Source organism: Nicotiana sylvestris, chromosome 11 (assembly GCF_000393655.2).
Source record: "Nicotiana sylvestris chromosome 11, ASM39365v2, whole genome shotgun sequence".
NCBI classification, from domain to species: Eukaryota; Viridiplantae; Streptophyta; class Magnoliopsida; order Solanales; family Solanaceae; genus Nicotiana; species Nicotiana sylvestris.
In genome coordinates this window covers 163242184-163314272 of record NC_091067.1, presented here as the reverse complement: position 1 = coordinate 163314272, position 72089 = coordinate 163242184, and the positions used below count along the sequence as shown (strand labels likewise).

The 72089-nt window shown below is 38.6% G+C and overlaps 1 protein-coding gene across 1 annotated transcript; it reads left to right on the top strand.

Annotated features, from left to right (window-relative positions):
- The first annotated feature begins 61692 nt into the window (after window positions 1-61692).
- LOC138881936 (uncharacterized) lies at window positions 61693-65889 on the top strand. Its single transcript, XM_070162243.1, has 2 exons — window positions 61693-61758; window positions 65551-65889. The coding sequence occupies exons 1-2, from the start codon at window positions 61693-61695 to the stop codon at window positions 65887-65889; spliced, it is 405 nt and encodes a 134-aa protein (XP_070018344.1).
- Window positions 65890-72089: the final 6200 nt, after the last annotated feature.

The window sequence follows — 72089 nt, the reverse complement described above, 5'->3', positions numbered from 1 at the left end:
GAAAAAAAAACAACAAATTTGAAGGAGGGGAAGAAAGGAGACTCCCACAGTGGTATTATCCCCGACAAGCAAGAACAAAGCAGCGCAAAGGAAGGAGAAAAGAAAAGAAGAAATTACGAAGGTAAGTTTCTCAAATCATTGATCTTTACTACATTTTTCTCCTAGGATAAAAAGTCCTATTCTGATAAATTTACCTCCCGATACAATCTTGGTCCGATGAAATTTTTCTCCCAAGATAAGATATCAAATCTTAGTCGGATGAATCTTTCTCCTAAGATCACAACAAAATGGACCTAGTCTGACGATTTATCTCCTAGAGTCAAAATCTTGGTCTGATGAAATTGTTCTCCCAAGATAAAATCTTAGTCGGATGAATCTTTCTCCTAAGATCACAACAAAATGGACCTAGTCTAACGATTTATCTCCTAGAGTCAAAATCTTGGTCTGATGAAATTGTTCTCCCAAGATAAAATCTTAGTCGGATGAATCTTTCTCCTAAGATCACAACAAAATGGACCTAGTCTGACGATTTATCTCCTAGAGTCAAAATCTTGGTCTGATGAAATTTTTCTCCCAAGATAAAATCTTAGTCGGATGAATCTTTCTCCTAAGATCACAACAAATGGACCTAGTCTGACGATTTATCTCCTAGAGTCAAAATCTTGGTCTGATGAAATTGTTCTCCCAAGATAAAATCTTAGTCGGATGAATCTTTCTCCTAAGATCACAACAAATGGACCTAGTCTGACGATTTATCTCCTAGAGTCAAAATCTTGGTCTGATGAAATTTTTCTCCCAAGATAAAATCTTAGTCAGATGAATCTTTCTCCTAAGATAAGATATCAAATCCTAGTCTGATGAATTTTCTCCTAGGATAATAATTAAAAAAAATGAAAAAATTGAAAAAGAAGTCAGGCGTCCACCTGGAGAATGAGGATGAAAAATCGAAGAAGAAATCAGGCGCCCACCTGGAGAACAAGGGTAAACAGTTGAATTATCAGAAATCAGGCGTCCACCTGAAGAACAAGGAAGGACAGTTGAAATAGCAATCAGGAATCCACCTGGAGAACAAGGAAGAAGAGTTGAAATATCAGAAGTCAGGCGTCCACCTGGAGAACAAGGAAAAGCACCAAAACTGGGGCAGAAGATTTTCTGCCATGGTCGAAAATTTTCTCGGAAGAACGAGGAAATCAATTCAAGTTTTAAGAGATAGCAAGACGACACGATTCGAAGAAAAACAGTCGGAGGTAAGACAATTCCAAGATATTTTGGGTCCATCCGCCCTCGAATAGGATCTTTTGGGTTCATCCCCCTCGAATAGGATCTTTTGGGTTCATCCGCCCTCGAATAAGATATTTTTGGGTTCATCCGCCCTCGAATAGGATCTTTTGGGTTCATCCGCCCTCGAATAGGATATTTTGGGTTCATCCGCCCTCGAATAGGATCTTTTGGGTTCATCCGCCTTCGAATAGGATATTGTTGGGTTCATCCGCCCTCGAATAAGATATATTGGGTTCATCCGCCCTCGAATAGGATTTTATTTTTAAAAGTTGTTGAAGTCAGGAGCCCGCCTGAAGAGAGGAAAGACATTTTTAAAAGTCGTTGAAATCTCATCAACCTAAAGAAAGGAATGGCGATGTATTTGTTGAAGTCAGGAGCCCGCCTGAAGAGAGGAATGGTGAATTATTTTCAAAGTTGTTGTTGAAGTCAGGAGCCCGCCTGAAGAGAGGAAAGGCATTTTATTTTTAAAAGTTGTTGAAGTCAGGAGCCCGCCTGAAGAGAGGAATGGCGTTTATTTCTAAAGTTGTTATTGATGTTGGGAGCCCGCCCAGATAGCAGAGGCATATATTTTAAAATCAAGTCAGAGGACAATAAAACAGAGGGTTACAATAGGAATCCCCAGCAGGAAATAATAAAATTCCCCGTCACCGGGAAACAGAAGGTTGCAACAAGAGGTCACAGCACAAACTCAAGTGCATGTGTCAAAAAGAAGAAAAGCACCGGAAAAAATGCAAGCAGACAAGAAAGCAAGGCAACAAGAAAAATTGCAGTATAGCTTAGCTTCTTGTTTTCTTTTAAGCACGTTGTAACAAGGAGATCGGTAAGCAGTAGTAATAGCATGCAACAACAGTAACAGTGCAGTCCAACGGTAGTCCCAGCTACCAAAGTTTCCCGAACTACATTGACCTGATTTCCTGTTTAGCCCAGGATATGTAGGAAACCTTTGAAGCAAAGGTTCGGTCAAATCTTTTTCAAAAAATGCTTCACACGGAGTACTCGGATGGGCAAAAAATCGCTCGCTTTATCTTTGCACGAAAACCCTTCGTGTCTTCGGGCAAAGAGGGGCAGCTGTAAGCACGTGATTTTTGCCCAATATGAGAATTACTCCCAAAAAATTCAAAAATAAAGTAATTTTTCTTGGTGTGCAATTTTGTGATGTTTTGTGATATTTTGAATAATTATTTGTATTTATCTGTGCATGTTTATTTGCTAAATTAATAAAAAATACAAAAATATGTCGCATTTTGCATATAGGATTTAATTCTACAATTGTTAGTAATTAAATTTGTTTTACAAAAATTAAAAATTACAAAAATAGGCATCGTTTGCATTTTTAGCATTTAATGTCCAAATATACAATTTTATGCTTAATTAATACTTAATTGTGTGTTAATTGTTATTGGGAGTTAATTTGCGCTTTTATAACTTAATTTAGTTCTTAATAATAGTTTAAGTATTTTTATAATTTAGTTTTAGAAAAAATAAAAGAAGAAAAGAGAGCGAAAATATAAAGAAAGTCGGAATTAGGCCTCTTCTTCAATTTCAAGCCATAGGCCCAAAAAATGGCCCAATCTTCCCTACGACCCAGTCCATTTCGAACTGGGTCGACCCAGTCCAGTACCAACAACCCAAATCCCCCTCTTCATTTTCATTTTTTCATTTTTTACAAAACAAAAAAAAAACAAAACAAAAAAACAAAGAAGAAGAAAACCCTAACACTAACTCACCCGCCCCCATCCCCTCTCTTCTTCTTCATCTTCCCCAAAGCTCCAAAAACCATGGCTGCCCCTCTCTCATTCCCTTCATCCCCACACCACACACACAACCACGTCGACAACACACACTCACACACAACCACGGCGACGTAGCACGCACACAATCCGCGACTTCACCAACATGAACGACCATCCATGTTCGATTACTCCATTGTCACTTCTGTTGCATCGTCTGCTTCTTCTGCTGCTGCTGCACGTCGAGCAGTTGGTTCGAAGCCACTCCGTCGCCACTGTTTTGTCGTCAACCAAGCAGACCACGCTGTTGCTTCTTCGTCGCAGCTGCTGCCCGTGTCCGCCATTGACGCAGCCATTTCTGCTCCTTCACCTGCTGCTCGACGTGCGCTGCTGCCTCTTCGCCATGACCAGCACTGCTGTTCATGTTTTTGTTACTGTGTTGCTGCTATTCCGTCGCTGCTGCCTTCCTTCTCGCGTCTAGCCATGGCTTCTACTGTTCACGCAGCTGTGGCTGCATCGTCACTTCATATTCTTCGCGAAAACCCTCTCAAACACACCCCAACTGCTGCTGCTCACGTTTCCGCCATGGACGAGCAAGCTTTGATGCTGCCATGGCCAACTGTGGACTGCTGCTCCTTCCTCTCCATCTTCTTCGTTTATTCGTCGTTGTTTCGAATCGGTTAGTTGGTTTATGTTTCCAAATTTCGTCCATATTTATTTGTTGTTCGTTGTTTATCGGATTCAAAATCGATAAATGATTCAATGTTTGTTTTGTTTGTCCGTAGTTGAAATAATTTTAGTTTGTTCATATGTTTCATTAAATTAATTTTCAGATTTCAAATAGAAGTTTAATTAGTTGTTTTCATGTTTATTTCATGTTTGTATTATTGTTTAAGTAAGTATTTGTTAGTTTGATGTTTGTTAGATTCAAATTGAAATTTAATCAACTATTTCTTCAATTTGTTTCATGTGTTTATGTATTGTTAGAAATTGTTAATATTGTTAAGTTCAAGTTTAAGTTCATAATTGTTTCTTCGTCGATCTTGTTATTTGTTTAAAGAATTTAGTTGTATTAAAGGAATATATTGTTTTAATCGTTTAATCCGTCATGTTTGTTGTCTTAAAATAGATTCATTCATGTTCATACTTTGTTTGGATGATCTTGAATCCGAATTTTGTATAGTTTGATTTCTTGTTTACCATTTATGATTATTGCTTGAATTGTTCTCATAATCTTGTTTTAAGTTTAATATAAGAATTGTTTGTTGTAATGTTGTTAGAGTTGATTTTAAGTTCAATATGATTGAATTTAGAAATCTTCATACTTTGATTGTTGTTGTTGTTGAATCCGAAAATAGGATTGTTTGTTGCTAAAATATTGTTCAATCAAATTTTAGTTGTTCTTTGTTGTTCAATTCGTGTTCATGTGATTTGTTGTTGAAATGTTGTTAAAATCGTGTTCATGTGATATTGTTGTTATGATGTTCATCCATGTTCATATTGTTGTTTGAACATTGTTAGAAATTGATCATATTGTCTATATTTTGGTTAAGTTTGATTAATTGATGTGTTATAGCTGATGGGTAGTTTGGTAAATTTGTAATACGTTCAGGGGTAGTTTGGTAATTTCAGTAAGGTCGGAAGGGGTAGTTTAGGAATTGTACATTTTGAAATTGTTTATTTGAAGCATGGGGGACAAAATGAAATGGGGTGGGTTGTGATATGATTATTTAATATAAAGGGGGGACAAGATTTAAATTAAAGGGGAATCTTGCATTATTTTAAATAAAGCATGGGGGACAAAATATAATGGGGTGGTGTGAAATATTTATTTAATGTAATGAGGATGAGTGGAAAGATAATGGGTTGGGTAGAGAAAAAGTATTGATTTAATTGATTAAAAGATTTATGGGATGTGATTATATATATGTGAAGTCTTGAACACAAGACATAAAAAGATATAACAAGAAATAGGGAGAGAGATACGAAAAAAATACACACACAGATAGAGAGAAAAATTCTGAAAAATATTTAAGCTTTCAAAATAAAAATAAAACTAAAAAAAATTTACTGCTTTCTTTCTTTGTTTGAAATAAGTATTAATGGTTGTTATTTCATTTAAAGCTTAAAGCTTTTGTTTTTGGGATTACTACTCCACCGGTCTGCTACTGGGTTTTTACAGTTGCTGGCAAGTTGTTGCTATTGTACTGTTATTATTGCTGCTGATTCTCATCATCATTTTCTTTTGCTTCCAATATCAGGTACATATTTGAAAATTCATGTCATGAAAAGCTTCAACATGGCAAGTAAATGAAGTTTGATTATAAGGATGTCTGCTACTCATTTAAATTTCATTAGTTTAAGTTTCAGTTTTGTTTTAGTTGGTTAATATAGTATTAAATCAATTGGTAGATTAGTTATCTTTCTTAATAACAAATGGCTTAGTTATTTTAGGAACGCGATCAACTCATTTCTTTTAATATATGAAATAATGTCAATGATTTTTTACAAAATATAGAGTTAGTGTTTGCAAATATTCGCATAGGCAGAATATAAGAATTGGTTTATTTATCTCAAACCCAATCTTCGTAAGCAAAATTAACCAAACAATTATAACCTCGGACTAAAAACAAGTGGTGTAAAAGAAGGATGAGATTTATAGATTGTAACATTTTAAGTCAAAAAATGTGTAAATAGCGTTTGCTCCAAATATAACAATGAAAATTCTTCAAAAAATATTACTTCATTTATTAAATCAATTGTTTTTCCTAAGTTTATACGCAATTCGCTTTTTTGGGTAGATAAATATTGTATTTACCATAAAAATGGTAGTATTAATCACACGTTGTTTATTTTTATTTTATTTTTATTTTTCTCTTTAAACTCATGGTTTTTGAGGAATATAATTCACACGTAAAAATATAATTTGCGGTCAACACTTAATGAATTGTGAATTCTTTTCAAGGAATTTAGAGGCATCTCAAATAGTGATTTCTCATGACTCTTACATTTAAAAATAGATGGATGCAATAAACATTTGTAGAGAATTTATATTACTGTCAAGAATATTTGCATAATTAAGGATGCGTTCGCGTGACTTGATTATACTTCTAAAGGCGATTCGGATTATGCGTTCGCGCAACTTCGAGCAAATTTTTAATAAAAAGGGGTTCTTCGGAGATCATCAATATTAATTTCATATAACCCGAGATGTGCAGTTCACTATTTAATCATACAAGAGCAACAAACGTTCTTAATTTTATTTACGCGCAATTTCGAACTTAAGTCTATTTTTATAATAATAAAAAAAAAATTCGAAAAAAAATAATAATTATATTATCAATATCATTGTGTACACGTGCGCGTGACACAACTCCGCATGTTTTAAAAATATAATTTATAACACGAATATACGTACGCGTGATTCGATTCAAAGAAGGGTCTTTAAATATAAATAGAAGCGGTAACAATAAAATCATGCAATAAAAATGTATTTTACAAATCAAAATAATCAAGCCGAATATAACAGTTGAGCGACCGTGCTAGAACCACGGAACTCGGGAATGCCTAACACCTTCTCCCGGGTTAACAGAATTCCTTATCCGGATTTCTGGTGCGCAGACTGTTAAATAGACAGAGTCATATTCTCCTCGATTCAGGGATTAAAACCGGTGACTTGGGACGCCTTAAAATTCCCAGGTGGCGACTCTGAAACAAACAAACAAATCCCGTTTCGACTGTCCTTAAATTGGAGAAAACTCCCTTCACCCCTCGCGGGGGCGGAAAAAGGAGGTGCGACAGCACTCACTCTCACAATAGAAGTCACATGCATGCAATGGGTACCATAAGCTTGCCCGTAATATAAATCTCTACTAATTTAGGCTAGATCGACTCAAAATCAATTAGGACTTTTTCATGGTTGTAATGTGGGCTAAGGGACGGGTAGGATATATTTAGGAATAGTGACTCAACCCCTAAGCACTTTAACACATCACATGAGCAATTTTCAGCATAAATTCTTCAACCCACTTCTCATTTATACACAATATCATCCCACAAATACGCCCTTCTTCTTTAAGCACTCTATTAATTCATTCCCACTAGCTAGAGCAAAACACAATGTAATTATCTTTTTTTTTCTTGTCACTCAATTTCTGCGAGTGGTGTATTCGTTTACAACATGAGTGCACCTTTCATCATTTTATTGGTTCCACTCAAAAGTCACCCCACACTTATTTCCTTCTTACTTCTTTTAGCACTCTTCTCACAATTAAAGTGCTTTAAGAGGTAAAAGGATCAAAACACTGTCAATTAAGAACAAAAGGATATAGGCTTGTAATGCGGGTGCCAAACAAAAAGTCTGAAGGTTCAAAAGGGTTAACTAGGGACAAATTTTATTTGTAATAAGCAATTAAGCTCAAAAAGGTCAAAGAAAGCCTAACATCATTTTTCAAACCGAGCATCACCTCAAATTTCGCTTCAACTCACATACCGGGCAAGTTCTAGACACAAGTACAATACATGGACTACACAAATACTCACCACACATGGCATATGACTCATTCCAGATCAGCTCATCAAGACACTTCATTACGAGCAGTCAATTCAGTAACAAACATACAATTTAAGGCACTTTCCATGAGATTCAACAATTAAGACTAAGCGTTACACTCTAGGGTCTATTGTGTTCAGGTGTGTCAACGCTATGGGTTCACTTTTCTATAGCTTATAACTCCTTATTTTAGTCTACAAAATAAAAAAAATATAAAAACAAAAATTAAAAACTACTTATGCCCGGATCAAGATAAACCCTTGGAAAAGAACCGCGGCTTAAAGAAAAACCAAGGGGGAATTGTTATATTACCTAAAAAATACAAAAAAAAATAAAAACAAAAATCTTTTTGTTATTTTCTATGGGCTCAATCCCTCAAGAACTCTTATCTAAAAGAATACGTCATCGGGCCGCGCCAATATAACTACTAAAAAAAATCTACTGAAAATATTTAAGAACAGACAACAATTACTCCAACAATACTAAATCACCAAGACATTTAAAAACAAAAGTGAAATAGTCACGCAATCCCAAAACATTATATATTGTACCACACCACCAAAACATTCCAATAATCCAAAACAATTGAAACAACCTAAAAATCCATAATAATTACTACCATCCAAAACATTTAAGAACAGTTAAACATATGTTTAAGGGAATCCTCCACCCCACACTTAAAGCAAGACATGTCCCCATGTCTTTCATTATAAACAAGAGATGAAACAAAGATACTTCCCCGAGGAGTCACTCCTGGTCGGAGACAGAACCTGAATCCGCATTGCATGCCCGACCAATTGCACGAAGCCAACCCAAGAGCCAGCTTTCTGTTTTCTTCTGCTGAACTTGCATTTCATCAACACGTCTCCCCAGAACTGTCACTGATGTTTTAATTTCAGTGATTTCCTGCTCCATGCGGTCTATCCTTTGTCCCCGACCAGCCCCAGACGGTCCTGCTGCATCAAAAGCTTGTGGTTGTGCAGGTGGTGCATCTTCTCCCATCTCCACATCATCAGCTCCTTCTTGTTGGTCCTCTCCTTCCTCATCGTCACTGTCATCAGAATCAGCAGCAACCAATTCAGCTGGATGTACAACTTCCTTACTTGTGGTGACCATTTTAGCCGTGAAAGGATTGACTTTAGCTAGTCGTCCATCTGCAACAAGATTGTTTGGTACATTGGCTCGAAGGCATAGTAGGGTGACAAGAGATGGGTAATACAACCCGTAGCGTTGAATTCTAACCCTCTGGAACATTTCTTTATGTATCAACAATGGCACATCAAACCATGCCCTATTCATGAAACACCATATTAAGCAAGCTCGAGGGATGTTTACTTCAGTCAAATTCTTGGAAGGAAAGAGACGGTTGTTGATGAAGTACAACCAACATTTGGCCTCGAACTTCAGGGCATTAGCGTGGAACTTGTTCCCATATTTATACCATTGGATATCTGCATCTGGGTGACAAATTATGTCGGTGAACATGGACCATGGTATTAGCTTGCTGTTATATGCCTAGAACATATCCATGTAATCTTCCTCCACTAGGGGTAGCCTGTACACATCCTAAATTGTTTCTATAGATGCATTGACTTGTCGCTTTCGGACTGTAACATTGTAGTTATCATGTTCCGGAAGGTTGGCATAATATTCCCTCACTAGCATTACATTCGCCGTGATTGGCTCCTCGAAGAATATGTCAAGCACACGCCTCCTCAACTCGTTTGCTAGGGTTGGACAATTAATAGCCAAAGCATTTGCATCCATTGCTTGTTCAGGCACTATTGTTTTCTCCTCCTTTTTGTTAAATCTGTCCTGTGCCTTGGCTGACACAAACTTTTGACTGTTGAATGGCCTAGTATCAACTGATTTTTTGGGCCGTCCACCAGCATTTGTTGTAGCTGGGCGTTCGGATGAGGAACTTGATGTTGGGCGTTTACGAGGGGCCATGATACCTGCAAGTAGTTTAGAGTTAGCCCTATTCAATTGGGTGACCAAATCGGGCTACTCAGACTTCACCACATAATTGGTCACTTCACTTCCTCCAAAGAGGCATTTTTTTAAACACATTGTGAGCATGTTGAGTTTCAAGCTTTTTCAAACCCTATGTCACAATGTATTCACCATCAACCAACCCAATTACTACTTTACACCACCATATTCCTAATTTTTCACTTCCTCAACCCAACCAAACATCAAACATATGTTTAAATCTTCTATAAATGCTACATTCTAGTGTTAAATAAGAAAAATTTAAGAAACTATCCTAAAAATATACAATCTTGACAACCACATAATAATGTTACATAATAAAACTAAACAAGGAAAAAATTGAAGACATTATACTAAATATATGCAAAGACATTGAAAATCAAACAAAAAGTAGAAAATTAAAATTATGTTCACAAAAAAAACGAAATTAATCTAAAAAATAAAAAAAAATAACTAATAAGAAGAAGATGAAGAAGACATACCTTATAGGAGATGGGGTATGGGGTGAATGAAGAGGTGGGTTGATTTGATGAAGAAGAAGAAGTGGGGTGTTGATGAAGAAGAAGAAGAAGAAGAAGAAGAGAAAGAGTAGGGTTTTTCGGTTGTGGGGGGGGGGTATTATTAAGTTAAAGAAGTAAAAAAAACCTTTTTAAAACGAAGTTACCTGTGACTAGCGCGGGCTATGCGCTAGTTATGCACCCGCGCTAATCACTGAAGGTCAGGGCAGACAGAAACCCGATTAGCGCGGGCTATGCGCTAGCCATGCGCACCCGCGCTAATCACTGAACGTTTCTCTTTTTTTTGATATATATATATATATAGCCTCTCAAGAAGGCCAAGTTATAAATTCTCATTTACAAACTATATTTACACTACATTTGTGGGTTGCCTCCCACACAGCGCCTGATTTAATGTCACGACACGATGCCATATTGCATTATACATCAATTAAATCTACTGAGGTTTTGTGACGTTGAATGTCACCACCCCAATAGTGTTTAATTCGTTGCCCATTTACCAAGAACGTGCCTGTTGAATTAATGTTTCACAATTCAACTGTTCCATGAGGAGTTACACTTACAACAACAAAAGGGCCTGCCCAACGGGACTTAAGCTTTCCAGGAAAAAGCTTTAGCCTTGAGTTGAACAAGAGAACTTCTTGACCCGGCTCAAACTCACGATGTTGGATGTGTTTGTCGTGCCACTTCTTGGTCTTTTCTTTATATAACTTGGCATTTTCATAAGCATGCAACCGAAACTCATCAAGTTCATTGAGTTGTAGCAGTCTTTTTTCTCCAGCTAAGTCCATATTCATATTTAGCTTTTTGATTGCCCAATAAGCTTTATGTTCTATCTCAACAGGCAAATGACATGCTTTTCCATAAACCAACCTGTATGGAGAAGTACCTATTGGAGTCTTGTATGCAGTTCGGTAAGCCCACAATGCATCTTCTAACTTACCGGACCAATCTTTCCTATTTGCGCTCACAGTTTTCTCCAAAATCTGTTTTACCTCCCTGTTTGACACTTCAACTTGACCACTCGTTTGAGGGTGATATGCAGTAGCAACCTTGTGTCTTACACCATATTTTGCTAGAACATTTTTCAACAATTTGTTGCAAAAGTGTGTTCCTCCATCACTTATCAACACCCTTGGAGTTCCAAAGCGTGTGAAAATGTGTTTCTTCACAAAACTTACCACTACCTTTGCATCATTAGTAGGAAGAGCAATGGCCTCAACCCACTTAGACACATAATCCACTGCAATCAAAATATATCTGTGCCCATTAGAATACAGAAATGGTCCCATGAAATCTATTCCCCAGACATCAAAGAGCTCTACTGCCAAAATATTTTGTAAAGGCATCTCGTGCTTCTTCGTGACCGTTCCGGTTCTTTGGCACCTGTCACAAGTTTTAACAAAAGCATGTGAATCTTTAAATAATTTTGGCCAGTAAAAACCTGATTGCAAAACCTTTTGTGCAGTTCTGTCTCCACCATGATGACCTCCATAAAGAGAAGAATGACAGTCATGCAATATTGCATTCATCTCCTCCTCAAGGACACACCTTCTTACCAATTGATCTGCGCATTGCTTGTATAGAAAAGGCTCGTCCCACATGTAGAATCTCACATCATGTAAGAACCTTCTTCTATGGTCAGTTGTGAATTCTGGTGTAGTCACCCCACTTGCAATGAAATTCACATAATCAGCATACCACGGGGTTTCATCCGAAGTGATGGCCAGCAAATATTCGTCAGGGAATGTTTCTTTGATTGATTCTCCTTCAGTGACATGGCCTCTATTTTCCAGCCTGGATAAATGATCTGCAACCTGATTCTCTGTTCCCTTTCGATCTCGAATCTCCAAATCAAATTCCTGCAAAAGAAGAACCCATCGAATTAACCTTGGCTTGGCATCTTTCTTTGCAAATAAATACCTTATAGCTGAGTGATCTGTGTAAACTATGACTTTTGTCCCCACTAGATAGGATCTAAACTTATCAAATGCCCATACTACTGCGAGCAACTCTTTTTCAGTAACAGTGTAATTCATTTGAGATGAATTAAGAGTTCTACTCGCATAGTGAATGGAACAAAATATTTTCTCCTTCCGCTGCCCCAAAACAGCTCCAATGGCTATATCACTTGCATCACACATCAATTAAAATGGAAGTTTCCAATCTGGAGAAATGATAATCGGTGCAGTAACTAATCTTCGTTTCAGCTCATCAAATGCTTTCAGACAAGTATCATCAAACTTGAAAGATGTATCTTTCTCAAGAAGCCTGCACAAAGGAGATGAGATTTTTGAAAAATCCTTGATGAAACGACGGTAAAAACCCGCATGGCCTAAGAAACTGCGAATGACTCTAACTGATGTTGGTGGAGGTAATTTTTCAATTGCTTTCACCTTTGTTTTATCCACCTACAATCCATTCTTGGACACTTTATGCCCTAAGACTATGCCTTCTCGTACCATGAAATGACATTTTTCCCAATTTAGTACCAAATTTGTTTCTTCACACCTAGCAAGGACCTTATCAAGATTCATTAAACATTCATCAAAAGAACATCCAAATACAGAAAAATCATCCATAAATACTTCCACAAATCTTTCAACCATATCAGTGAAAATAGCCATCATACACCTTTGAAAAGTCGCAGGTGCATTGCAAAGACCAAATGGCATTCTTTTAAATGCATATGTCCCATAAGGACATGTAAATGTGGTCTTTTCTTGGTCTTCTGGGGCTATAACAATTTGATTATATCCCGAGTAGCCATCCAAAAAATAGTAGTATTCCTGCCCGACTAATCTATCAAGCATTTGGTCAATAAAGGGAAGGGGAAAATGGTCTTTTCGGGTGGCATTATTCAATTTTCTATAATCTATGCAAATCCTCCACCCAGTAACAGTTCTAATGGGAATCAAATCATTATTTTCATTTGTCACTACGGTCATTCCTCCTTTCTTTGGAACACATTGGACTGGACTTACCCATTTGCTATCAGATATTGGAAATACAATACCTGCATCAAGCCATTTAATCACTTCTTTTCTTACCACCTCTTTCATGTTCGGATTTAGTCGGCGTTGTTGTTCTATGCTTGGCTTGTGCCCTTCCTCCATGAGAATTTTATGCAAGCAAAAAGCTGGACTTATACCTCTTATGTCGGACATTGTCCACCCAATTGCTCTTTTATGCTCACGTAGTACTCTTAACAATTTCTCCTCCTGCAATTCAGACAAGTCAGCAGAAATAATAACAGGTAATGTTTTAGAACTACCCAAATAAGCATAATGAAGGTGAGAAGGTAAAGGCTTTAATTCCAATTTGGGAGCTTCTTCAACTGAGGGCTTCAGAGGAGGACCATCTGGCCTGTTCAAAGGTTCAAAGGGATTAAAACCTTTTATATATTCACATGTTGCATTCAAAGTATGTTTCATCTCCTCAACCTCATCATTAATCTCCAAACTTTCGAACAACACAATCGCTTTTTCTAAAGAATCCTGCAAATATACACTTGGGGTGATAAGTTGTTCATCAATCTCTATGACAGATATCATAGACAATTCTTCATACTGCCGAGGAAGTTGAATTGCTTTATATACATTAAAAACAGCTTCCTCGTTGTCAACTCTCATGATAATTTTTCCTTCTATTACTTTAATTATAGCATCACTTGTAACCAAGAGAGGTCTTACCAATATAATAGGAACTTTTTCATCGGCCTGAAAATCCAAGATAATGAAATCAGCCGGGAAAATAAATTTCCCAGTTTTCAGTAGCACATCTTCTATCACCCCTTCCGGGTAAGCTATGGACCTGTCTGCTAGTTGCAACATCATTGTGGTGGGTTTTGGAGCTCCCAAACCCAATTGTTTGTACAAAGACAATGGCATCAAATTTATGCTTGCTCCCAAATCACAAAGTGCATGGCCTACATCAACATTGCCTATTCTCACAGGGATAGTAAAGTTGCCAGGGTCCTTAAGCTTTTAAGGAAGCTTATTTTGGACCCTTGAAGTGCACTCTTCAGTAAGTGCAACTGTTTCAAATTCAGTTAGTCTCCTCTTGTTAGCCACAATGTCTTTTATGTATTTGGCATATTTTGGAATATCACGAATCGCATCTACCAACAAAATATTCAATTGAATCTGACTCAACATAGAGAGAAATTTGTTGAACATGCAATCGTCATTCTTTTTATGCAATCTTTGTGGAAAAGGTGGTGGTGGCCTTGGAACATTCACAGGTGCTGAAATTGTATCATCTTTCCTTACTTCCTGTGTTGCTTTGGGAATCAATTCACCCTCAGGTACAGGCTTGTCTTTTCTCTTCTTTGGAACTTCTTCTAATTCCCTTCCAGTTCTAAGTGTAATTGCACTAACTTGCGGATTTTTCTCTGTATCACTTGGAAGAGCACCTGCAGGCCTAGTATTTTGATTTGCAGCTAGTTGTCCTAATTGTCTTTCAAGATTTCTAAAGTCCGTTCTGAGTTGTTGATTGTCTTGCAACAATTTTTTCAACAAATCATTTGTACTTTCTTCTGTTTGTTGTGGCGGCCTTTGAGGTTGATAAAAATTTCCTTGGGGTCTAAATTGATTTTGATTGGGTTGATTCCCACCCCAAAAGAAATTAGGATGATTCCTCCAAGTTGAGTTGTAAGTGTTCCCATATTGGGCTTGTTTATTCATCGGACCTCTGCTTTGGTGCCCCACATAATAAATAGATTCAGGATTCACGGGGCACATGTCACTCGTGTGATTGTCACCACACATTTCATAACAAACTGACATTTGTTGAATCTGCTGCATTGGTTGTGATGGTCCCATTGTCATTCTGGTCATTTGATTTGCCAATTTTGCTAAATCTGCTCTCATGGCAGAAATGTCATCCAGTTCAAGTAACCCTGCTTTCTGTTTCATTGCTCTCCTTGGTTCTCCTTCACCTTGCCAATTATGATCATTAGCAGTAAAGTTATTCAGCAGAAGTTGTATTTCACTGTATGGTTTTGCCATGCAACTACCTCCACAAGCTGAATCAAGATTCATTTTGGAAGTTTCGTCTAATCCATCAACAAAAGTATGGCCCAATACTTCATCAGTTTGACAATGATGAGGACAATCCCGAAGTAGTTTCTTGTATCTTTCCCAAGCTTGGCGAAGAGTTTCACCATCCCGTTGTTGAAACCCAAGAACCTGACTCCGCAAAAACTTTGTCTTTTTGGTGGGGAAAAACTTTATTAGAAATTTCTTTGCTAAATCATCCCAATTGTGGATTGAATTAGCTGGCTCTTTTTGCAACCATTCCCTAGCATCCCCCAATAATGAAAAGGGAAATAAGGTCAGCCTGACATAATCCTTGGAAACATTTGGATAATTGTAAGTATCCGTTATTTCCAAAAAAATTTGAATGTGCCTTTGTGGGTCTTCACGAGATAGACCAACATATTGCCCAGTGGACTGCATCAGCTGCACCATGTACTGTTTAAGCTCAAAGTGACCGGTGATTTCAGGTTTCACAATGTCCTGAGTCATATTAGCAAGGTTTGGCCTTATTGCTTCTATCACCGCTCGTTCTTGATTACCTGCCATCACTGTTGGCTGTGGTTGAACTTGAATGCCCACCTCTCTTTCTGTTCTGTTTTTAGCTTCCCACTCCTTCCTTGTTCTATGAATTGTTCGTTCAATTTTAGGATCAAAAGGGAAGAGGTTGTTTGTGCTTCTACTCATCCGCATTCAAGAGAAGAGCCTGCGCAACACAAACAAAGTAGATGGAAAATTTAGGTTTTTATTAACAGCTAATAAAATCTTAAAACAGTCAAGTAGCTAATTTCAATTCCCCGGCAACGGCGCCAAAAACTTGTTGCGACCAAAACACTCACACAAGTGTACGTGATCGACAAGTAATATAGTAGTAAGTAAAGTATCGTTCCCACGAGGAATTGTGATCAACTTATCAACTGATGTAGACTCAAACAATTATCAATTCAAGCTAAATTATCACAAAATATATAAAGAACCAATTTATTATTTACTTAGTAATTAAACAATAATTCAATACAAAATTACTACACCAATTACACAATATTTTGATAACAATTTGGATAAATATATTCCCGGGTCATGGACTTGCTAGAAATTATGCTACTATTTTAGCTTAAAAAGGATTTATTGAATTATTCGGGTTATTGATTATAGGGTTAATAATATTCATAAGAATCTTTCGAGTTCTTATGCATCTATTCAAGTTAAACTAATACCTATATGTCTATGGTATTAATATTAGCAAGAATACATTTACAACTCCTATTTTTCAACCAAACAAGGCAATTAAGTATATGTCAATCTTAATTGTGAATTCTTCACCCGATGCCCGAGATTCAAAACTTGTTCTATTTGATTCTATATGCAACCAAGAATTTCCTTTTTCAAGTTTAATTCAAGATTCGTAAATAATATTTCACTGTTAGCTACGCAGTAAAATAATTAGAAGCAGAATCAAATAAACAACCCATAACAATAAATTCAAGATCTTCAATCTAAGCTTCAAATAACATAATTATCTAACATCCATGACCCAAGAATACTAGAGTTTTTAGCTACTCATAATCATACAAAAATCAACAATAAAAGTTTTAAACATAATATAAACAAACAAATAGAAGAAAGTTTAGAAGAACTCTTTGAATCCTTGCTCCAAGATGTTGTTCTTCTTCTCCTTTCTTAGCTCCAAGATGAAGCTCCTTCTTCTTCTATGGCTTTTTCTCCCTCAAAATCTGATATATCATCTCAATAATGGAGCTTTACTTTATGTAAGTTGAGTGGATCCTCTTAGATTTTCCATTTTGCCCCAAATAATTGATTTCCCGGAATGGACTAGCGCGGGAGCGCATGACCAGCGCACATCCCGCGCATATCGAGTTTCTTTCTATCCAAATCACTGAACTAGCGCGGGAGCGCATGACCGGCGCATGACCCGCACTAGTTGGGTTTTCTCTTGTTAAGATGTTGCTGCTCAACTTTTCGTCATTTGACTCCATTTTTCACTTGATTACCATCATAAATCCTCATTTGTTTATTGAACTCCTGTGAGACATTAAAGTCATGATTAGATCCAATTTTTGCATTATTTGAACATTTACAATAGTAAACCATCCTTATGTTGAGCTAAAACATAGGCTATATTAAACAATTTAGCCTATTATCACCCTCGCAAAGTTGAAAGTGCGTAGTTGCTTTAGGCGCGTTATTTTAATAATTAATCTCCTTAAACTCGGGTGTGCATTTCATGTGACCCAAATCTAAATCTTAACAACGTTAAATGAAATGTGTCTCGGACTGCGGGTGCATTTCATGTGGCATGGTCCAAAGACGTGTTTTAGATGACGTTGAAATCTTTCCTAAAATAATTAAAAGCGGTTTAAAGTTAAAATATACCATAGGCTAAAACATATGTTAAAATCGGATAATAGGTCAATAATAACATTTGAGTGACCGTGCTAAAATCACGGAACCCGGGAATGCCTAACACCTTCTCCCGGGTTAACAGAATTCCTTACCCGGATTTTTGTGTTCTCAGACTATAAAATAGAGTCAACCTTTCCTCGATTCAGGATTTAAAACCGGTGACTTGGGACGCCATAAACTATCCCAAGTGGCGACTCTGAATTTCAAACAAATAATTCCATTTCGATTGTCACTTAAATTAGAAAAACTACCTCATACCTTTTGGGGTATGGAAAATGGAGGTGTGACATACTCCTTAGTTGAAGGAGTTGAAGGATCAGTTACAGGAATTGCTTGATAAGGGTTTTATTTGGCCCAATGTATTACCTTGGTGTGCTCTTGTCTTGTTTGTGAAGAAAAGGGATGGTTCTATGCGTATGTGTATTGATTATCGCCAGTTGAACAAGGTTACAATGAATAACCGTTATCATTTACCTCGTATTGATGATCTGTTTGACCAGCTTCAAGGCGCATGGGTGTTTTCTAAGATTGATTTGTGCTCAAGTTACCATCAGTTGAAGATTGGGGAGACAGATATCCCGAAGACTGCTTTCAGGTCTCGGTATGGTCATTACGAGTTCCTTGTTAAGTCATTTGGGCTGACCAATGCCCCATCAGCCTTTATGCATTTGATGCATAGTATGTTCCGGTTGTATCTTGACTCGTTCGTCATTGCCTTTGTTGATGATATTCTGATGTATTTTCGGAGTCGGAAAGATCATGAGCAACACTTGAGGACTGTGCTTCAGACTTTGAGGGAGAAGAAGTTATATGCTAAGTTCTCGAAATGTGAGTTTTTTGGTTGGATTCAGTAGCATTCTTAGTCCACGTGGTATCGAGTGAGGGTATTCAGGTGGACCCGAAGAAGATAGATGCCATACAGAGTTGGCCCAAACCATCCTCAGCTACCAAGATCCATAGTTTCCTTGGCTTGGCGGGCTACTACTGTCGTTTTGTGGAGGGGTTTTCATCAATTACAACCCCTATGACTAGGTTGACCCAGAAGGGTGCTCCATTTCAGTGGACTGAGGAGTGTGAGATGAGCTTTCAGAAGCTCAAGACAGCTTTAACTACAACCCCAATTTTGATACTGCCTACAGGTTTGTGGTCTTATATGTGATGCCTCGAGGGTTGGCCTCGGAGCGGTGTTGATGTAGGACGGTAGGGTGATTGCCTACGCGTCGAGACAGTTGAAGATACATGAGAAGAATTACCCTATTCACGACCTTGAGTTAGTTTCCATTGTTCACGCCCTGAAGATTTGGCGTTATTATTTATACGAGGTTCGCTGTGAGATTTATACTGACCATCGGAGCTTGCAGCACTTGTTCAAGCAAAAGGATCTAAATTTGCACCAGAGGAGGTGGTTAGAGTTGTTGAAGGACTATAATATCATTATTTTATATCACTCGGGCAAGGCTAATGTGGAGGCCGATAACTTGAGTCGTCGGGAAGAGAGTTTGGGTAGTTTAGCATATTTACCAGCATCAGAGAGGCCTATGGCAATGGATGTTCAGGCCTTGGCCAGCCAGTTTGTGAGATTAGATCTTTCGGAGCCCAGTCGGGTTCTAGCTTGCGTGGTTTCTCGGTCATACTTATTTGATCGTATCAGGGAGCGGCAGTATGATGATCCCCATTTTCTTGTCCTCAAGGACAAGGTTCAGCACGGTGATGCTAGAGATGTGCCTATTGGTGATGATGGGATATTAAAGCTGCAGGGTCGGATTTGTGGACCCAATGTTGATGGGCTCCAAGAGTTGATTCTATAGGAAGCCCATAGTTCGCGGTATTCCATCCACCTGGGTGCCGCGAAGGTGTATCAGGATTTGAGACAGCACTATTGGTGGAGGCAGATGAAGAAAGATATAGTTGGATTCGTAGCTCGGTATCTCAACTGTCAGCAGGTGAAGTATGAGCACCAGAGACGGGCGGGTTGCTTCAGCAGATAGAGATTCCGGAGTGGAAGTGGGAGCAGATCACCATGGACTTTGTAGTTGGGCTCCCACGGACTTTGAGAAAATTCGATGCTATTTTGGTGATTGTGGATCGGCTGACCAAGTCAGATCACTTTATTCCTTTGTGTACTACGTATTCCTCGGAGCGGTTGGCGGAGATTTATATCTAGGAGATTGTTCATCTGCATGGTATTCCAGTGTCTGTCATTTCAGATAGAGGTACTCAGTTCACATCACGGTTCTGGAGGGCCGTTCAGCATGAGTTGGGTACTCAGGTGGAGTTGAGTACAGCATTTTACCCTCAAACAGACGGACAGTCCGAGCGCACTATTCAGATTCTTGAGGATATGCTCCGTGCATGTGATTGAGTTTGGAGGGTCTTGGGATCAGTTCTTGACATTGGTGGAGTTCTCTTATAACAATAGCTATCAGTCCAGCATTCAAATGGCACCGTATGAGGCTTTATATGGGAGACAGTGTAGATCCCCGGTGGGTTGGTTTGAGCCGGGTGAGGCTAGATTATTGGGCACAGATTTAGTTCAGGATGCTTTGGAGAAGGTTAAGGTGATTCAAAATAGACTCCGTACAGCCTAGTCCAGACAAAAGAGTTACGCGGACCGTAAGGTTGGTGATGTTTTCTATATGGTTGGAGAGTGGGTTCTGCTTCGAGTTTCGCCTATGAAGGGCGTTATGAGATTTGGTAAGAAAGGAAAGTTGAGTCCGAGGTTTATTGGCCCTTTTGAGATATTGAGGCGTGTTGGGGAGGTTGCTTATGAGCTTGGCTTACCTCCCAGCTTGGCCAGAGTTCATCCGGTATTCCATGTTTCGATGCTCCGAAGGTATCACGGTGATTCGTCGCATGTGTTGGATTTCAGTTCAGTCCAGTTGGACAAGGATCTATCTTATGTTGAGGAGCCAGTGGCAATATTGGACAGGCAGGTTAGAAAGCTGATGTCAAAGAAGATTGCATTAGTAAAGGTTCATTGGCGGGGCCAGCCAGTCGAGGACGCGACCTGGGAGATCGAGCAGGATATGCGCCGCAGTTACCCTCATCTTTTTACTACTTCAGGTACATCTCTATGCTCGTTAACGAATGTTTAATTGTAGGAGGATGCGATGACCCGACCAATCGTCTTAAGAATTAACACCTTGATCCCCTATTAACTGCTTTCCCCGAGTTTATTTCTGTTATTTTGATTTGCTGGGATGTTCGTTTTGATTTTCGGAGAGTTTTGGGACACTTAGTCCCTAAATGAGAGCTTAAGTATGGGAAAGTTGACCGTAGTCAGAACAGTGTGAAGACGACATCGGAATGGAAATCTGATGGTTCTGTTAGCTCAGTTGGGTGATTTCCGGATTAGGGGCGTGACCGGATTGTGTTTTGGAGGTCTGTAGCTAATTTAGGATTGAAATGCCGAAAGTTGAATTTTTGAAGTTTCCGGTCCGATAGTGAAATTTTGATCTAAGGGTCAAAATGGAATTCCGAAAGTTGGAGTAGCTTCGTAGTGTTGAATGTGACGTGCTCGCAAAATTTCAGGTCATTCGGACAAGATTTGATAGACTTTTTGATCGAAAGCACAATTTAAGAGTTCTTGGGGTTCTTAGGCTTGATTCCTATATTAAATTGGTGATTTGATGTTGTTGTGAGCGTTCCGAAGTTTTGAACAAGTTTGAATGATGTCATGGGATGTGTTGGTACATTTGGTTTGAAGTCCCGGGGGCTCAGGTGAGTTCCGGGTAGGTTCCGGGATGTTTCAGGCCTAAAATCATAGCTGTTGCAGGTCCAGAGGAGTTGCAGACCTCTGAACCCACCAATGCGGTCCGCACAGTATTTTGTGCTCTGTCGTGGTAGGGGCTTTGCGGCCGTACAAAATCCAGTGCGGTCCGCGGTGAGGAAAGTTTCACTGGTCTGATTTCGGAAGCTTATATCTTTTGATCTACAAGGAATTTTGAGATGATTCAAAATGAAAGTTGTAGCCATTCGTGTCTAGTTTCCAGAAAGGTAAGGAAATCATAATTTGGACATCTGTAGAGAAAGTTATGGCTAAAATACAAAAGCTTGTCACTGCAGTCAAATCCACCGCGGACATCACTAGTTTTTGTGCGGTCAGCAGTGGTGGAAATCCGGGAGGTGCACTATAAATATGAGGTTTAGGGTTTTATTTCATATTTTGACCTAGAGAGCTCGAATTTTGGCGATTATTTGAAGGTTTTTCAAGAAAGTCATCGGGGTAAGTGATTCTAACTCGGATTTGGCTAAAGTACATGAATCTATCATTGAATTCATCATTTAATTCGTGATTTGGGATGGAATTTGGGAAGAAAATTGTGAAATCTTTCAAAAATGTAAAACAATGATTTGAAGGATCAAACAGTATCGGAATTGGATAATTTTGGTATGGTTAGACTCGTGAGGGTATGAGGATTCTGAAAATGTAAATTTTACTCGATTCTAAAACGTGGGGCCAAGGGGCATTTTGGTCATTTTACCTAATTTCGCGTATTAGCTTGGAATTTAATTATAGAATCAGTTACTTGAAGTGTTATTCACATTATGAAATTGAATAGATTTTGGCTATTTGGAGTCGAGTACTTGTGGCAAGAGCATGTTTTCGGATTAATTTTGAGCCGGTTCGAGGTAAGTGGCTTGTCTAACCTTGTGTGGGGACTTTCCCCTTAGAATTGGTATATTTGGTAATTGAAATGCCTTGTACGTGAGGTGAGGAGTGCATACTTGTGCTAATTGTTGGAAATTCAGTTTTCTTTAGGTAATTACTAGTATGTTTCCTTTCATGTTTCTATTACTTGCACTATTAAACTTGTTGTTATCTTAGGAAAGCATGTCTAAGTGACTTAATTGCTTTATTTGTTCAACCTGCTTTACTTGACTTCTGTGCAGCATGCTAGGATAGAATCACTTGTTGCCTTAATATGAAAATTTTTGTCATTTCTGTATATTTTTCTATTGCTGCTGTGTATTTAGTTTGGGACTACGGATGTGGCATTCCGGTAGCTCCCCCTTATTTGGGACTATGGATGTGGGATTCCGGTAGATCCCCCTGCACAGTAGTATGGAACTACGGCAATGCACCAGGTAGATTCCCCCAATACTGGGTATTTACATTTGGGACTGCGGAACGGGATTCCGGTAGATCCCCGCGCACTATGAGTTAGACTACAGGATGGGACCCCGGGAGATCCATTAGATATGTACATATGGGACTGCAGGACGGTATCCTGGGAGATCCCCGATTGTTATTATTGGTGCTGAGCTGTATTTCCTTTCCATGTTTACCTTGTTTCTGTATAGTTGTTGTTGTCCTATACATCCTATGTTATTTTACTGTCGTACTTATTTATATTGTACTGTTCTATACTGTTGATCTTTATATTTTATTTAACCTCAGTAAGGCCCTAACCTTCCTCGTCACTACCCAACCAAGGTTAGACTTGACACTTACTGAGTACCGTTGTGGTGTACTCATGCCATTTCTGTGCATATTTTCATGTGCAGATCCAGGTACCTCTACTCAGGCCTACCATCCTTGAAGGAGGCGACTGCTCTAGAGACTTCGAGGGACATCTGCCGCATCCGCAGACCAAGAAGTCCCTTTCTATTCTAGATGTTAAACGTTGCCCCTTCTATATTTTTCTTTCTTGTTAGATATTCTACAGTTAGACTGTTAGATATTCCAAAGGCTTGTGTTTCCGTGAGTTTCCGGGTTTTGGGATAGTGTACTTGGTTTTGAGAATGTTATGTTGTATATGCCGAGCGACATTATAACTATTGCTTCCATTCAGTTATTTTGGATTTTTGATTATTTCTTCCGCAAGTTTCGTTTATGTTCTACATTTGTTAGGCTTACCTAGCCGAAGAGATTACGTGTCGTCATGATAGTTCACGAAGGGCGAACTGGGGTCGTGACACATGAGTACTGTAATAACTGAAAATTTTATATATACTGATTAACTCAAGAGTTTTAAATTTTAATTAAATAATAAGTGGGTCTAATTTATTATTACATCTATTGGGTGGATAATAAAGTAGTTGGGATAAAATATAGAGAAATTTTCATAAAACACTATCTTTTAGTAATAATTAGCTATCGATAAATATCATTTGCTATATTACGGATTATAGATACGTTTTGTGTTGTTATAAGATGTATTAGATGTATTTAAGCTACTGTATTCATGAATACAGTAGCAAAAATAGGTGTGAATCAGGGAAGTCCAGCTAATCAGTTGTTGTATTCCAGTGTATTCGACTGTGTTCATGGCGTGAAACATGGGATTACAGCTGGACAGATTATTGTATTCGACTGTATTCACTGTGTGAAACAGGGGATTACACTGTTTTTAAACGGAAAGTGAATCAATTAACATAATAGGCTCCTAATATAACTCAACAAACTCAATTATAACACACAAATTTTGTATTTCCAGTTATAAAAAATATTCTCAACCGAAAAATACCCAAAAAATATAGCAATCTTTAGAGAAATTATATAATACCTCTGAATACATAAATTATATTAATTAAAAAACATATGAATACATTCATGGCATATAGACAATGAAATACATAGAATATAGCGGGATACATTGAAATATAATAAAAAAAAAGACAGTGAATACATTGAAAAACATGGAATACAGCGAGATACATTGAATTACAATGAAAAAAAGACAATGAATACAGTGAAATACATAAAAATACATTGAAATATATTAACAGAAAATCAAGTTGCTCAGCCCCAAACTCGGTCGTCTTTGTTCAAGAACAAACCCTAATTTCTGGCGGTCAAACACAAATTAGAAGAGAAGCATTTTTGCCAGTTTTTGTAGCTAAAGATCAGCCATTGTTATCATTCGTTGGTCTTATATTCAATTCACTTTTTCTGAACCGTTGTTTATATGCCTTTTTGGAGACGGACATATGTATTGTCTTTTCAGCGGCCTTCACAAATCGTGCTTATGGCGCCGAAAGAAGAGAAGAAGACTCGTCGTTCTCCTCTCGATTTCCCCATTGTGAGGTTCGGAACACATTAATTTTAGTTAAGTTATTTAACTTTACTTGCAGTTGTGTTCTTCTACCAACAAATTGCAAAGAAATTAGAACGGTTTTTCTTTTTTGGATAAAATAGCAGCTATTCAGAGTCTGCTTTTCCTGCTCTTGATTTTTCTATTGCAAAATTAGCACCAGCAGCCCAATTAATTTTAATCGCTCTATTTTCCCCATCACCAGCTTCTACTACTCTGATTTCTTTTTCTTTTGAATTTTCCACAGCTTTCTTGATCATCAATTCTTCACTGCAGATAAATTATGAAATTCTTCACTGAATCTCACATGGAATCCAGGCAAAATCACCGTTTGTAACTAATGGTAGGTGATGTGGTTGAGAGGAATTTTGAGATTGAGCATCGTGTTTTCAGAAAATGGGAGAAGAGAATGGCATGTATCAAAGTAGAGAGAGAAAGAAAATAGTGTAACTGAATAGTGTATTTAGTGGCTTAGGGTTAGGAGGTAACCAAAATTAGATATTTTGCTATAAACACTAAAAGGTATCTATAGAATATAATTTTTTTTTATGGTATTTATTTAAAATAAATAAGGTGTTAATCCTTGCTATAGGAGGTAAAAATTCCTAAAATATATAGTAAAAAGTTAGAGCTAGGCCCATATATATATATATATATATATATATATATATATATATATATCTGGTAGCCCACATGAAAAGACCTAATATGCAGTGGTCTTAGTTAAATACAAACAAAGAAAAGAAAAGAGTACAAGAGAAATAAAGAATTTTAGTGGACCTTGGACGCCGAAAGACTGAAATTTGCGGTGAAGGAGAACAAAGCTGACAAACATGTTTTTAATTTTCATAGTAGTATATGATATTGATTTTTTGCACATAATTTATTCGGTAATAAGTATATCAATCGTTGAAAGACTAAGGAAATTACAATGATTGCTTGAAACTTGGTATAGAAAGCTATATTGCCATTGGGGGAAATAATAATTATCTAGTGATTGGATCCTAATAATTGTGTAATGATTGAATAGTAGTGAATTAGACATAATATACCTGGGATTTTAAAACTGATACAGAGAACAATTATTTACTCTTCAGTTCGTTCCCTTCCAATTTTAAATTAGGACCATGATGACTATGAGCTTTTAAAAATTAAGGGTGTGTTTGGTACGAATGAAAATATTTTTGGAAAAATATTTTTCAATTTTTTTATGTTTGATTGGCTTAAATATTTTGGAAAATATTTTCCTTATGAACTCATTTTCCTCCAATTAGAGGAAAATGTTTTCCTTATCAAGAGAAGGGAAAACATTTCCAAAACTCCTTCTCAACCTTCCCCACCCTCAACAACTCACCCCACCCCTGCCGAAAAAATTATTTTTTTTACTGTAATTTTTTTTTACAATTTTAAATTTCTGTTTTTTTATTTTTCTGCACCACTCACCCCAACCCCCTGCAAAAAAAAATTACTTTTTTTGTAATTTAAATTTCTATTTTTTTTTGTTTTACTGGCCCCCCTTCTGCCCCTCCCAGAAAAAATATTTTTTAAATATATTTTTCTGTTTTAATTGTTTTATTTATCAGTTTAATGGTTTAAAATTTTACAAGTTCCAAAATTATGAGTTCAGAGATTTATGTGTTTGGAAGTTTACGGGTTCAAATTTCGCGGTTTTGAAAGTTTAGCAGTTCGAAAGTTTATGAAATTTGTGGGTTCAGAAGGTTGTTGGTTTGAAAGTTTATGGCTTCATGTTTATTATACCCTTTTATGTAAGATTATAAGTTTTCATGTGAAAACCCGGCCGGTGGATGTTGTATCCGTCACATAAAATATTTTATGCGGAGTTGTAAAGGATTTAATTAGTTGATTAAGTTAAATTTTCAGTGATTTAATTTAATTAACTGGTATTTGAGACCTTAACATGGGGAATTAAAGTAAGTGTTATTGAATTTTCGAAATTCATATTGAGGAGTTCAATTGCAGTTTTTTAGTGGAATAAATTACAATTAATTATAGTATGAATTAATTCATGCTAATTTCGAATTAATACTATAATTGGTAGCCTCTTATTATTTCTGTGGTCCCTGCTATACCTAGTAAAAACCTAGATAAGACTTGGGTAAGAAGTGACTTGGGAGAAAAGTCATCTAATAGAGTTGGAGTAGGATTCTACTTGTAGAAGGAGAATCCTACACATTTTTGGAGGAGGATTTTCAGCTAAAATAACTCTATTAAAGGAAGACTAATTCCACACAATAACTCACCTTTTAGAGTTGTATTGTTCTTTCCCACCCAAAAGCAAAATCGTTCAAGGTTTTATTAGGCAAATATCAGAAGACTACAGCCCTGGATTCTTGTTGTTTGAAAGATTTGTGCAACTATTTCAAGAGGTTAGTGCTTCTAATCCCATTATTATTGTTTTGTCTAGTTTACATGTATTTGATGCCTGGATTGTATGCTTGCTTCCACTGCGCATGTTCTAACAATTGGTATCAGGCGCCGTCTTACATCTACCTAGATAATGTAATACAACATGCATAGAGTAATATTAAAACGTGTTGCTTATTGATACATGTTTGGGATGATTATTCTATGTTAAAAACGTGCTTGTATTTATTAGTATCTTAATTCTGTAATTCTAAAATTATGAATTAATATACATATGTATAAACAGTGGTGTTATATTTAAATAACAGTCTGTTTAAATTACGTTTTTTGCTGAATAGCAATTTTTTTTATAAAAACTTGACTGTTTTTTGAATGCTATTAATTTTGTAATTATGGGTTAATATACATATGCATAATGTCACGACCCAAACTGATGGGTCGCGACGGGTACCTGAGTCCTATCTGCCAAACACCTCTAAGCATGTGTCTAAGATATTAACCTGAATAACATCTGCTGCATTATGAAAATAACATACGTGAAAGAAACCTGCCATCAAGGCATATGCACCTATACAGGCGGAACACAGTGGTCAAGCCGGCAAGGCTGCTATAGATAACTATATATCCAAAACCGAAAGTCGTTAAGGCCACATACAACCCAACTAGATATACTGTCTACACACCTCTAATAGAAATATAACTGTACAAAGATGGGACTGAGCCACGTCATACCCATATATATACATACATAAATAGCTCCGGATCAAGTGGAGCACGCCAACTCTCCCTGATCAAGAATCCTAAGAATGGGAATCGTCAGCTTGCCTACCTGCACCCGCGGGCATTAAATGCAGGCCCCATGAAATAGGGCGTTAGTACGAAAAATGTACTGAGTATGTAAAGAATGAAAATAAGTACGTAAAAGACATATATGAAACATGGAATACAAAAATACCTTTAAATCTGAATAACTCTGTAAATTTTGAAACGTTTATAATATCATGCACATGCGTATAAATGTCGTGTCATGCATAGGTATGGGTGTACATAATATCATCAAGCCACTGAGGGCATCCCATCATATCGTCTCGGTCACTGTGGGCAACATCATCAACATATACCAGCTGATCAGGTGGTGGTGTGTATACAACGCCGTAACCTTTTTTCATATTCCATATATATATATATATATATATATATATATGCGTATATAACGTCATCTGATCATGGGTCAATACACGTGTATGAAATGCATGAAAAATACGTAATAATCTCAATTTTTCTTCCGGATAAATTTTTCCAACTGCATATTATTCTGAGACCCATGAACAGAAGATAACAATAATTTTCACGGGGAATCAAAAATATAGACACTCCTACTATTTTTATGAATAGAGTAATTTATGAAAACCGTGCATTTGCTCGTTTCTTCAGTATCATATGGACCATGCCAAAAAAAAGAAGGAATGACCTTAACATACCTATTCCTGGAACTACTTGAACGAATCTGCTTCTGCAAAATTTACACTGGATTTCCTTGAAATTGGACGAACTTTGCTTGGTTTTGAAATTTTGGACAAATTCTGATTCCAATTCTGTCTTTGAACTTTTTTTGTTGTTAAAGACAAAGTGTCTTTTTAAAAGTTACCAAGAATCAGAAAGGATTCTTTTACTTAAGTTAATCAAGTCTTGCTTTTAAAATGACTCATTCTAATGAGTCATTTTGGTGTCTTTACACGTTACAAGTTATGCCAACATTTATGACTATGAGTCATATGTTAGATGATGGCATACTTCCACGTGGGGATTAGGGGTGAGATATTTAAATTTTTATCCACTTATTAGTTAACTGGGTAATATTTTGTTATCTGGTAATTAATCTATTACCCGCATAATTTAAAAATTGTCTCAAATTACTTAAAATTCTATTTATTTTTTTAAAAAAACTCCATATATACTTTATATATTACACTACCGTGGTCATATGGTACCTTACATGGTATTAATTTATAATTATCGGATATTATCGCTCGACCCGTATTTTATTTCAAATTGACCACTTTCAATGAAATTCATTTTCTTTAATCCGTGTACCCCTTTATCCTTCATAACTCTTATTTATCGCTTGTTATAAATAGCGTAAGTACGTTAATGTCAAGATGATCTCATCCCCGGATCTACGTCGGTTAACTAAAAATGAAATTTTAACGTACGAAAATGCGAGATGTAACATCCTTCCCCTGTTAGAAACATTCATCCTCGAATGTTCAACTCCCCATAATCTGCATAACTTTGGCAGGGTCGCCTTTGTAACAACACTACTACCAATCCTCCTCGTATAAGCTAAATAACCCAATACCACACAGGACCACAATTATGAATAACGACGAAGGCCTTACATGACCAACGACAATAACCAGCATAAGAATTTATACACGTACCTTATGATTATAACGTCTCAGTCGGACCCTTCTCTGGAGGAGGAAATAGGTAGGGATATCTAGACTTCATGTTTTCCTCGGCCTCCCAAGTCATTTATTCCATATTGTTATTTCTCCAAAGTACTTTCACTGAGGCTACCTCCTTATTCCGCAGCTTGTGGCTTTGTCGATATAGAATGCCAACCGAAATTTCCTCGTATGACAAGTCCTTTGTAATCTGTATATCATTCGTGGGCACCACTTGGGTAGGATCGCCAATGCACTTTCGTAACATAGATATGTGAAATATCGGATGGACAGATTCCAATTTCGAGGGCAATTCTATCTCACAAGCTACTTGGTCCACTCTCTGAATGATCCTATAAGGCCCAATATACCAGGGGATAAGTTTGCCTTTTTCGACAAACCTCATCACACCCTTCATAGGTGATACCTTTAAGAATACCCGGTCATCAACCCCGAACTCTAAATCGCGTAGCCGCATGTCAGAATATGATTCCTGACTACTCTGACTGTCAATAGTAGATCCCGAATCAACTTTACTTTTTCTATGGCTCGCTAATACAGGTCTGGCCCGTGTAATTTAGATTCTCCAACATCCAACCACCCTATAGGCGACCTACACTTATGTCCGTAAAGAGCTTCATATAGAGCCATCTGAATATTGGAATGGTAACTATTATTATATGCGAACTCAATAAGCGGCAGATGATCATCCCAGCTACCTTTGAAGTCTATTACACAATCTCGTAAAATATCCTCCAGTGTTTGAATAGTACGCTCAGCATGTCCGTCTGTTTGGGAATGAAATGTTGTACTAAGACTTATTTGAATCCCCAATTTCTTTTGGAAGGACCTCCAGAAGTTAGCTATAAATTAAGCCCCTCTATTCGAGATAATAGATACAAGGACACCATGCAGTCGTACTATCTCATTGATATAAAGCCTCGCATAATCTTCTGAGGAATATGTAGTCCTAACGGGCAGAAAATTAGATGACTTTTTAAGCCTATCAACAATCACCCATATCGAATCAAACTTATGCTGGGTACGAGGTAAGCCTAAGATGAAGTCCATATTGATTGCTTCTCATTTCCAATTCGGAATCTCCATATCTTGCAATAACCCACCGGGTTTTTGATGCTCAATTTTTAACCTACTGACAGTTAGGATATTGAGCAATAACTCTGCTATATTCTTTTTCATTCCGTCCCACCAATACACTTCCCTGATATTATGATACATCTTTGTTTCTCCCGAATGGATAGAATAACAAGAATAGTGAGTTTCTCCCATAACCTGCCGACGCAACCCTGCAATATTAGGCACACACAATCGTCTTCGATATCTGAGGACTCCATCTTGTGTAATTCCAAATGATGTCTTCTCCTTCTGAAGGGTGGTATCCCTATAATGAACTAACACAGGATCCTTGAACTGGTGTTCCTTTACTTCAGTTACTAATAGGGATGTTGTCGTATTCTGAAGAGTAATTCCAATGTCACCTGAGTCCAGTATCCGAACTCCAAGACTAGCTAGATGATGAACCTCATGGGCTATTACTCTTTTTTTTGGCTGTAAGTACGACATGCTACCCATAGATCTACGGCTGAGGGCGTCGGCTACTACATTCGCCTTCCCTGGATGGTATAAAATATCAACATCATAGTCTTTTAGTAGCTCCAACCATCTCCTTTGACGTAGATTCAATTACTTTTGCTTGAAGATGTAATGGAGGATCTTATGATCCGTATAGATATCAACATGAATGCCATACAAGTAGTGCATCTACATCTTTCGTGCATGAATCACCGCAGTTGACTCTAAATCGTGGGTCGGGTAGTTCTTGTCGTGTTTTTCTTAGTTGTCCAGAAGCATAATCCACAACCTTACCATGTTGTATCAGCACACAACTCAATCCAACGCCTGAAGCATCACAATAGATAACATGACCATCGGTCCCTTCAGGGAGTGGTAGAACCGGTGCTGAAGTTAATCTGTCCTTCAATGCCCGGAAACTCCGTTTGCAAGGATCGGTCCATTTAAACTTAGTTCCCTTCTGAGTTAACTTACATGGGTATCCTAATCCTTTACAATTCAGGAAATTCCCCTTTAGGGGCCCAAACTTCATCCTTTATCCATTACAATTACTCACGTATCTCACTATTAGGGCAACATTTCATCTATTCTAAACGTTACTAGTCTTAGACTCCTTTGAGTTCATTCGAGCTATACTGGGCCTTCTATAACTTAGAGAAACCATCAGCTCTCTTTTGAACTTTTTCCCAAGGATTTATCCATTCTTGTTACCTTTTCAATCATATTTTCTTATCCTTCCTCCTATCTTCCTAAAACCTTGTCGCTCTACCATACTTTAGCTTTGCGACCTACACATATCTATTTATACTTATTCGTAACCTTTCTTCAAATTACTTGTATCATAAAATTCTTTATGTTATTCCGGAACATCAAGTAAGACACCACATACCACTTTGGTCAAAGGTGCTTAGAAGAGAAGAAAATTTTGTTACAAGTTTCTTGTAATAACCTGCCAAACGGAGAAGCTACGAACCTTCATCGGTGTTGTGGGTCTAGGAAAAGTCTTCACTGCCTCAGTCTCTTGTGTATCCACTCAGATGCCTTCACCCAAAATGATATGCCCAAGGAGAGCTACAGAGTACAACCAGAATTCATGTTTAGAGAATCTTGCATACAACTTCTGTCACGACCCAAAATCCCAACCCGGTCGTGATGGCGCCTCTCGTGAGGACAAGGCCAGCCAATCAACAAAACAGTACATCTCTTTATAATTACTTAGCAGGAATAAGTCTAAATCATGGGCAATATAATCTTAAATGCGAAATAAACGTGATAGAACAAGGAAAACCATCCCAACTCAGCCCGAAATCGGGGTGTCACAAGTCATGAGCTACTACAGAGTTTACTAATATTTTACAAAGTCTGGAATTATCATAAATAACAAAGATAAGGGAGAAAACGGGGCTGCGGACGTCAACAGCTACCTCGTTACTCCTAGTCACCGCCTGGTCTGGAAAGAATCAGCGCTCAGGAGCGAACTCAGCTCTGCCTGTATCTGCACACATGGTGCAGGGAGTAATGTGAGTACTCCGACCCAGTGAGTAATAAAAATAAATAACGACTGAAAACATGAAATCTCATAACGGCACAATATAGCGCTATCCCAAGCAGTAAAATCAGTTATACAGTAAAATAGTGAGTATCAGATAATTCTTCTTTTAAAACAGTAAAGACAAATAATTTCCACAGTAACGATAAATCAAAAGCTTTCCCCTCGGGCTCAATATGTAAATATCAGTATAGTATCAGCCCCTCGGGCTCACTCCCAACTCACCAGCACACAACATCAGCCCCTCGGGCTCACTCCCAACTCACCAGCACACAACATCAGCCCCTCGGGCTCACTCCCAACTCACCAACACACAACATCAGCCCCTCGGGCTCACTCCCAACTCACCACACACAAGCAACGGCCTCTCGGGCCCACTCCCAACTCACCTGGGTACCCTGCGCTAACTGGGGGTGTGTACAGACTCCGGAGGGGCTCCTATAGCCCAAACGCAATATCAATAGGCCTGAAAGCCTTCACACATCACACTCGAGGCCTGAAAGCCTCCTCACATAACACTCGAGGCCTGAAAGCCTCCTCATATAACACTCGAGGCCTGAAAGCCTCCTCAAATCACTCAACATATCCTCACGTATGGCCCTCGGCCTCAATCAGTCCAGAAAATAATCATAAGCCTCTTGGGCATCAGTAAAACAATAGTGCTCAGCTCAACAGTATTATAAATATCATTAAATCTCGAGTTGAGTATAAATGTAGCTGAGTTCACAAAATAATATAATTCAATTGGACTGAGTTCAAATAATATTTCAATTCGTGAGGAAAATAGTGATGTAAATTCACAAAAGATTTCAGATAATTGGCACGAAGCCCAAATATGGCAATAAGCCCCAATCATAGTGAAAAACAATAAATCTTTATCAATTACGCGGTAAAAATATCAACTGGGATGGACCAAGTCACAATCCCCAATAGTAAATGACCCCGCGCTCGTCATACAACGCGTGTCTCATCTCAACATAGCAGTATGTTGTGCAATCCGGGGTTTCAAACCCTCAGTGCATCATTTAAAATCATTACTCACCTCAAGACGGTCCAACGTCTACTCCGCTATGCCCTTGCCTCTCGAATTTACCTCTTCGCGCGTCGAATCTGGTCAAAACCACAACGAATACATTACAATAGGCTAAGGGAATATAACCCAATCGAAAAGACTCGAAAAATATCGAAAACTCACGAAGTTGGCAAAACCCGAGCCCCGGGCTCACTTCTTGAAAAATTACGAAAGTCACATCACCGGATTCCTCGTCTCGCCATGAGTCCGTACATATAAAATTTACCAAAATCGGAGTTCAAATGTCCCCTCAAATCTTCAAATCTTATTTTCAATTCCCTAGGTCCAAAATCCCAATTTACACCTCAAAAACATGTAATCTAGTCGGATTATTCGATGATAATTCAATATTATGGAGTAGAAATAATCACAAGTGACTTACCTCAAGATTTCTCATGATTTCTTGCTCAAAAATCGCCCCAAACCGTGTTATTTCGCAAGAAAATAGGTAAAAAAAAACGAGCAGAAACGCAGCAGCTTTTAATAAGCAAATCTGGTCGCTAAAGGTACTAATCTGGTCGCTAAAAGTGCCACACCAGACCTGATGCACCAGCACTCTTTAATTTCACTAAAAGGCTCTAACTCCTTCATACGAACTCGGAATTAGACGATTCTTGTTCCAATGAGTTACAAATAATAATATGAACACAACCCTTTAATCGAAACTCAATTCGGAGCTCATTTGCCCAGTGCGATATCCATTTCGCTCGTTAAACAATTACTTATATTTCGCGTCAAAAACCCAATCGCGACTTGATGAAATTAGACCAAAATTTCCAGATCAGTCCTATAATTCATTATCAAAATTTCAAAAGTTTCGGAATCAAATTTGGATCTCTAGAACTAAAAATGAACCTTTAGATCATTACATTTATGCTCAAAACGGCAAAAATCTTCCAAAAACTCTTCCAAAATTTGTCCGAGCCTCATGGGATCCCAACAAAGTATACTAACAAGTCCCATAATATGACACAAACTTAGTTGTTTCTTCGAATCACCAAAAACAACGCAAAAATACTAAATTCACCTCGGATTCAAGCCTATGAACTTTAAAACTTCTAATTTTCACATCCGATGTCGAAACACGTCAAATCTAGTCCGAATGATCTCAAATTTTGCAGACAAGTCCAAAATGACATAACGAAGCTACAACAACTCTCGGAATTCCATTCCGAGCCTCGGATCAAAATCTTACCTATCAACCGGAATTCGCCAAAATACTAACTTTGCCGATTCAAGCTTAATTCTACACCGGTCATCACAAAAATATTCCGGACACACTCCTAAGTCCCAAATCACCTAACAAAGCTATCTGAACCATAAAATTTGCATTTCGAGCGCTCTAACACATAAGTCAATATCCGGTTGACTTTTCCAACTTAAGCTTCCTTAAAAGAGACTAAGTGTCTCAAACCTTACCAAAATCATTCAGGAATGACTTCAAATTTTGCACACAAGTCACATTCGACATTACGGACTTGCCCCAACTTTCGGAATCGCATTCCGACCCCGATATCAAAATTTCCACTTCCGGTCGAATTTTCTCAAAAACCTTCAAATTTCTATATTTAGCCAAACGGCTCCAAAATGACCTACGGACCTCCGAATTCACTTCCGATCGCGCTCCCAAATCCAGAATCACCATACGGAGCTACTCCCAGTCTCGGAATTCCAAACGGACATCAATAACACTGAAATGCATTTTAAGCCAAACTGATGCAATTTCTTCTAAAATGCTATCTTCCACAATAGGCGCCAAAATGCTCCCGGGTTATCCAAAACCCGATCCGGGCATACGCCCAAGTCTAAAATCATCATACGAACCTACTAGAACCTTCGGATCCCAATTCCGAGGTTGTTTACTCAAAATTCCAATCCTAGTTCATTTCTTCAATTTTAAGCTTTCAAAATGAGAATTTCCATTTAGATTTGACTCCAAACTTCCTGAATTTTAGTTCTGACCATACACACAAGTCAATATACCTGAGATGAAGTTGCTCATGTCCTCAAACTGCTAAATGACGCGCCAGAGCTCAAAACGACCGATCGGGTCGTTACAATCTCCCCCACTTAAACATACGCTCGTCCTCGAACGTGCTGAGAACTACACTGAAGTAGTCTGAAATCACTTGTTTAACACCTCATGCACCTTCCCGTGATACCACTACTCAGTTGAGCACATTAGCTCGATAACTCTGTAGATATACTCCCTTATTCAAGCAAATAAGCCATTAGGTCCAATTCCAACATCCTGAATTTCCTACCAAGCCTGTTTCCATCATACGACCACCATATCAATCTCCACACGCTGTACCCAAACATGGCTGCATAACTTTGCTGAATTCACACTTTGCATCACTTTACTCATAGGACCACAATAACATTCTTTTAAGATAATAGTCGAAATTCCACAAATCTGATGCTCCCATTGCATCTCATGACCTACATAAGTCTTGCTCTAGTTTTTACAACACTGATACGACTGAAGAGATGTGCCGAAATTCATAATCAATTGTTGAATCAACAATTCATTGGATCTATACTCCTGACAAGTTCCATTACCTTGTCTCAAACCAAAGAATGATCTTTGCTCTATAATATACTTCATATAATCAGTTTGCACTGACCCCAAATCTAGTAACCTCGTCTCACCCAGTACGAACTGCTCAGGCAATAAGTCACCTCGGACATAATCAAAAATCCCACAAGATGCCACAATGTGCCAGTGGGCTACCAATTCGAACGCGATACAAAAGGAAGGCGAACTTTGGGAGGAACTACTCAACTCGCACACTAACATGGACTTCCTCAGAAAACAGGGAAACAGAACACATAAAAGCAAATATGGGCACTAAACTGAACATCACACTGTTGCGGCGCGCAACCCGATCCAAACAACATACCCATGGCGGCGTGCCACCCGATCCACATATAGAACTCACATAAGGAGATACACGCCGAGCTGAATAGCTCACCACATCCAAATACCGAATATCGGTCATAAACACACTACGGTGCATAATACCATTCCCAAGGAAACATATAGCGTTATAGGCTACAACTCAAGCACAACTGAGGTGCGATACATGATCTAAGTCTCAAGATCCATCCTGCTCATATAACATCACTGCTGAGCGGTACCTCAACACATAAGGAATTTACCAAGCCGTCTCACAACTCATACATCGCAATATATCTTTACATGAATTATCTGACCACGAAATAAGACCGCGACTATCCTTCCATAAAGAGCGCATTGCTGAAATAAACACAACTGGCCTGACGTAAGGCTCACTTCCACATTTAAATCTATCCCCCGACCTCAAGTCGATCCTGATCGTGCCAAGCTAGGCCAATAATATTTCAAAGGTCTATAACCCAATAAGCAGAGTGCCCTCCAGGCATAAATTCTCAAATGGATGATATTACCAAAATTCTCATACTTGGTTTAAATTTCTAATTAATCAAGTGACTATATGTCACACTTATACAATCTTCCTGTGGGACAAGCTCCCACCATCTTCCGAAATAATTAACGGGTTCGCACATTCAAACCACCGGCTGCACTAACGCTGAAAAGTGATCAAGAATCCCTAACCAGGATGCAAAGCCTTTCTCACAGAACACCGGTCTCAGGTGATACTGACATCAATACCCATCTTACTCAAAACACTGGAACTCCTTTCCTGCTCATCCGAGCTTGTGACATCACAGTCATTGACCAAACTGCGACCTTGGTCCTTACTTCAAATTCCATACCACTCACTGCACCTCACGTGCCGATATACGATAGACATGATTTCCATCACAACTCTGGAACCGCCGATAGGCTAATATTTCATCACATAAGACTTTCCATTTAACTTACTTCGGGAGAACTATAGCAACATACAGGCGAATTCTCATAACCGTCGAATATGCCAATATCTAAGTAGTGGTCCAAGCCACCATAACCTTTCCGGGATTGGCCTCCACATAACAAGCCATAACAGAAGAATGCTTCTGAACAAAATCAATTACAGTGGCCGACAAGCCTCACACGTACCGCCACAAATCACTTGCATAACTTGCTCACGCTGAAGGAACTGATCACTGACACCAATATGCCAATTCAACTATGGCTAATCAACCTACCTCCTTCCAATTTACCCTTAATTGCCTTGGAAATAATACTTCTCCATTCAACACATAACATACTCCATCTGCACTCCTCCGGAGTGACCTTGAATCACGAGACCATGTTGTCTCAAATCCCACGAACCATTTCATATCTCCCAAATGCTACACCGTAAGTCAAAATATTATAGAACATTTTGGGCACCTTCTCATAAGCTGCTACAAAGCTTGATTCTTATCTGTATCTATAATGTCGACATCATTAGGCACCACACTTTGCCCTTTGAATTCATGAGGACCGTTACTGAGAGCCACCCGCTCTGACTTGGCCCCGAATGCAACCACTCCACTGAATTTTATAACATATGAATACCCTCTCTATGAAGCACCCAGCGGGATCACTTCCCTCGAAGCCTGCACCTATACAAGGCATAAATCATGAATCTTCCCTCAAGTCTGAACATGAGCCAATAAGGCTAACCATAACATACATTCAACAATTCATTTACACAAATTACCACTCATGGTCCTTTTCCGTAGCCGCAATAACCCATCAATACGCTAATAACCAGAATTCACGCAGGTAATTAACCATGCAACCCAATCCTAAGCGGTGGGACTCTCCCACTTAGCTCAAAGCCACTATTACACGACTTTCGAACACATTAGAACCATTCTCTCAAGTCATTTACTCTTATTCAAAATGCAATTCACCTGATCCAAGGAACATAACCACACGTGCCTCATTAGCACTCTGACACCACAGGGTATGACCTCATTCCAGTACAACCAAGCATCTTCCTGCTCCATGTACCGAGCATTCTTTACCAACGACAGCTTAATACATACTGTGATTCTCACACATCTATAAAGCACCACGTAGCCTTTGTCCAAGTTTTCCCTCACTCGTGCCATCTTCGGACCAATTTCCGTAACCAGAGCTGATTCGCCAACATGCCTCGAACCGAAACCAACATAGCACATGACCGCACAATTATCTAATCAATAGCAAACTCCCCAACTTGGCTCGAAGCCATAGATCACAACACATATACATTATTGCTGCCGTAATACCATGGTGATATTAAACTCACTCCTTCATTCACTCACACAATAGTTAAGCCCACTATTAGGCGACAATTTTTTTTTACTAAGTCCCAAATTTTTCAAAAATTTCGGCAGAGTTTCCTTTGTAATTGGGCCTATCCACCTGCCAGAGAATCACCAAAACCATCCTAACAACACATCCACAACTTGACAAAGCATCACAATGAAAAATCAAACACTTAATAGTCCACCTATCATCCAACAGGTCTCCATCGTCACTTCCAAGTCATATAGATACATCTCGCAGTTGTAACATACTCATCACGTAGCTATCCATCCATCATTCCCACTAATAGGGACAATACCGAACATATAAGTTCAAAACACTTGCTCACATAATCAGCACCCCGGTGCTCAAGCCATAGGCAATGATCAGGCCTCAAGTCCTCCCGACTGGCCTAACATCAAACTCACAGAGATTACACCTCGCCCATCGAGCGGGGAATTACAAGCCATCAAGGCACATATAATACTGAGCATTCGTTCACGCATACGAATATGTGGAATGAACTGTAAAAGTTACTTTTTCAAGCTGAATAAAGGAGGCACGATTAATAATTCAAGAATATGAAGTTTTTCCTAAAGGTTCTGCAGCCTCCCGAGGATAAGTACAGACGTCTCTGTACCGATCCACGAGACTCTACTAAACCAGCTCATGACTCGCGAGACCTAGTAACCTAGGCTCTGATACCAACTTGTCACGACCCAAAATCCTAACCCGGTCGTGATGGCGCCTCTCGTGAGGACAAGGCCAGCCAATCAACAAAACAGTACATCTCTTTATAATTACTTAGCAGGAATAAGTCTAAATCATGGGCAATATAATCTTAAATGCGAAATAAACGTGATAGAACAAGGAAAACCCTCCCAACTCAGCCCGAAATCGGGGTGTCACAAGTCATGAGCTACTACAGAGTTTACTAATATTTTACAAAGTCTGGAATTATCATAAATAACAAAGATAAGGGAGAAAACGGGGCTGCGGACGTCAACAGCTACCTCGTTACTCCTAGTCACCGCCTGGTCTGGAAAGAATCAGCGCTCAGGAGCGAACTCAGCTCTGCCTGTATCTGCACACATGGTGCAGGGAGTAATGTGAGTACTCCGACCCAGTGAGTAATAAAAATAAATAACGACTGAAAACATGAAATCTCATAACGGCACAATATAGCGCTATCCCAAGCAGTAAAATCAGTTATACAGTAAAATAGTGAGTATCAGATAATTCTTCTTTTAAAACAGTAAAGACAAATAATTTCCACAGTAAGGATAAATCAAAAGCTTGCCCCTCGGGCTCAATATGTAAATCTCAGTATAGTATCAGCCCCTCGGGCTCACTCCCAACTCACCAGCACACAACATCAGCCCCTCGGGCTCACTCCCAACTCACCACACACAAGCAACGGCCTCTCGGGCCCACTCCCAACTCACCTGGGTACCCTGCGCTCACTGGGGGTGTGTACAGACTCCGGAGGGGCTCCTACAGCCCAAGCGCAATATCAATAGGCCTGAAAGCCTTCACACATCACACTCGAGGCCTGAAAGCCTCCTCACATAACACTCGAGGCCTGAAAGCCTCCTCATATAACACTCGAGGCCTGAAAGCCTCCTCACATCACTCAATATATCCTCACGTATGACCCTCGACCTCAATCAGTATAGAAAATAATCATAAGCCTCTTGGGCATCAGTAAAACAATAGTTCTCAGCTCAACAGTATTATAAATATCATTAAATCTCGAGTTGAGTATAAATGTAGCTGAGTTCACAAAATAATATAATTCAATTGGACTGAGTTCAAATAATATTTCAATTTGTGAGGAAAATAGTGATGTAAATTCACAAAAGATTTCAGATAATTGGCACGAAGCCCAAATATGGCAATAAGCCCAATCATAGTGAAAAACAATAAATCTTTATCAATTACGCGGTAAAAATATCAACTGGGATGGACCAAGTCACAATCCCCAATAGTAAATGACCCCGCGCTCGTCATACAACGCGTGTCTCATCTCAACATAGCAGTATGTTGTGCAATCCGGGGTTTCAAACCCTCAGTGCATCATTTAAAATCATTACTCACCTCAAGACGGTCCAATGTCTACTCCGCTATGCCCTTGCCTCTCGAATTTACCTCTTCGCGCGTCGAATCTAACCAAAATCAGAGCGAATACATCACAATATGCTAAGGGAACAATACTCAATCGAAAATACTCGAAAAACGCTAAAAATCACGAAGTTGGCAAAACCCGAGCCCCGGGCTCACTTCTCGAAAAATTACGAAAGTCACATCACCGGATTCCTCGTCTCGCCACGAGTCCGTACATATAAAATTTACCAAAATCGGAGTTCAAATGACCCCTCAAATCTTCAAATCTTATTTTCAAATCCCTAGGTCCAAAATCCCCAATTTACACCTCAAAAACATGTAATCTAGTCGGATTATTCGAAGATAATTCAATATTATGGAGTAGAAATAATCACAAGTGACTTACCTCAAGATTTCTCATGATTTCTTGCTCAAAAATCGCCCCAAACCATGTTATTTCGCAAGAAAATAGGTAAAAAAAATGAGCAGAAACGCAGTAGCTTTTAATAAGCAAATCTGGTCGCTAAAGACCCAAATCTGGTCGCTAAAGGTGCTAATCTGGTCGCTAAAAGTGTCACACCAGACCTGATGCACCAGCACTCTTTAATTTCACTAAAAAGGCTCTAACTCCTTCATACGAACTCGGAATTAGATGATTCTTGTTCCTATGAGTCACAAATAATAATACGAACACAACCCTTAAATCGAAACTCAATTCGGAGCTCATTTGCCCAGTGCGATATCCATTTCGCTCGTTAAACAATTACTCATGTTTCGCGTCAAAAACCAATCGCGACTTGATGAAATTAGACCAAAATTTCCAGATCAGTCCTATAATTCATTATAAAATTTTGGAAGTTTCAGAATCAAATTTCGATCTCTAGAACTAAGAATGAACCTTTAGATCATTACATTTATGCTCAAAACGACAAAAATCTTCCATAAACTCTTCCAAAATTTGTCCGAGCCTCATGGGATCCCAACAAAGTATACTAACAAGTCCCATAATATGACAAAAACTTAGTTGTTTCTTCGAATCACCAAAAACAATGCAAAAATACTAAATTCACCTCGAATTCAAGCCTATGAACTTTGAAACTTCTAATTTTCACATCTGATATCGAAACACGTCAAAACTAGTCCGAATGATCTCAAATTTTACAGACAAGTCTAAAATGATATAACAAAGTTATAGCAACTCTCAGAATTACATTCCGAGCCTCGGATCAAAATCTTACCTATCAACCGAAATTCGCCAAAATACTAACTTTGCCGATTCAAGCTTAATTCTACACCAGTCATCACAAAAATATTTCGGACACACTCCTAAGTCCCAAATCACCTAACAAAGCTATCCGAACCATAAAATTCGCATTTCGAGTGCTCTAACACATAAGTCAATATCCGGTTGACTTTTCCAGCTTAAGCTTCCTTAAAAGAGACTAATTGTCTCAAACCTTACCAAAATTATTCAGGAATGACTTCAAATTTTGCACACAAGTCACATTCGACATTACGGATTTGCCCCCACTTTCGGAATCGCATTCCGACCCCGATATCAAAATTTCCACTTCCGGTCGAATGTTCTCAAAAACCTTCAAATTTCTATATTTAGCCAAACAACTCCAAAATGGCCTACGGACCTCCGAATTCACTTCCGATCGCGCTCCCAAATCCAGAATCACCATACGGAGCTACTCCCAGTCTCAGAATTCCAAACGGACATCAGTGACACTGAAATGCATTTTAAGCCAAATTGATGCAATTTCTTCTAAAATGCTATCTTCCACAATAGGCGCCAAAACGCTCCCGGGTTATCCAAAACCCGATCCTGGCATATGCCCAAGTCCGAAATCATCATACAAACCTGCTGGAACCTTCGGATCCCAATTCCGAGGTCGTTTACTCAAAATTCCAATCCTAGTTCATTTCTTCAATTTTAAGCTTTCAAAATGAGAATTTCCATTTAGATTTGACTCCAAACTTTCTAAATTTTAATTCTGACCATACACACAAGTCAATATACCTGAGATAAAGCTGATCATGTCCTCAAACTGCTGAATGACGCATCGGAGCTCAAAATGACCGATCGGGTCGTTATAACTTCCTTTTTGTAGAACTCTGAGCACAGTACGCAAGTGATCTGCATGCTTAGCCTATGATCGAGAATATACCAATATATATCGCCAATAAATACAATTACAAATAGATCTTAAAAAGAGCCTGAAAACACGGTTCATCAAATCCATAAATACTGCTGGGGTATTGGTCAAACTGAACGACATAACATGAAACTAAAGGTGCCCGTATCCGGTCCTGAATATTGTCTTCGGAATATCTTCCTCTTTAACCCTTACCTGATGGTACCCGGTCCTCAAGTCTATCTTTGAAAAACACTTGGCACCTTGTAACTGATCAATAAATCCTCAATCCTCGGGAGCAGGTACCTATTCTTGATCATCACCTTATTCAACTGCCTATAATTAGTACACATTCGTAAGGAATCATCCTCCTTTCTCACAAACAATACAGGTGCTCCCCACGGTGACGTACTAGATCTGATAAAACCTTTTTCCAAGCAAGCCCCCTAGTTGTTCCTTTAACTCGTTCAGCTCTTCAGGGGCCATTCTATAGGGGAATAGATATTGGATGAATATCTAGTAGTAGTAGGTCAATGACAAACTCAATTTCTCGCTCTGGCGAAAGACCTAGAAGCTCATCGGGAAACTCATTATCTACAAGAAAGGACTAAATGGTTGGTAATTCTAATTCCATATCCCAAACCCGAACTAAGTGATAAATATATTCCTTTATGATCATCTTCCTTGCCTTAAGATATGAGAAAAAATTACCTCTTGGCAATGCGGTATTACCTTTCCATTAAAACAGGCTCTCCTGGAAGCTGAAATCAAACCATCTTTGATCTACACTTGATGTTAACATAACAAAAGGCCAATCAATCCACACCTTTATAATATCAAGTCCTTCCCAACCGAACACCACGTATCTTATCCTTATTCATTATCAAATCTATCACGGGCCATTTTGGGTCATGTCTATATATATAAGTAACAATATTAAAACATAACTTGTATAACTAATTTACAAAAAGGTTTATATATATAGGGGTCGATTAGGCCGTAGACATATCATACACAAAACTATATATAGGATAATGTCTGCAAAATCTCTAAGTAGGCATAACCATAATATATACAAGTCGGGGTGGGGCTCCTTACGTTCTCATAAAACAACCTAACACATTTAAAACCTTGACTTGGTAATATTCTAAGAAGAGGTGGAACTCACCAACCAAAAACTGACACTTGGAGGAAGTCTATAGTAGAGGGTCCTTGCCTCATCCTATATAAGAACCTCGATCGGACACACTTCGAAGCGGAATCTTCATGTTCTTATTAGTTACCTTCCTCCTCTTGGCCTGACTACTATCTTCTTCCTTTGCGTATCCCATAACATACACCGACAAACCTTGATTGACAGACTCCCATGACTGTGGACTATCCGGAACCTCAGAAGAGCTGGTGTCCTCAAATACCTTAACAAGTTTTGAGCTTGAGGGAATCCCGGATGTGCCAATCCATGCACTACTCCCCTCATACCTTGATCAACGAGCTGTGAAACTAAGGGCCTTGGTGAGGTCGGAACTCCTCTCACCCCATCTACTGCCGGAGTAGTCGAAACAGCTCGAACGGATGACTCATATGGATCCTCCTCAATAGAACCCATGATCTCCGATGGGTCTGAATCTATAGTATAACTTATCTCTCTTGCTAACACTTTCGTAGCCTTCTGACCCGTGCTAGTGGTTGTAGTCTTTGGAGGCAACACTGAAAACATAACATATTGTTAGGAACATGAATGCTTATATCGCACGATCTAAGATAAGAAGAGAGGATAACATCCTATATGTCCTGTAGCCTCCAGTTTATAAGTGTGGTGCATGACAAACCCATAAAAAAGACTCAACTAGACACGGTCTGTAGACAACCCTAGGACAGAACTGCTCTGATACCACTTTTATCACGACCCAAACTGATGGATCGCGACGGGTGCCTGAGTCCTACCTGCCAAACACCTCTAAGCATGTGTCTAAGATATGAACCTGAATAACATCTACTGCATTATGAAAATACCATACGTGAAAGAAACCTGCCATCAAGGCATATGCACGTATACAGGCAGAATACAGTGGGCGAGCCGGCAAGGCTGCTATAGACAACTATATATCCAAAACTGAAAGCCGTCAAGGCCACATATAACCCAACTAGACATACTATCTACAGACCTCTAGTAGAAACATAACTGTACAAAGACGGGACTGAGCCACATCATACCCATATATATATATATATATATATATATATATATATATATATATATATATATATATATATATCTGTGTGTGTGTGTGTATAAACATATCATACTAAAAAAAGCTGCTCCGGATCAAGTGGAGCACGCAACTCTCCTTGATCAAGAATCCTAAGAAGGGGGACTATCAACTTGCCTACTTGCACCCGCGGGCATGAAACGGAGGCCCCGTGAAATAGGTTGTCAGTACGAAAAATGTACTGAGTATGTAAGGCATGAAAATAAGTACGTAAAAGACATAGATGAAACAGGAAATACAGAAATACCTTTAAATCTGAATAACTCTGTAAATTTTGAAACGTTTATAATATCAAGCACATGTGTATAAATGTCGTGCCATGCATAGGTATGGATGTACATAATATCATCAAGCCACTAAGGGCATCCCATCATATCATCTCGGCCACTGTGGGCAACATCATCAACATATACCAACTGATCAGGTAGTGGTGCGTATATAATGCCGTAACCTTTTCCCATATCTCATATACATATATTTACATATATACGTGGATATAACGCCATCTGGTCATGGGTCAATGCACATGTATGAAATGCATGAAAAATACGTAATAATCTCAATATTTCTTCCAGATAAATTTTTCCAACTGCGTATTATTCTGAGACCCATGAACAGAAGATAATAATAATTTTCATGGGGAATCAAAAATATAGACATCCCTACTATTTCTATGAATAGAGTAATTTATGAAAACCGTGTATTTGCTCGTTTCTTCAGTATCATATGGACCATGCCAAAAGAAAGAAGGGATGGACTTAACATACCTATTCCTGGAATTACTTGAAGGAATTTGCTTCTGCGAAATTTATACTGGATTTCCTTGAAATTGGACGAACTTCGCTTGGTTTTGAAATTTTGGACAAATTCTGATTCCAATTCTGTCAACGTTTTTGTTCTTAAAGACAATGTGTCTTTTTAAAAGTTACCAAGAATCAGAAAGGATTCTTTTACTTAAGTTAATCAAGTCTTGATTTCAAAATGACTCATTCTAATGAGTCATTTTGGTGTCTTTATACGTTACAAGTTATGCCAACATTTATGACTATGATTCATATGTTAGATGATGGCATACTACCACGTGGGGAGTAGGGGTGAGATATTTAAATTTTTATCCACTTATTAGTTAACCGGGTAATATTTTATTATCCAATAATTAATCTAGTACCCGCATAATTTAAAAATTATCTCAAATTACTCAAAATTTTATTTATTTTTTTAAAAAACTCCATATATACTTTATATATTACACTACCGTGGTCATATGGTACCTTGCATGGTACTAATTTATAATTATCTGATATTATCGTTTGACCCGTATTTTATTTCAAATTGACCACTTTCAACGAAACTCATTTTCTTTAATCCGTGTACTCTTTTATCCTTCATAACTCCTATTTATCGCTTGTTATAAATAGCATAAGTACATTAATGTCAAGATGATATCATCTCCGAGTCTACGTCGGTTAACTAAAAACGAAATTTTAACGTACAAAAATGTGAGATGTAACACATAAACAGTGAATTAATACCATTAATCTATTTTAGTTGTGTTTTGTCCATAATCACAGTGTTATATTAATAAAAACTTGACTGTTTTGTATGATATTAGTTTTGTAATTTTGGATTAATATACAAAATTATGAACAGTTGCGTTTTTGACTAGTGAAAAACATAGTATTTTTATAATTATGTCGAAACACGTTTTTATTAAATAAATAAAAAATTAATTTGAGTTCTGAAATCATGTGTTAACATACATCAATATATTATATGATTTGAACAAGTCAAAATAATTAAAAACCCTTAAAACGCCTGTCGACGCCCCCTTTTTCTACCTTTGGAGTCGAAATCGGGTGTACGACATTGGGAAGGACAACTCTATTCCCTTTCGAGAATTGGGTTTTGAAGTTTTGAAGAGTCGTCACCTAATAATTATAGTGCATTAGGACACTTTAAGAGAGGTTTTAGATGAAGAGACCAGAGATTAGGGTAAGGGCTAGAAATTATCCCGAGGGGAAGGTGCTAGGCACCCCTCAGGATCCACTAGTGTGGTTCCCGGCCATGCTACAATTGTGACTTTAAGAAGACAAGTAGAAAAATAAAGTAAAGGGCTTCACATAGCTTTGCAAACAGGTTTAAGAGTTGAAGAAGTAGAGAGTTTAGAAAATTAGTTTAAAAAGAAAACTTAAAAAAATTAACAAGTAAATGGGAAAGGGGTTCCTAAGTTTACCGATAATATGGATAACTTCAATGTAATATCCAACAATCACTCCTCAAAAGAGGGGTCGCACGTGATATTGGCGCACCGGTCATCATATTCATATTCTACCCTTCCCACCCCGTTAAGGTATTAAAGCGCGGATGGTATCGTTACTTATTGCATGCTAGTACCCGTCCCAATCCTATCAATCCCAAAGGCATTTGGGACTACTAATCCTAAAGGGAAAGAGAGTTTGGGGCCTTTTGAGAGTTTCAAAGGATAAAATACTAAGGCGACATTCAAAACACGTAATACAAATATGGGAAAACATGTAAGCAAATAGGGCTCGAGTAAGCCTCCTTAAATCAAATAAGGGCATATAGTTTAGCATGTCTTGCACGTACTGGTTTGGTCTGGACTAATTAAAGCGAAAAGCGGACTGGTCCAGCCCATATTTTTAGACAAGAAGTCTGCATTAGGTTTGCTCGAATGCAGTTGCCTAAAACTGATCCAATTAATTAATCAACCTTTTGTCTATGTGTTGAATAGAACTACTGATTTCGAAAATAAACTAATAAAAGAGTTGCCAGTTTTTGACAGAGTAAAAATAAGGTTCAGAAAAGGTGCAGATTTACTATAGAAAACGTTTACCAACTTTGAAAAGGTTTATCAGATTTATCAGGAAAGAGATCGGTTTCAGAATGCGGATTGATTACAGGAAAAAGGGTTTGCCAATTTTGTCAGGAAGAAACGAGTTTTCAGAAAAGGTATGCAGAAGACTACCAGTTTTAGCAAACAAGACGAGTTTCAGAAAAGGTTTGCGAGTTTCAGAAATCTGATATGGCTTTAAACGAGTGAGACGACTTATATCCAAGATTCTCTATAGGCATGCTTTCTACAAGTTTTTACTGATTTTAACACCTTTCAAACTTTAATAGGAGTCCTATGAACATGATATCTATGTACAACTTATTATTAAGCCTAACTGTTTGCCTAATGGCATTTACATAGAAATATAGGAGTCTATAGGCATGATATCTACGTGTGGAGTTGCGGAAATCAGAAGTAACACCCCTATAGGCATACTTTCTACCCTTGTGCATAAAAGTAAACCCCCTACCTTCTTTACTAAATCCCCATGAGTTTAATACAAATAATTACAAACCAGTGAATTAGACTGAAATTAAAAGTACATCAAAAACTAACAGCTGCATCCGAGGAACCTAATTCAGACTTAATGTCTAACAATTTGGGATGAACCACTTCCGAGATCAAGATTTCCAAAGCCTTCTCTTATCTAGGGTGTTTCAGAGATCCAAGGAATTTCAAGAACTTCAGGCAGTGCTTACACCCAAAATATTAATCAGAAAGAGTTATAGTGCAGTGTGGAAGAGCCAGCCCTCAGGTGTCCAAGTTCAAAGGGAGCTCATGGATCCCAAAGCAAGGCTGACAAAAGGGGGGCAGAACTTAATGTTCTAAAAATGAATGCAAGTGCAATAGAGGGGTTAGGGAGTGCCAAAGTAGGCTGGTGGTCATACCTAGTCATAAGGTAGACTGGCACACCCCTAACCAAACCAGTTGCAGATAAGTAAGCAGGAAGAAAAGCAGAATACTTGCAGCCAAAGCACAATCAGAGAAGAGGACTCTAGCTTATGAGTTCAGAGAAAAACTCAAATGCTTTTAAGAAGAAACTAAAAGTATTTAAGATAAGAAGTAGTGACTTACGCTGTGTGTGTTCTGTTTTTTTTAAAGAGAAGAATATGGCATTTATAGTTTTGAAAACAAGTAAAGAATAAGGTAACAAGTATAGCTTTAACACAAATATGGGCATGATCACAATCAGAATCAATTAACACAAGACTTCCCTTTAATCAAGGGATTATTGCTCAAAACATTACAAATGGACTCAGGAACCCTAGTTTGAAATCAAAAGATTTGGAAAAGGAAATTTTGGGAAAACGCATAAAACATCAAATATGGCACAGATAAAGCACATATCTATACAAATAAACGAAAAAGAACCTCGAATAGGCTAGGGTTTCTGAGAACCCTAGAAACGAGAAAGGCTTGGAAGAAACAAGATCAGATCTGGAGTCGATAAGGTTGGAATCAGGCTCAGGAGGCTAAGACACGCCGTAGCAAGGCCGGAGATGGATGGAAACCTTGAATCGACAAAGGTCTGGGCGAAGACCCTTTGGAGTCTGGCCTTGAAACTTTAGGTATCAAGCACGTGAGAGTATTAGGGGGTGAGTATAGGTCGTCCATGGTCAGAACAACCATGGATTCCGGTGGATTTGGGGTTGAAGACGGTGGGAGGCGATTAGGGTTTTGAGAATATTCGAGAGAGTTTGAGGGAGAGAAGGGTATTCAGAGGCGGAGTGCTAGGTGAAATGAGTTAGGGTTAGGGGTGTGGATGAATTAAAAAAGGAAAAGGGAAATCGTGGACGTTGATCAGTTCGATCAACAGCCTGGATTAAAAGGGGTTTGGGTCGGGTAGTTTTAAATGGGTTAAGGGTCGGGTTAAATGGAATTGGGATGGTCTGAAATTGGGTTTGAAATTGGGTCAATTAGTGGTTAAAAATGAAATATAAAAGGGGTTGTAATTGAAATAAATGAGGATAAATGTTAAACAGCCATTTCTTCCCTTTTATTTTATAAAAAATAGTAAAAGAGATTTTAAAAACAAATTAAAAGCACTGAACTAATTAATAACATATAAATATTAGTTTAAAAATATTGGAACCAATTTTATGATTATAAAATGCTATTTATCTTAAAGTAGGCTATAATTGCAATTATGCGCAATTTAGATTTAAAAATAACAAATAAATTTGTAAAAATATGCAAAAATTACCTTAACCATATTTTGGTGTAAATATGCGAATAAAATAAATTATTCACCAAAATGATAATTTTGGGAATAATTATTGGATTTTGCGTTGCTAAAACAGATAATAAATCAGTTTTAATTTCTTTAAAAATTTTGGAAAAATACCAAAACACTTGGGCATGCTTATGTATACATGTATGTGTTATTTTAAAAGCATTTTGAGTATAAAAATACATAAGGAAAAATTGGGTATCAACAGCTTCCCCTCTTTACCCGAGGAGGATGGAAGAGTCGTCGGGTAAATATAAGATGGCCAATTTTGACCGGAAGTGATGTTTTGAAAGGAGTTTTGACCGAGCTCTGGTTCCTGAGCTTCCTACATATCCCTGGTCTTACAGGAATCAGGCCATATATAGTTCAGGGACCATTGACGGAATATGCCGATGGAGATTTGAAACGGACGAACGCGATGTTGAGAGAGGTTTCTGAAAATCGATAGGCTGCGGGAACCGGAGCGAGATCGCTCCTGCTGAGACAGCCGTTGCCAGCTGGTGTACCTACAAGTAAGCAATACGAGCGTATATCGTGCGTAAAATTTAAACGTGATGCAAGTTCCTATCGGACCATGAATGTTGTCCTAGGACGGTTAGGATGACGTCCTCGGACCATGACGTCCTGGGCTATGGAGACTGTAAATAAAAATTCTCAGGCCATGAAATGATGTTCTTGGGTCATGTAGATGGTGCCTCCGAACTATGATGCCTTTGAATAGGTTGGCGACCTTTCAGCCCATGAAATGCAGAAGATGGCGATCTTTCAGCTGATGCAAGACGTAAATAAAAGGTGGCGATATTTCAGCCATACAAGAAAGATAAGGTGGCGATATTTCAGTTATGCAGGATGGAGGTAGAGCTTAACCTCAGAAGGCAAAAAGGTAGCCTTATGCAATGTAGAGAAATGCAGGATGGAGACAATGCTTAGTCTCGAAAGGCAGATAAGTTAGCCTTATGCAATGCAAAAATGCAGATGGAGGTAGAGCTTAATCTTGGAAGGCAGAAAAGTAGCCTTATGCAAAATGCGGATGGAGACAGAGCTTAACCTCGGAAGGCAGATAAGGTAGCCTTATGCAAAATGCAAATGGAGACAGAGCTTAGTCTCGAAAGGCAGAAAGGTAGCCTTATGTAATGCAGCGAATGTAAAAGGACAATTAGTAGCAAGACCTCTTAGCTGATAGCTGATTATGACAATATGACTGCTGGGGAGATTGTGTACGGATAGCAATTGCGGGCAAGTGATGATTCTGAGAAGTTGCATTCCTGGGAAAGTGTGAGTGCATAAATATATCTAATGATATTGCAAATTGAGTGCCTGCATCCAAAGAAAAATCGTGAGTTCTGTAAAGGGGAAAAGATTAGTTCGTCTTCCCCGGGCTCCTGATGTTGTGCATCATTGGGGTAGCGTCGCTAAACAGCAGCAATTCGGATAATAGTTATGCATGATTTAGCAAATATAACGTAAGTATATAATCGAAAATAGTTTTCTTTAGATGAACCAATGACTGCGACGTGGTTCAAGACATTGCAAACTCTTTCGCTCCGGAATTTTGAGGGTCCTCCTCAAAATTCTGCCCCAGTTTACTGTGCTGGCGCTTCTGGCGATGTATGGACTAACATCAACTTTGGAATTTTAAGGGTCCTCCTCAAAATTCTGCCCCAGTTCCGATAGCGGGGGGAAATGGGATTTTTATTAAATTGTGACCGAACCCATAGGGCTGCCTACGTATCCCTTCTTAAACGGGAATCAGCTCAGGCTTAGTTCAAATCATATCATTAAGGGAATTATAAGTGGCTACAAGTAATATCGTTTCACTGCGTCTGAATTAATTGGCTTCGGACAGACTTCTTCATCCATTTCTGCAAGAATAAGGGCTCCTCCGGTTAGAACCCGGTGAACCATGTACGGACCCTGCCAATTGGGAGAGAACTTCCCCTTGGCTTCATCTTGATGTGGGAAGATTTTCTTCAATACCAGCTGCCCGGTGTAAACTTCCTTGGCTTAACCTTTTTGTTGAAGGCTCTGGACATTCTGTTCTGATACAACTGACCGTGGCAAATTGCATTCATCCTTTTCCCATCTATAAGGGCTAACTGTTCGTAGCGACCTTTTACCCATTATGCATCATCCATCTCTGCTTCTTGTATGATCCTTAAGGAGGGAATTTCTACCTCGGCGGGGATGACCGCCTCTATACCATAAACCAGCATGTAGGGAGTTGCTCCGGTCAATGTGCGGACTGTGGTGCGATATCCCAATAAGGCGAATGATAATTTCTCATGCCATTGTTTGTGCCCTTCGACCATCTTCCTTAGTATCTTTTTTATATTCTTGTTGGCGGCCTCCACAACTCCATTCATCTGAGGCCTATAGGCTGTAGAGTTCTTGTGTTTGATTTTGAATGTTTCACACATTGCTTTCATCAAGTCGCTATTGAGATTGGAACCATTATCAGTGATGACTGATTCCGGAATTCCGAACCGACAAACAATGCGGTTGCGGACGAAATCTGCCACAACCCTCTTAGTGACCGCCTTGTATGATGCTGCTTCGACCCATTTGGTAAAATAGTCGATTGCTACTAAGATGAACATGTGCCCATTTGATGTGGTAGGCTCGATAAGTCCGATAACGTCCATTCCCCAAGCGGCGAATGGCCATGGTGAACTTGTTGCAGTAAGCTCGTTTGGAGGCACCTTCATCATATCTGCATGTATATGGCAGCGATAGCATCTGTGAACATACCGAATACAGTTTGTTTCCATAGTCATCCAAAAATACCCTGCCCGGAGTATCTTTTTTTCTAAGACAAAACCATTCATGTGCGGCCCATAGGTCCCTGCATGCACTTCGTCCAATAGCCTGGATGCTTCCTTTGCTTCGACACACCTTAGTAATCCCAAATCGGGAGTCCTCCTGTACAGGATTCCCCCACTGTGAAAGAAATTGTTGGATAACCTACAAAGTGTGCGCTTCTGAGTAGCGTTGGTAAGTTCTGGGTATTCCCCTGTTGTCAAATACTCCCTGATATCATGGAACCATGGTTTTCCATCTTCTTCTTCCTCAACGTGGGCGCAATAAGCCGGCTGATCATGAATCTGTACTGGGATGGGATCAATGAAATTTGTATCTGGATGCTGGATCATGGACGATAAAGTAACTAAGTCATCAGCAAACTCGTTCTAGACCCTGGGGACGTGCTGAAATTCTGTCTTTGTGAACCCTTTCCTCAACTCCTGTATGTGATGCAAGTAGGGAAGTATCTTAGAGTTTTTAGTTTCCCACTCTTCTCGAACCGAATGTATGAGCAAGTCTGAATCCCCGATCACTAGCAACTCCTGAACGTTCATGTCAATGACCATTTTGAGCCCCAAGATGCAGGTTTCATATTCGGCCATATTATTGGTGCAAGAGAACCTGAGCTTGGCGGATACCGGGTAGTGCTGGCCGGTTTCTGATACTAAGATTGCTCCTATGCCAACTCCTTTGAAATTTGTAGCTCCATTGAAAAACAACCTCCAGCCATCATAGGATTCTGCAATATCTTCTCCTAGAAAAGATACCTCTTCATCGGGAAAATACATTTTTAGGGGCTTGTATTCTCCGTCCACGGGATTCTCGGCGAGATGATCCACCACGGCTTGCCCTTTGATCACTTTCTGGGTCACGTAAACAATGTTGAATTCACTTGGCAGGATTTGCCACTTGGAGAGCTTGCCAGTGGGCATGGGCTTCTGGAAGATATACTTCAAAGGGTCCATTCTGGATATGAGATAAGTAGTGTAAGCACAGAAGTAATGCCTCAACTTCTGCGCGACCCAAGTCAGAGCATAGCAAGTGCGTTTTAAAAGAGAATACCGGTCCTCGTACGGTGTGAACTTCTTACTGAGATAGTAGATGGCTTGCTCTTTTCTCCATGTTTCATCATGTTGTCCCAGAACACAACCGAATGCTCCATCCAATACCGTAAGGTAAAGCAATAGGGGTCTTCTTGGCTCAGGCGGAACCAAGACTGGTGGCGTTGACAGGTATTTCTTAATTCTGTCAAAAGCTTTCTGACAATCATCAGTCCATTTGGTAGCAGTGTCCTTTTTCAACATTTTGAAGATAGGTTCACAAATGATCGTGGACTGAGCTATGAACCGGCTCATATAGTTGAGTCTCCCCAAGAAACTCATCACGTCCTTCTTGTTCTTTGGCGGTGGTAATTCTTGGATAGCCTTGACCTTTGACGGATCCAGTTCTATTCCTCGACGACTCATGATGAAACCCAATAATTTACCAGCAGGAACCCCGAATGCACACTTGTCGGGATTCAGTTTCAGATTGTACCTCCTCAGTCTGTTGAAGAACTTTCTTAGGTCTTCCATGTGATCCCTGGCTCTCTTGGATTTGATGATGATGTCATCCACATATACCTCGATCTCCATGTGTATCATGTCATGAAAGATGGTAGTCATGACTCTCATATAGGTGGCACCAGCATTCTTCAAACCGAATGGCATCATTTTGTAACAGTACATTCCCCATGGCATGATGAAATCCATTTTCTCTGCATCTTCCTGATCCATCCATATCTGATGATACCCAGCGAAACAATCAACAAAAGACTGCAACTCATGCTTGGCGCAGTTGTCAATTAGAATGTGTATGTTTGGTAAGGGGAAGTCGTCTTTGGGACTGGCCCGGTTAAGATCCCGGTAGTCGACACAGACTCTAACTTTTCCATCCTTTTTTGGAACTGGCACGATGTTGGCTAACCACGTCGGATACTCTACTACCCTGAGAACCTTGGCTTTGACTTGCTTGGTAACCTCTTCTTTGATTTTCAAACTCATGTCGGGTTTGAATTTCCTGAGCTTCTGCTTTACCGGCGACATGTTGGATCTGTTGGAAGTTTGTGAGCTACAATGGATGTACTGAGACCAGTCATGTCATCATACGGCCAGGCGAATATGTCCTCATATTCCTTTAAAAACTCTGTGTACACTTTCTTTTCTGATGGTGACAGGTGAAAACTGATGCGCGTTTTTTTGACATTCTCTGTATCTCCCAGATTAACGACCTCAGTTTCGTCCAAGTTAGACTTAGGCCTATTCTCAAAATTCTCAACCTCTCTAACGACCTCTTCTGGTATATCATCCTCTTCTGAATCCATATCCGTTTGTTGCGTTGTCTCGTTGCAAGTCACAATCGTTTGTTCATCGTCAAGGCAAGTAATAGTAATGCTGCATAAAATAAAGTGAATGATAAAGAGAAAATAATAAGAGCGAGATATATAATAAACTGAAATGCTTTGATTGAATTCATATTTGTTTTGGAGATAGAGCTCTTTTTTCAAAATTAAAGATAATGCGGAAATAAAATCGGCTAGTAAAAATATGATGCATGGTGCTTTTGTTTAGCCTTGCTACCCTGAAGCTTTCCGGGCCCTGGTGGTTCTGATTGACCAATTGTTGAGGCGCTCTCCTCGGTGCACAGCTTGTATAGAAGGGCCTTCCTCTCCTTCCTCCTCGAAAATAACATAGCAGTCCATATCATCGTCCTCCAGGAACAGATTCTTCATGGCTTCTAATGCTTCATCTTCCTCATATATGATGTCTGCCGGCTGGAAAGTCTGCTCCAGGCAAGGTATCAGATGCTCCAGTAGATAGTAGGAACCACGCCATGGTGGCGACCAGTGATTGAACTCCTCCCAAGTGTACTCATACCCCAAACCAAATGTAATACCATGTTCTTTCAGCTTGATGGGCTTGGTGATTCCCTGGAGGTTTTTGCCGAGTCCCTTTCCAGGTTCGTACCCACACCAATTCAAGATACTTTCAATATTGTTATCCCACTATTTATCCTTGTCTACAGCGTTGACCCGCTCGATGTGGTGGTATGCTTCTCCACCTATTTTCCTTCTACCTCCAACCATTGGGATGGTCTGGCCACTGTATATAGGGTTGCTACCATCGCCATGAATAATCACCTCTTGGTGATTCCACTCGAATTTCACTGCCTGATGCAGGGTTGATGCTACCGCTCCAGCGGCGTGGATCCATGGTCGTCCCAACAGCAAGTTGTAGGATGCTGGAACATCTATCACTTGAAAGTCAACGTCGAACCAAGTTGGTCCCATTTGCAAGCATAGGATGATCTCCCTAATAGTAGACCTTTGGGACCCATCGAAGGCTTTAACATTGATGGCTCCATCTTTGATCTCGTGCAGGCTCTTTCCCAATGTTCTGAGAGTTATAAACGGATAGTTGTTGAGGCTGTAGCCTCCATCAATCAATACTCTAGTGATGAAGTAATCCTCACACTGCACGGTGATGTGCAGGGCCATGTTGTGACTCAGTTCTTCTGGCGGCAGCTCGTCTTCGTGGAAGGTGATCTTGTGGCTTTCCAATACCTGCCCCACCATATCTGCCATTTCGCCCCTAGTTATGTTGATGGGCACATAAGCTTCGCTCAATATCTTTATCAAGGCATTTTTGTGTGCATCAGAGCTCTGCAGAAGAGCTAGGATGGAGATCTGTGCTGGTGTTTTGTTCAACTGCTCGACGACTGAATACTCTTTAGCTTGTATTTTTCTCCAAAGATCATCGGGCACAGTTTCAATAGTCCGTCCAGAGGCTTGCTTACTGGACTCAGCTAGGTGCTCTGGAGTGTAAACCCTGCCTGTTCTGGTCATACCCTGCGCAGCAATTGCTTCTCTCGTCTTTGTCTTCCCTTTCCTCCTCGCCTCAGTTGTGTAATCCCATGGTATGGCATTTGAGTGGAACGGTGTTATGTCTGACATTGCTACAGGAATAGGTACCCTTGGTGGTAACACAGCAACTTCGAAACATGTAGGTGCCTTCGGGACTCCAAACTCAACTTCAATTGGTCCAGGCGCCTTTGCAGAAGGAGGTGCTTCAAATTTGAGAGGTATAGACATGTTTACTTCATCGCCCTTGGAGGGCTAAATCTGCATAACGATTGGGTTAAGCGTGACCGCCGGTTTCTTTGGCTCATCACCCTCAGCAATTAATCCTATCGACCTCTTGGGGTCCCAGTCATCTTCGATCTCGATCATGTGAATGTCTCCAACTTTGTGATCAGGCAGAGGGTTGTTGCGGACATTAGGAGCAGGCTCCTTTGCTACGATAACCTTATTGTCGATCATAGTTTGAATCTTGTCTTTCAACGAGCGGCACTCGTCAATGGTAGGTCCCTTCATGCCAGAGTGGTACGCACATGTGGGTTGACCCACTGGGAAGAATTTTCTGGAGTTATGGCAGGGATAGGGGAGACGTAACCAGCAGCTTTAAGTTTCTCATACAGCTGGTCAATTGGCTCAGTGATGGCTGTATATTGTCTGGGAGGTCAACAGTTAAAATTTGGCCTGGGTCTAGGGAAATTTTGGCGAGTGGGAGGTGATTGGTAGTGAGAGGGTTGGGCATTATAAGCTTGGTAAACAGGTGCAGGTTGAGAGTATCTGGATGAAGTGGGTTGATATGTGGGAGGTGGGGATGATTGGTAAACGGGTGGTGGATTTTGGTAAGAGGGTACGGGTGCTTGGTAATTCGGGATAGGCTGATATGTAAGTGGAGGTGACGGGTAAGTGTGGTATTTTGGTGGTGATTTGGCTCCTTGTGCGACTATCACGGCACTCACGTCCTTCTTCTTGGACATGCCACCAGACTATAAAGCCTTGTTGGTGGCCTGTAATGCTTCAAGATTAGTAACCATACCATTCTTAATGCCTTCCTCAATTCTTTCTCCCAGCTTAATGATATCGGAGAATTTCTGGCCTTCGATCAGCATCAACCTCTCATAATATTGTGGATCCTGAGCTCGGACAAAGAATCTATTCATTTTTTCCTCTTCTAAGGCCGGCTTGACCTTAGCAGCCTCTACTCTCCAACGAGTAGCATACTTGCGGAATGTCTCGGTAGGCTTCTTCTTCAAATTCTGGATGTAGAATACATCCGGTGCGTTCTCTGTATTGAATCGGAACCTATCCATGAAATCTGATGCCATACCTACCCAGTTTGTCCATCTCTTGGGGTCCTGACTGATGTACCAGGATAAAGCATCCCCCTTAAGACTTCTCATGAAGAGATTCATACGAATTTTCTCATCCCTTCCGACTCTAACCAGCTTATCACAATATGTCCTAAAATGGACTCTAGGATCTCCCGTGCCATCAAACATTTCGAACTTGGGAGGTTTGTACCCTTCTGGAAGTTCAACATCTGGCTGAATGTAGAAGTTCTCATAATTTAGCCCTTCTATATCTTTGCTTCCTTCCATGCCCTGGACTCGGCTGGTCAACTTCTTGAGTTCTGTTGCCAAGTTTCTGATGAGAGAGTCTTTATCATCAGACTCAGGTGCACTTGAGATTGGTTGGGTGTAGTGGGGTATAGTATCTACGTAGATGGGAGTGTTGTGGAGGTGGTCGTTTGTGGTGTTCAGTGGTTCAGAAATGGAGTGTTGTTTGGAGTGTGGCATGTGCTGCAGTGTTGAGCATGAGTGGGTTGTTTCTGTGGTTGTGGGGTATTCTGTGGAGGTGCGGGATTTTGAGTATTTGGAAAGTTGACATCAGGAGCGGTGAGAGTGAATGATAAATTTGCCAAGTTCCGAACTTGATCCAGTTCTTCTTGGAACTTCAACAGTTTCTGCTCAAGTTGGGCAACAGTTTCCTTAGCAACCGGGGTACCCTGAGGAATCTCAATTCTTTCGATTTCCTTTCTGGCGTTTGAATCTCCCATTCTGCCTTTGTTCTTGTTCCGGATAGGACTCGGAGGAGGAGGAGGTGGAGGGCCCTTGGATCTCGTACTGTATGATGATGGTGCCAGAATGCACGTACTAACCTTTGGGGAGGGGAATAAATAAAGAAAAACAAAAACGTAATAAGTAAGTGCGGATTATGAGAAGAAAATGTTGTAATATTTAAACACATTGTGCAGGAATATAAACCGCGTCCTAATTTGGGTGCCTCGTTGTGCCCGAGGTAGGCCTAGCGACAAGTTAATTTGGAGAACTTATAATGCTAAATGCCTCATTTTATTGATAAAAATAAGACGAATCCCAAAACGACACTAATATAGCGGAAAGTAAAAATGTCACTAATGGTCATTGGCCTTATTACATTAAAAGCGAGAAGAAAGACTCCTAACTACTTGGTCCCAGAAGGACCTTCTTCAGGTTGAATGTTCTCGTTGATCAGATCCTCCAGCTCGCGCAGATTTTCCAGTAAAAATGCCTTTGCCAGGCGTTCTCCTTCGTTTCCCTCAACGTTTTGACAATCGGTGACTCTGTTCCTCACTTTCCCTTCTAATTCCAGCAAACTGTATTCTAGATATTCCAGCTTCTCACTAGCCCTGTTGATTCTCTCTTTCCATTCATTGATTGGGTTACTTGATGGGAGGTTCCTCCACCAGGTCAGCAAGATTTAGGGTATGTTTACCATACCGAAGTCGGGAACTTTGTCATTCATTTTCTGCAAAACAAAAGGGTTAAGTCCTCACCCCCACCGGACTCGACTATTTAATACCAATAATTAGCATAATAAGCATTTAGTTCTCCGAATAAATGCACAGAATATGGTGGCGTCTGTTTGGGTCCCAAGGAAACCCGATGGACTTTGGACAAGGCTATCTTAAAGAGTCATTATGTGGACAGCATAACTGACTCGGCTAGGTTGACCATGATGCATGTACAATTTGCATAGAGTAAGGTTTCTAGGGGGTATTAGACCGGTACCCTTGAGCGGATAACTCAAGAGGGAAAGGCACGGAACCGTCGACTACATCGCTGATCGACTGGTTTTACCGCAAATACGTCTTTTCCAAATTTAAAGGGTGATAATATTGGAAGAGCACAACCGCTCATTATAAGCGTTGCTATGGTATTTGTTTGGTACGAGTGGAATATGATGTTGAAGATGCAGTTTTCAAGAATGAAACAAATTGACATGTATTTCCACATTCATAAGATGGAGGATTACAATAATTGCAGTGATTACAACAGTATTGAAATAAAGTAGTAAAGGAAAGTAGTTAAAGAAAAGAAAAGACATGAAGAGCCAAGTTAGTTTTGCAGTGAAAGAATAAAGGACAATAAATAAAGCGATTAATGAGATAATAAAGTCACAAGAAATATGCAATGGTAAAAGCCTAAAGAAATCCCCAGCAGAGTCGCCATGCTGTCGACGCCCCCTTTTTCTACCTTTGGAGTCAAAATCGGGTGTACGACAATGGGAAGGACAACTCTATTCCCTTTCGAGAATTAGGTTTTGAGGTTTTGAAGAGTCGCCACCTAATGATTATAGTGCATTAGGACACTTTAAGAGAGGTTTGAGATGAAGAGACCAGAGATTAGGGTAAGGGCTAGAAATTATCCCGAGGGGAAGGTGTTAGGCACCCCTCAGGATCCACTAGTGTGGTTCCCGGCCATGCTACAATTGTGACTTTAAGAAGACAAGTAGAAAAATAAAGTAAAGGGCTTCACATAGCTTTGCAAACAGGTTTAAGAGTTGAAGAAGTAGAGAGTTTAAAAAATTAGTTTAAAAAGAAAACTTTAAAAAATTAACAAGTAAAGGGGAAAGGGGTTCCTAGGTTTACCGATAATATGGATCGCTTCAATGCAATATCCAGCAATCACTCCTCAAAAGAGGGGTCATACGTGATATTGGCGCACCGGTCATCATATCTATATTCTACCCTTCCCACCCCGTTAAGATATTAAAGCGCGGATGGTATCGTTACTTATTGCATGCTAGTACCCGTCCCAATCCTATCAATCCCGGAGGCATTTGGGACTACTAATCCTAAAGGGAAAGAGAGTTTGGGGCCTTTTGAGAGTTTCAAAGGATAAAATACTAAGGCGACATTCAAAACACGTAATACAAATATGGGAAAACATGTAAGCAAATAGGGCTCGAGTAAGCCTCCTTAAATCAAATAAGGGCATATAGTTTAGCATGTCTTGCACGTACTGGTTTGGTCTGGACTAATTAAAGCAACAAGCAGACTGGTCCAGTACATATTTTTAGACAAGAAGTCCGCATTAGGTTCGCTCGAATGCAGTTGCCTAAAACTGATCCAATTTATTATTCAACCTTTTGTCTATGTGTTGAATAGAACTACTGATTTCGAAAATAAACTGATAAAAGAGTTGCCAGTTTTTGACAGAGTAAAAATAAGGTTCAGAAAAGGTCCAGATTTACTATAGAAAACGTTTACCAACTTTGACAAGGTTTATCAGATTTATCAGGAAAGAGATCGGTTTCAGAATGCGGACTGATTACAGGATAAAGGGTTTGCCAATTTTGTTAGGAAGAAACGAGTTTTCAGAAAAGGTATGCAGAAGACTACCAGTTTTAGCAAACAAGACGAGTTTAAGAAAATCCTAACTGTTTGACTAATGGCATTTACATAGAAATATAGGAGTCTATAGGCATGATATCTACGTGTGGAGTTGCGGAAATCAGAAGTAACACCCCTATAGGCATGCTTTCTACCCTTGTGCATAAAAGTAAACCCCCCTCCCTTCTTTACTAAATCCCCATGAATTTAATACAAATTATTACAAACCAGTGAATCAGACTGAAATTAAAAGTACATCAGAAACTAACAGTTGTATCCGAGGAACCTAATTCATACTTAATGTCTAACAATTTGGGATGAACCACTTCCGAGATCAAGATTTCCAAAGCCTTCTCTTATCTAGGGTGTTTCAGAGATCCAAGGAATTTCAAGAACTCCAGGCAGTGCTTACACCCGAGATATTAATCAGAAAGAGTTATAGTGCAGTGTGGAAAAGCCAGCCCTCAGGTGTCCAAGTTCAGAGGGAGCTCATGGATCCCAAAGCAAGGCTCACAAGAGGGGGGCAGAACTTAATGTTCTAAGAATGAGTGCAAGTGCAATTGAGGGGTTAGGGAGTGCCAAGGCAGGCTGGTGATCATACCTTGTCATAAGGTAGACTGGCACACCCCTGACCAAACCAGTTGCAGAAAAGTAAGCAGGAAGAAAAGCAGAATACTTGCAGCCAAAGCACAATCAGAGAAGAGGACTTTAGCTTATGAGTTCAGAGAAAAACTCGAATGCTTTTAAGAAGAAACTAAAAGTGTTTGAGATAAGAAGTAGTGACTTATGCTATGTGTGTTCTGTTTTTTTTTAAAGAGAAGAGTATGGCATTTATAGTTTTGAAAACGAGTAAAGAATAAGGTAACAAGTATAGCCTTAACATAAAATGGGCATGATCACAATCAGAATCAATTAACACAAGACTTCCCTTTAATCAAGGGATTATTGCTCAAACGGATACTAACAGGACCAAAAATAAGGAAAGAAAATCAGTCTGTAAGCAGAATGGTTGTTGCCATAAGAGGAGAAGTAAAATCATACAATAGGTATTTAAGTCCAAGTACAGGATTGTACTTATTTTTGGAAAGGATCTGATAATGCCAAACAAAGAGGGAGAATCAATTAACCCTTGACGGGCGAGTAAAAAAAACCAGAACTGTACAAGGAAAAGTTTTGAAAATCAATCATGAGTTTGAAAATCAATCACAGAAGGGACTCAGTATATAAACGAAGAACACAAGTAATAGACATGTGAGGCCAAGCTATGGCAAGAAGAAACAGCAGACAGTAATAGCATGATAGTCACTTAGGTCAAACTTCATTAGCTTAGTAATAGAGAAAAGATCAGAAGCATGCAAAAGTTAGGTGAAAACCTTTCTGAAAACATAGTTGAATTTGACAAATAGCAAGATCTCAGAACAAAGGAATCACATAAAGAAAACGAGATGCTGAAGTAAAGGAATCAGACGGAGCGATTTCAAACAGGCGAGTTGCACAAACAAACTCAAGAACTCGAACTGACCCCAAAGAACTAGGGGTTTCGAAATCAGTAGAGTTTAGAGGCGATAAGCAAGTGAAACAAATAAACAGTCTCAGAATCTCAAATAAAACCCCAAAAATTAGGGTTTTCAATACTAATCTGGTGTAAACAAAGTAAATCAAACAGATAGACTCAGAAACTCAAACAAATCCCCAAAAATTATGTTTTCAACACCAGTCAAAACATTACAAACGAATATTTGTAATGTTTTGATCAAAACATTACAAAACATTACAAACGAACTCAGAAACCCTAGTTTGAAATCAAAAGATTTGGAAAAGAAAATTTTGGGAAAACACATAAAACATCAAATATGGCACAGATCAAGCACAGATCTATACAAATAAACGAAAAAGAACCTCGAATAGGCTAGGGTTTCTGAGAACCCTAGAAACGAGAAAGGCTTGGAAGAAATAAGATCAGATCTGGAGTCGATAAGGTCGGAATCAGGCTCAGGAGGCTAAGACACGCAGGAGCAAGGCCGGAGATGGATGGAAACCTTGAATCGACGAAGGTCTAGGCGAAGACCCTTTGGAGTCTGGCCTTGAAACTTCAGGTATCAAGCACGTGAGAGTAGTAGGGGGTGAGTATAGGTCGTCCATGGTCAGAACAACCATGGATTCCGGTGGATTTGGGGTTGAAGACGGTGGGAGGCGATTAGGGTTTTGAGAATATTCGAGAGAGTTTGAGGGAGAGGAGGTTATTCAGAGGAGGTGGGCCAGGTGAAATGAGTTAGGGTTAGGGGTGTGGACGAATTAAAAAAGGAAAGGGGAAATCGTGGCCGTTGATCAGTTCGATCAACGGCCTGGATTAAAAAAGGGTTTGGGTCGGGTAGTTTTAAATGGGTTAAGGGTTGGGTTAAATGGAATTGGGCTGGTCCGAAATTGGGTTTTAAATTAGGTCAATTAGTGGTTAAAATTGAAATATAAAAGGGGTTGTAATTGAAATAAATGAGGCTAAATGTTAAACAGTCATTTCTTCCCTTTTATTTTATAAAAAATAGTAAAAGAGATTTTAAAAACAAATTAAAAGCAGTGAACTAATTAATAACATATTAAAAATATTGGAACCAATTTTATGATTATAAAATGCTATTTATCTTAAAGTAGGCTATAATTGCAATTATGCGCAATTTAGCTTTAAAAAAAACAAATAAATTTGTAAAAATATGCAAAAATTACATTAACTATATTTTGTTGTAAATATACGAATAAAATAAATTATTCACCAAAATAATAATTTTGGGAATAATTATTGGATTTTGCGCTGTTAAAACAGACAATAAATCGGTTTTAAAAGTCTTTAAAAATTTGGGAAAAATACCAAAACACTTGGGCATGCTTATGTATGCACGTATGTGTTAGTTTAAAATCATTTTGAGTATAAAAATATATAGGAAAAAATTGGGTATCAACAACGCCAAAAATAGAATTCTAGAAATTTTAGAATTCTGAAATTATGTCGAACTCTGATTGACCTCAAATTTGGTAGGTTCATCGAAAACGGCCCAGTGAGAATAATAAATGGGCCAAAGCCCATGATGTACGTCGGATTTGGGCATTCGGGGTCGTTTAGATGGGTTTTTGGCCATTTTTCTATTTCTGGAAATTTTTTTAATAAAAAATAAATAAAAGAAATCTGTGATGTTAGGGTTCAATTCCCATTGTTTCTAATAATGTTTTACATTAATATAATGAATTTATATGTTGACATAGGTCCTCTTCCACATCGGATAAATTCATTATAGATGATTACTGTAGTTTTTGCCTCTAATTATTTGATTATTTGTATTAACTCTCCAAATGAGTTACATGTTGATTGAATGAAACTAGAGTTTATAAAAGTGATATTTATCTATCTTAAATTAATAGTTTAATCTCCATCTGAGTTGGTCCTGTTTAAATTTATGGGGTTAATATCTTACATCACTCATATATTTTGCATGAATAGTTAAGTTTCCCTAACGAATCTAACTGTTTAATGAGCATGGTTATATGTGAAATGTGCTGTTTTGAATTTAATTATTCTAAATAAATAACTAATGATCTATTTAATGTGCATATCTATCAAATTAACCATGTCTTCATTCAACCCACTTACCTCAATTTTGAACCAAAACAAGTTAGAATGACCAAATTATGTTGACTGGAAAAGGAACCTTGATATTGTCCTAATTGCTGAAAGTTACAAATTTGTAATCACTGAGGAGTGCCTAGAAAAATTTGAAAATGCTACCAATGATCAGGTTAAGGCCTATGACAAATGGGTTAAGGCTGATGAGATGGCGCGATGTTACATTCTTGCCTCTATGGCCAATGTTTTGCAACATCAGCATCAGTCTATGGGGTCTGCTTATGATATGCTCGAAAGTCTCAAAGAGATGTTCGGTGAGCAAAATCGTGCAGTTAAGCAGACAGCCATGAAAGACCTTTTGAACACCAAGATGGTTGAAGGATCATCGGTCAGGGACCATGTTCTGAAGATGATGAGTCTTCTGAATAAACTAGAGGTCCTTGGAGCTGTGATTGATAAGGAGTCTCAAGTTGAGATGGTCCTGCAGACTCTGCCCGACAGTTTTCAATAGTTTCACTTGTACTATAATATGAACAAAATGGATTTGTCACTAGCAAAATTGTTGAATGAGCTGCAAGCGGCAGAATCTATTATCAAACAACAAGCTCCAGTTATGGCACTCAATGTTGAGAAAGCTTCGGTTTCTAAGTCGAAAGGCAATAAGAAAAAGAAGACGGCTCAAAAGGTTCTGGCACCTGGTGGTACGGCTGGTGTGAAAAAGCCCAAAGGCAAGTGCTATCATTGCAAACAAACGGGGCACCACAAGAAGCAATGCCCTGCCTATCTAGCAAAGTTGAATAAGCAAGGTAATTCAAATTTAAATATCGTTGAAACTTGTTTAGCGGCTATTTCTACCATGCTTTGGTGTGTAGATTCGGGAGACACTAATCACATCTGCACTATTTTGCAGGGGTTTCAGGAAATGCGGCGGCTAAGTGAGAATGAAGTTTGCATTTTTCAAGCCAATGGCGAGCCAGCACCAGCTTTAGCTTTAGGAGATATTAGAGTTTCGTTTAGTAGTGATAGAGTTTTAGTTTTAAAACATGTTCTCTATGTACCTTCTATTAGAAGGAATTTGATTTCGGTTTCGAAAATAATGGATGTTGGTTATAATATTTATTTTGCTAATAACTCTGCTATTAATAAGTTTAATAAACGTTTTATCTACAATGATGCTAGAGTACATGACCTTTTTATTCTTGATATATCTCCTCATGTGCTACAACAACCAAAAGAACTAAATAACATTAATCTACCACATAAAAGAAAACATATTTTTGAATTGAGTCAAACTTATTTGTGGCGCTTACGTCTAGGTCATATAAATCTAAATAGGATTTCGAGATTGGTCTCTGATGGACCTTTGAGTTCAATGGAAGTGGAGTCACTACCAACATGTGAATCCTGTTTAGAAGGCAAAATGACCAAGAGACATTTTCCTTCAAAAGGAAATAGAGCCAGTGATAAGCTAGAATTAATTCACTCTGATTTGTGTGGCCCTATGAATATACAAACAAGAGGTGATTTTGAGTATTTTGTGACTTTCACAGATGATTACTCAAAATATGGATATATGTATCTGTTGCGACGTAAGTCTGAATGCTTTGAGAAATTCAAAGAATTTAAGACGGAAACAGAGAAACGACATGATAAATATATCAAAACATTGCGATCTGATCGTGGTGGTGAATACCTTTCTGCGGAATTTAAAATACTTATCAGATAATGGAATTACATCTCAATTATCTGCCCCAAGAACACCACAACAAAATAGTGTGGCAGAAAGAAGAAATAGGACCCTTATGGAAATGGTTAGATCAATATTAAGTTATTCCGATTTGCCTTCTTCCTTTTGGGGATATGCTTTAGAAACAGCAAACTACATTCTCAATTTGGTTCCTTCAAAGTCAGTACCTTCAACTCTAGTAGAATTGTGTACTGGACGCAAGCCAAGTTTACGACATATTCGGGTTTGGGGTTGTCCAGCACATGTGCTGAAAGGGAAAGCAGTTTGTTTTATTGTCCCAAAGAAAAGAAGGTAATTGTTACGACAAATGCCAGATTTTTAGAAGAGGACTATCTAACGAACCATATTCCTAGAAGTAAACTAGTTTTATAGGAATCAAATAATGGAATAACTAAAGATTCATCTCTAGAACGTATCCCAGAAGCCATTATTGATATACCACTGCATTATCGTAGTGTGAGAAATGTCAATAGGCAACTGATTGCACAAGAGCAATTGCCTGACATCTCACTACCCCAAAGTAGTGGGAGTAATGTTGAGCTACCTCAGATTGTTGAGCAACCTCATATTGTTATGCAGCCAGCACTCCAGCAAGAAGTTAATGATATCTCAGCACCACAAGGTGTGGAGGATAACATTGAGGCTTCAGTTCCAGAAAATGATGTTGTGATTCAGCAACAAAATCAGCCTCCAACTGTAGTGACTAGTCGTTGTGGGAGAATTATTAGAAAACCTCTACGGTTTGTGCTCTTGGGATAATCTTATGATAGAATCCCTGAAGAGCCTAATACAGAACCTATTAATTACGACGAAGCGCTACATGATACAGATGCTGATAAATGGGTTGATGCTATGAAATCTGAAATAGAGTCCATGTACTCCAATCAAGTCTGGGATCTTGTAGAACTAACTACTGGAGTCAAACCCATAAGTTGTAGATGGATCTATAAGAAAAAGAGAGGAATGGATGGAAAAGTGCAAACTTTTAAAGCTAGGCTTATTGCAAAAGGGTTTACTCAAAAAAAAAGGATCGATTATGAGGAAACCTTTTCGCCGGTAGCCATGATTAAATCCATTAGGATTCTCTTATCCATTGCTGCTCATTACGATTATGAGATCTGGCAAATGGATGTCAAGACCGCTTTTCTAAATTGAAGTCTTGATGAGTGCATCTATATGGCACAACCAGTTGGTTTCATAAAAAGTGGCAATGAGCACATGTTGTGTAAATTAAATAAATCCATTTATAGATTAAAACAAGCTTCTAGGGCATGGAACACTTGTTTTGACGCATCAATTAAAATATTCAGTTTTGATCAATGTGAAAATGAGTCTTGTGTCTATAAGAAGTGGAATGGAGATAAAGTTACATTTTTGGTTCTGTACGTAGATGATATTTTTCTCATAGGAAATAATGTAAGCATATTGAATTTAGTAAAAGAATGGTTGTCCTCACGTTTTGATATGAAAGACTTGGGACACGCAGCATATATCATTGGGATCAAGCTTATGCAAGATCGCAAGCAAAGGATATTAGGCTTGTCCCAAGCAGTTTATATTGATACTATTTTCACCAGGTTTAGCATGCAAGATTCCAAGAAAGGGTTTCTCCTTTTTAGACATGGAATCTCTCTATCAAAAGATCAGTCCCCAAAAACGACTGATAAGATAGAAAAGATGAAGGCGGTCCCTTATGCTTCTACAGTAGGGAGTCTTATGTATGTTATGCTATGTACTAGATCTGACATATGCATTGTTGTTGGCATAGTTAGTAAATTTCAGTCTAACCCTGGTCGAGAACACTGGACTGTTGTTAAGCATATAATCAAGTACTTGAAGAGGACTAGGGATTATGTGTTGGTGTATCACTCAGGTGATCTTGCACCCATTGGCTATACTGATTCAGATTTCCAGTCAGATAGAGACTCTAGAAAATCTACCTCAGGATATGTTTTTACCTTAGGAGGTGGAGCCATAAGTTGGAGGAGCATCAAGCAATCATGTATTGCTGATTCCACCATGGAAGTCGAATAGGTGGATGCATCTGAGGCAGCTAAAGAGGCTGTTTGGATCAGGGACTTTCTAAAATAGCTTAATGTGGTTCCTTCGGTTCAAGCACCAATTGTACTTTATTGTGACAATAGTGGTGCAGTTGCAAACTCGAAGGAACCAAGAAGCCATAAAAGGAGTAAGCATTTGAGCATAAATATCACTTAATTCGGGACATAACTCAGAGAGGTGATGCAAGAGTGTTGAAGATTGCGTCAGAGGACAATTTGGCAGACCCATTTACAAAGAGCTTGACACAAAAGATTTTTGACAAGCATGTAGAAGGAATGGATGTTAGAGTAGTAGACGCATGGTTATGAGTCTAAGTGGGTGATTGTTGGGATATACTATTAATCATGTGGTTTAGACATAGTATTATATTTTATTCTTTTTGGAACTATTATTTATTTAATTTATTCAATTCAATACAGTACTATTTTAAATAGATCATTTGTTATATGTGTGTCCTTTTAATTATGTAGTAGACAATTTAGTATATGGAGTCTTAGCTCATGCACAAAAGATTAAATTGTTGGTTCTCATTATTAATAAACTATGTTCACAATCAAAGATATTGTTGGACAAAATTGTAGCACAAGATTATAGTATAATTTGTCTTGATTATGGGAGTTGTTTTACTCCAACTTCTTGTGTTAGTATACTTAGTGTATATTAAACGGATCAAGTAGAGAAAAGATGTTTTGTAGTAAATATATAAAATATTTTCTCTAATTCATTAAATGAGCTTATACTCCTAATCTTGATATAATTATTATGATCAATATAATTTGTTTATTGTTTTGATTTATCAAAAGGTACGACTCTATTTAGAGTTAGTGTATGCCTAATAGATTGGACAATAACGAATAACATTTGTGAATAATAATTAGTTGATAGAATCCATGACTCGGTTTTGAGTTTGATGATACCTCTTTATGTAAGCTTATAAGTTTTTATGTGAAAACCCGGCCGGTGAATTTTGTATCTGTCACATGAAATATTTTAAGCGGAATTGTAAAGGATTTAATTAGTTGATTAAGTTAAATTTTCAGTGATTTAATTTAATTAACTGGTATTTGAGATCTTAACATGGGGAATTAAAATAAGTGTTATTGAATTTTCGAAATTCATATTGAGGAGTTCAATTGCAGTTTTTTAGTGGAATAAATTGCAATTAATTATAGTAAGAATTAATTCATGCTAATTTCGAATTAATACTATAATTAGTAGCCTCTTATTATTTCTGTGGTCCCTGCTATACCTAGTAAAAACCTGGACAAGACTTGGATAAAAAGTGACTTGGGAGAAAAGTCATCTAATAGAGTTGGAGTAGAATTCTACTTGGTAGATGCCTGAATTTTATGCTTGCTTCCACTGCGCATGTTCTAACAAATAGAGCCCCAACAAATGAATAAAGATTCCAACTTCAATCAAGAATCACAAAATTCCAAAATGGGGTTAAAAAAAAACTTTTTACAGGAAGTTAGTAAAGAAGACAAGCATATTAAGCGATAGAATTTCATCAAATGCAAGAAGGCCAAACCAAAAACCTCAGCAAAGCAAAAAGTTTCGAACTTGAAGCAATGATCAGAATCTTTCTAAATAAATTTGCAAGAGATAAAAATAAAGAGCTGGTTTTGAGTACCAAGATTTACCCTTTTCACCTTTATAAGCTGCAAATCAATGAACTTTAACCAAATGGGGTTTCTCTAATATGCTGTTGAAACTAAAAAAAAAAAAAAAAAAAGATCCCATTTTGGTCCACTGGTTTCAGTGATGAATTAGGGCTTCACTACTTAGTCGGGTTATGGGAATTGGGTAATGTGTTTATGATGTAATCTAAATGTTGAATTGGCTCTCAACCTTTTCTTTGTGTGAAGTTTGTCCTTTCATATCTAGAAGTAATTTTTGTTAAGATTTAAAACTGTTTTTTCAGATATTTTAAATAATAAATTGTGATTTATTGCATTTTTGGGTAGCTTTTAGATTTGTAAGTTTTATTTCAAGAAGAGCAAAAGAAGTTGATATCTGAATTTACTTCAAAAATTATAAAAATAACCGAATGGACCGATATGACCTAAGATTATGTTGAAGAGCGTTAGTCGATAGAGGGCAAGTGAATATTCTTAATAAAAATCCTATTTGAATTTGTCAAAGGTCTTTCAAATTCAATTATTTCTCTCACAGTTTGACTTGCTTTAGTTTGATGCATTTCATGTAACCGGCTTGTGGGATCCCGGAAGTATCACAAAAAAATAGAAAAATTCTTTTTTGATTGTCAAGTCCTAAAATTCTGCTGTTTTAATTTCATTATTTTATGGATGACCAATACATTAAAAAGGATAGGGTCAATTTCAAAAATGTCATTGAATTTTATCCTTTTTAATGGTAAAGTCACAGAACTACTTTATGTCTCATTAAAGTAACTAAAGTTTATGGTCTTTATAACTTTTCGAATTTTCAGAATAAGTCATATAATTGTGAGAATACACTAAAATTTCAGCAAATATTATATCAGAATCTATAATGAGTTTAATTCTAAGAACCTTGCATCAAAATTAGTTTTCGGATCTGTAAGAATCGTAGATGTGTTCACAGTAGCTCAGTTGCATAAACTTCGATCTTCTGCATTTCATTCCTAGCTTTAATCGTCCCTCAACAAATTTTTGACATATATCATAACAATAACCCTCTTTTTAACTGCTCTGATTACCACTTCCTTGAGCTGATGCTCGAAAACAAAGATTTATGATTGAAGCAATGCGCCGTCATATTTGGAAATAAACACATTCTTGATCTTATTCTCAAAAACAATTAAGGGATTAGCTTAAGGAGTTCTGTGACATCAAATGCTCAAAAGTTTACACAAGATCTTGCGCTGGAAAACATGAAGAGTTTTGAATCCTCTTCAAGGC

What these genes read in the sequence shown, in the direction of transcription:
- LOC138881936 (XM_070162243.1), top strand. Translation starts at nt 61,693, where the DNA reads ATGCGGACTGATTACAGGATAAAGGGTTTGCCAATTTTGTTAGGAAGA. An exon ending in GAAACGAGTTTTCAGAAAAG is followed by an intron (nt 61,759 to 65,550) that starts GTATGCAGAAGA and finishes ACCAATGATCAG; the next exon opens with GTTAAGGCCTATGACAAATG.